The 71,095-nt window shown below is 45.9% G+C and overlaps 1 protein-coding gene across 7 annotated transcripts; it reads left to right on the forward strand.

Annotated features, from left to right (window-relative positions):
* Window positions 1-539: 539 nt before the first annotated feature.
* On the forward strand, window positions 540-45,307 carry MEF2D (myocyte enhancer factor 2D). Of its 7 annotated transcripts, none has more exons than XM_051993787.1 (13): window positions 541-917; window positions 22,003-22,214; window positions 24,547-24,750; window positions 25,028-25,165; window positions 25,531-25,665; window positions 26,844-27,054; window positions 27,545-27,601; window positions 30,285-30,475; window positions 30,912-30,932; window positions 32,493-32,622; window positions 39,532-39,769; window positions 40,033-40,342; window positions 40,763-45,307. In XM_051993787.1, exons 2-13 carry the CDS (start codon window positions 22,161-22,163, stop codon window positions 40,772-40,774), a joined length of 1,701 nt encoding a protein of 566 aa, XP_051849747.1. In that variant the 5' UTR covers window positions 541-917; window positions 22,003-22,160; the 3' UTR covers window positions 40,775-45,307. The 7 variants fall into 7 exon arrangements, with proteins under 7 accessions (XP_051849749.1, XP_051849747.1, XP_051849752.1 ...); XM_051993788.1 differs by lacking the exon at window positions 541-917 and adding an exon at window positions 14,221-14,343; XM_051993789.1 differs by lacking the exon at window positions 30,912-30,932 and having other exon boundaries at window positions 540-917.
* Window positions 45,308-71,095: the final 25,788 nt, after the last annotated feature.

The raw sequence follows: 71,095 nt of genomic DNA on the forward strand, positions 1-71,095 counted from the left end.
GGCGCCTAGCGCTTTAAATACCGCCCCCAAGGCCCCCCCTCCCCAAGTTTCTCTTAACTCTCCTCCTCGAGGCAAGGGAATGGCACCTAGACCACCCTACTTCGGGCAGAAGCCCCCTAGCCCCGGGAGCAACGGGGACAATCAATTCCGCGAGCCGTGTTACCCACGGGGTTCGGGGAGCTGGGGGGGGTACTGCCCCTTTAATAGCGCCTTCATGTCTCCTCGTCCCTCCCTGCCGGCAGCGGCGGCGGCGGCGGAGGGATCCGCGGCTCCTGCCTGCGCTGCAGCCTAGCTTGGGGTGGGGAGGAGGGAGCTGGGAGGGCGGTAGGCGCGCAGGCGGGGAAGGGAGGGGAAAGGAGGGGAGAGGAGGATAAGGAGGGGGGGGGAAACCGTGCTGGGCCGGAGAGGGGGCGGAGGAGGTGGAGGAGGGAGGGGGCGGGCCCCAGTCCCGGGACCACCCCTCATTTGGCCCCGCCCCGCGGCCCCCATGGGGCCTTCCCATTGGCCCCCCCGGCTGCCCGTCATCCCGCCACCTCCTCTCCAACCTCCCCCCCCCCCCCCAAGCTAGGCTGAGCTGTGCCTACGTTGGCCTCGGCTCCCGGGGACTGGAGGAGTTACCTTTGGAGCCCAAAAGGAGGAAGGAAGAAAATATATCAACAACAGCGGCAGCTCGGGAGCCCCAGCCCCGGACCTTCCCTCCCCTCAACCCCGGCCCCAGGACAGGGGCCCGGGACCTCCCGGCTCCACCCAGGGCCCCGGCAGACGCCTGTCTCGTTAGTTATTTTTCGATTTCCCCTCCCCCCCAAAAGAAAAAAAAACCTACCACCTTCCAGCGCTTGAAGATCTGAGAGCACCGAGGACCACCACTCTTCCTCTCACCCCCTTCCGCGACACCCCCCTCCCCCCACAGGGGGTTGGTGAGTAGAAAAGAAATAACGCGCCTATCACTTTAAGAGACCCGCCTCCCCCCTCCTTTCCCTGCCCCCCCTTGGGGTATCCGGGGTGGAGGGGGCGCCCAGGCCATTCCCCCGTCGTGTGGGATGGGGCTGACCGGCTGCGTCCCGGAGGGACAGTCGGAGCAGGCTGGGGCGGGGGGTTAGGGAAGCCAGAAGCGGGAGGCCGTGGGGGTTACGGGCTGACCAGGTGTGTTGGGGCTGGGGGTTAGAGGAACGCCGAGAGGCGCGCTCCCCGGGAGGGAGCGATGTCCCGCAGAGTAGAGCGGGTGCTGGCACTTGGTTTGGGAGAGGGTCGGAGGGCCTGAGGCGATGGGCCTGGAGGGAAAGCCACCCCCTCCACCCTGAGGGTGTGGGGGGGTACCAGGGTGACAGCCTGGAGCCACTGACATTTTAACAGCCGTCCCTCCCTTCCCTTGCCGCCTGTTCCCTCCTCCTTGGCCCAAAATGGTGCAGAAGGGGGCCTGGGAGGGTGATTGGAGGGTGGGGGTGGGGTGGGGGAGCTGCAGCTGTTTGAGAGGGAAAGGGGGAGGGAGGGGGGAATGTTGTTCAGATGACACCCCGGGCTGGGTGGGTGGGTTGCTCTGTCTCTGTGTGTTGGGGCCCAGTTTGGCTCCTGTGACAGCTGAGAGCTGGAGATGACAAACAAGCCCAGGGAAGGAGAGTCCGTCTCCCAGGACTTGACCTCCCCTCCCTGGGGGCTCTCTCTCCAGACCTGGACCTCCACGTGGGGGTGGGGGCTGGGGGCAGCTTCCAGGTCGAAGCCTGGTTGGAGACCCCCCTCCCAGCTGTCCACAGCCCCACCCTTGGGTGGGTAACTAACTCCTAGCCAGAGTTTGCATCTGCACAACATCTGGAGAGTGGGGGGCTACTGGAGAGGGTTCTCTGCCCTCAGAGTGACTGGAGCTGGGATAGGGAAGGACAAAAAAGAGGTCTTCTTGGGGCCCCTTGGCTTCCATGTTTTAGGGATTCCGGAGGAAGGAGAAAGGAGGGACACCCCTTCCCCCGCTCCTGACACTTTCTTCTCAGATCGGGGAAGAGGGTCCGGGACGACACATAGCAGGCTGGACCATTGCCCAAGTTCTCAGCAGCTCCTTCCCATGCGTGTAGTAGGCTCCCCTGCATCTTTCTAGCTGCCATCGGAGTTGGGGCGGTAGGAGACAGAACTTCTCCAGGGCGATGGTGGTATCCGTGGGGAAGGGGGTGGAACCTGGTAGGACTTAGCAGGGATGGGAAGTTCACCGTCTGGGGCAGTGACCTTGGGCCTCGGGAGGCAGGCTGTGGGGAGGGTAGGCTGGAGAGGAATGAAATGAGAAGTTCAAGCTCGAGGAAGCTGTCCACTCCTTCCTTGCCCTTCCCCGCCCAGACTCTCGTTCAGAGATTTTTCCTTTGGCTTGCTTGCTTTTTTTCTTTTGGGGGGTGGGGTAGGGGGAGGGAGGCACACATGCTCTGTGTACAGATTATACATGTATGTCGTGGGTCTTGTTGCTAAGGGGAGCCAGGCTCTCTTACTTGGTAGTTGATGGGCAGACTGGGAAGCTGGGATAGGGGAGGGAGCTAGGATGACCTCCCTCCCCCCACCCCTCCTTCCTCCCTTCTCTACCCCCTCCACCCCTAGGGACAGGCTGCTCTAGGTCCCAGTGATTCCAATCGGGAATGAACTTCCTTCCTGTTTGCCTTCTAAGCCTGGGAAAGAAAAAAACACCATTTGGGGGCAGGAAGTGGAGAGGTGGCTTAGGACCAGGGTGTTGGTATCCGAGGGCCCTCTCTGACCTGCTCTGTGTGGGTAGGAGTCATGTGGGCCTGTGTGTTCTGAGCACTCCTTTAGTCCATGGTGTGTTTGTCCTCCCCAAAGGGAGAGGGGAGAGGGCAGGGGAGGAACAGTTTCTGATTTCTGCGGCGAGGACAGCACCCTGAATGGTCTCTCCACTTTACTGGGAGCCCAGAACAGTTGAGTGCTGACACAGAGTCACCCTGAAGATCTACGGCAGAGCTGTCATCCTTCTGGTCCTTCTAGTAGAGTCCTGGATGCTGAGGGAGCTAGAAGGGGGTAGAAATGAGGTCCCTGCCATTATGGGGGTAGGAAAAGGGGCCGCCTCCCCGCAGGCGGGTGATTCTGGCCGACAGAAAAGCTCCAGGCGTGAGGACTTTGGGGTGTGGGCGAAGGGGGGTTGAGATGGACCTCAGCTGATTCACCTCTAGCTGGACTGTACCACAGCCCTTGAACAGCAGTTTCTTCTTAAAGGATGTTATCTGGTCGGTAGCTGACGCTATCAGCTCTACCCTTTCTTCCCTCTCTTCAGACTGGGGATTGGAGAGATGATGGGCCAGACTTCCCTGCTCAGCCCCTCTTGCAGCTCATAGGCAGGGAGGTACGGTAGTCTCCCCAGCTGCTGTTATATAATCTCTCCTGCAGGGTTTTTTGGGCTTTTTTTTTCCTCCACCAGAATCCATGCCTGAGTGTGAGGGGGGAGGAACAGGAGCAGGATTGGCAGTGAGAGCCCCCAGGTGTGTCGGCCAGTTCTGAGGCACAGGGACAAGGACGGACTGGCCTCTGGAGTCCTAAGCCTCAGGAGATTTGAGGTCAGCTGCCTAGAGAGGTTATATGACTTTCTGAGGTAGTAGGAACCTGGGGCAAGACCATCATGCTCATCCTTCCCTTTGTCTGCCTCCTCAAAGGGCAGCCCTCCTTGCTGGGAAGGGACAACCTCTCTCCCATTTCTTTCTTCCTATTACTGTCTGCTGGGAAGTATGCTTTAAGTCTGACTTCCTTCTCTCCTGCTGCACTCAGGGTCTGAAGAAGTAGACCTGGGGGCTGCCCCCAGAGAGACCCTCTTTAGAGTCTGGTCTATGACAGGGACCCACCCTTCTCCAAGCCTCTAGATCCTCCGCCCTTTCTGGACTTCTGGAGCTCCTCTTTGAAGCCTCCCAGTTGCTTTGTTCCGAATCAGGCCTCACAGGCCTGGGTGGCAGATCGAGGGGCCAGTCGGCTCCTAGGCCTTCTCCCTAGACTCAGGGACTGACCGGGAGAGGCTGTCACCTTCCGCGTCTCAGATGCTTCAGGGGTTGCTGCCCTGCTTCGTTGTTGGGGGATAGTTTACCATTTTTAGAAGTCAGTGAGGTAGAGGGGGATATGAGCGGGGGGGGGGGGGGGGAGGGAGGAAGGGGGGGCAGAGGGACCTTCGCTTCTTTTATCTCAGGGTCTGAGCACTTCCTGACTTGTCAGGGGTCTCCAAGCACATTCTTAAGAGGCCCTACAATCTCATGGAAAGAGCACTGGGTTTGGCGTTCGGATTCTGGATTTCGGTCCTAGTGCCGTCCCCTGCTCCCTGTGTGACCTTGGGCAAGTCCCTTGCCCCTGGAAGCTTTCCGCTCACCTATAAAAGAAGGAGGTTAGGCTAGAGGATCTTGCACTTCTTTTGCCAGATTTACCGATCTATGATCCCTATTCCAGAGTCTAAGGCTCTCTCACTTCTTCCTGACTGTCAAGAGGTCTTGAAGCACTTTATGACTAGAGAATGGCAAAACACTCTTTGGCAAAGTGCCCTGGGTTATTATCCCCCTTTTATAGGGAAGGGGGGAGGGAATGGTGATGGCTGTGGGCCTTAGGAGCGGACTGCCCAGGGCCTGTGGCGCAGCCTCAGCGTCACTGTAATCGCCTGTAGCTTTTATGAGTCCCCACTTTGCTCAGGGCCAGAGTCAGTCCTCCCAGGGTTTAGTGACTTACTCACCAGGCCCTGCCTGTGGCAGTCCAGGTAGCCCTCGGTGTCTGTGGGGGGAGGGGACGGCCACGTCCGGGCAGCCAGAGCTGACCAGGTGGAAGTGCTGTTGTGAGTCTGTGGCTGAAGCTGCAGCAGGAGGGGTCCAGGTGGGACTGCAGGAAGACTTCCTTTCCCCTTTTCCCCCTGGTGTTGATAACAGCCACAGCTCTGACTTAGGAATTGAAAGAAAGGCTAGAAGATTTCAAGGCCCTTTTCCTCCCATCCCCTCCCCCCAGCCCCCAGTTTTCTGAAAGAAGGGAGGTGGGAGACAAGACAGACCTTGACCTTTGTCTGTGTAGGCACTATATTGTTTGATCCTCGGTATATTTATTTTTACCATCCCCACCCCACTCTGTCCAGAGCTGGGAGCTGACTGGGAACTCACGGGGGTGAGGGGAGGGGAGGGGAATGCATGCACATATGCCTGTTGGTCTGCGCTACATGTCCCCACGTTCAGGAACAGGTAGACACGCGTACATGCTTGGACCTGGTCGTTTTTAGTTGGGTCCGTGACCAGGGACATGCTACATCCAAGCAGAGGTTCGTAGACAAAGAAATGGTGGCTGACCTCGTCTCGGGGACGGAGCTGGTTCTTTGCGGGGTACAACTGTAAAGATGATTATAGGATTGGAGATGGCACTGTGGGGGAGAGCTGTATAAGATCCTTTCTCCACCCTCCCAGCCAAGCGGCCAAGTGGTCTTTGGAGAGCTCCATTTCCTCCACTTTCAGATATAAAATGCAGGGGATTGGACTTGATTGTGCTCTCAGAGGTCCCTTGCATCTATGGCAGTCTGCTGATCTGTGACAGGTCGGTCAGGCTGGCCTTCCCGCATCCCTTGCACCTCAGGGTAAAAATTGGGAAGAGCTTTGTCCCTGCAGCTTCTACCTGTCCTGGGTCACAGCTGGGCAGTGACCATATTTACCGCTTAAAGTTGCCCTCCTGAGGCCCTCGGACGCCAGATCCTGTCGTTGGCCTTGGACCCATTGGTGGCCAAAGAGCTTCCCCTCCCCCTAAAACTGGCACTGGGGAGCGTCTGTTACGCCAGGGAAGATGATAACAGTAGTCTCCACAACCCCCTCGAGCCCCGGGTGGATCTGTGGGGCAGCTCAGCCTGGAGCCCGTGCCCTGGCCCCGGGCTGACTCAGAGAGTAGCTGCCCTTTAGTGCGGGGATGGACTTCCAGGGGAGCTAGTCCCGGCCCTAGATTTTACAGTTGAGACTGAGGACCTCTTCCAGACTTGTCTTCTTCCCCTTCTCTTCATGCACTCAGTTCTTCAGCCAAACTGATCTACGAGAAATGCCGTCCGCAGCTTCTGCCCCCATGCCTGGAATGGGCTCTCTCACCTTCCCCCCCTCTCTGGCTTTCCTCAAGGCCCCGATCTTGGTTTCTTAATAAAGCCTATCTTGATTCTCCCCTTCCACCCCTATAGCATTCTCTTACACCGTGCTGCTAGGGGAATCATTTTTTATTTACTCCTCTGTATAAACGTTTATCCGCTAGCAGAATATAAGCTCCTTGAAGGCAGATACCAGTTTGCTGTTGTGTTAGAATCGTGGTCTGCCTGGCACAGTGTCTTGAACATAGCAGGCCTCAATAAATGCTTGGTAAATAAGCTTGAGGAGAGGGCTCTTGTCCAAGGTCATGTAGCAAAGAGCTAAGCCAGGATTCAAATCCAGGTCTGCTCTGCTCTTTTTCTGACTTCGTAGCACTGGGTGGGTAGAAAGATGTGTTTTTGAATTTCCTGGGTGTTAAGGAGCTCTAAGTCCCCATAGCATCCTATGTCCCTTCAGAGCTGAGTAAGGTAAGAGACACATATTTTCCCTTTGCCCTTGGAGGAAGAGGGTGAGCTCCAGAGCAGAAACTAGCCCATGGAAGAAAACCGAAGGCATGGTGATAGTGGGGTAAAAGAGATTTTGGGGGTCCCCGTTTGGATATCTCTAGGAGCTAGAGAAGGGACCCTTAGAATGAAATATAAGCTCCTCTGTTGGGCATTTAAAGCTCTGGCTCTGACCTACTTTCCTAGGCTTATTACATGTTATTCCCCTTCACAAACTCCATGGTCTGGCCCAACTGGCCTTCTGGCTGCTTTTCTTCACACATGACATTCCTTCTTCTATGTCCATGTCTTTGTACAGGCTGTCCCCCTTCCCCCACTCCTACCCCGTGCCTGGAATGTCCTCCCTCTTCACCTCCATATCTTAGAAGCCTGTTTCTTTCCAGACCCAGCTGGAGCACCATCTTTTGAAGCCCTTTCTTTCTCCCAGAAATTGCCTTGCATCTACTTAGTCTATATTTTATACTTGATACAATGACTAAAGAGCTGATTTCAAAGCAAGACAGTCCTGGGTTCAAGTTCTGCCTTTGACACACCGCTGTGTGACCTCAGGCTAATCATTTAACTAGATTATTGGTTCTCAAAATGTAGTTTGGGGGTCCCTGAGCCCCTTTTGAGGGGTTGGCCTTCAAAGTTAAAACTAGTTTTTAATAATATGTCAATGGCCTAATAAAATACTCCTTTTTCCAATTATAAAACTGTAAGAAGCCAAATTTTCTTTATATACTTCGAAACACTATATTATAACAGATTGGATTCAGAAGCAGATAGGAGAATCTGGCTGTCTTCTATTAAGTCAGACATTAGATTAGCAAAAATATGTAAAACAATACCACTCTTACTCAGTTCTTTTGTTTTGGAAAATGAAGTTATTTTTTCATTCAAATGTAGTTTGTAAGAACATGTAATGGGTTTATTGTTGTTGTAAATAAATTAGCATTTTAGAATTTGAACAGTTTTGATTTTTAATATGGTAAGTGTAGATATAATCTAGCTCTTTGGGGTCTTCAGTAATGTTGAAGAATGTAAAGGGGTCCAGAGACCAAAATATTTGAGATCCCCTGCTCTGTGAAACTTTTAAGATAGCAAATTACAGAGAAAGTGCTAACTTTATTGAAAGTTCCCTGTAGTAATGAAATCAAAGATTCAGTTCCTATCCTGTGCTATAGTTTGTATATGCTTATTGTACCATCTTTTCAGGGAAGGAGGTCAGGCAAGTACAATTCATTTTTATATCCCTAGCACCTTGCATAGTATCTGGCATATTGGAAGTGCTTTATGAATGTTTATGAATTGGTTGTTTGATTGACACTGTAGTTGTGAGGATTAACCAGCAAGAAGGAGGAGTTTTGTTTATTTTTATTTTTATTTTTTTATGGAGGCCTTAGAATCCCAGGACATAGAAAAAGGTGGTCAGACTAGTTTCCAGGCCAGGAAAGGGGTCTGAGGAAAGGAAGGACACAGTGATTTCTGGTCATTATTCTGCCATGGAGTCAGAAGTAGTACTTTCTAAATTGAGTAGAGAACAGGCCACAGTGGGAAGGGCTGAAGCTAGAAGAAAGGAAGGACTTCCCCACAAAATTTTGAGATGAGGGGCAGTGACCTGTTTTCAACTAGAAAGGTGAAGTACAGTTCTGGTGAATTTGGGCCTTCTTAAACTGAGAATCTGAGGAATTACCAGCTGGCTAGAATGAGTCTTATGGAGAGCTGCCTTCTTCTGATCTCTTTTGAGCTAGGAATGGAAAAGGAGAACATTGGGAACTGGAAGGAAATAGTGATTTTATTAATTCCAGCCTCACATACAGCTGAGGAAATGGAGGCCTAGAAAATGGAAGTCACTTGCAATAGTTACCTAGGTATTAAGAGGACACTGCTGGGTGTGTCTAGTAGTGTACACTGAGAAATACTTGAGTTTAAGCTGAAGTAGAATGGAAGTATCTGCTGCTTAAGGAGGGGTATCTACTGAGACTGCTCACCCCAAACCCCAGCCCCCGGGCCAGACATTTGACTCATTGCTTCTTGTATCTCTAAACTTTGTTTCCTTCAGAACCCAGAGTTCCCCCTTGAGTCTTCCTCTTCAGATGTTTGCTAGTAGCCATTCCTTTTGATCACTGCTTAATTTTTCTTCATCTAGAAAATGAAAGGGTTGAACAAAATAATTTCTGAGGTCCCTTCTCAATCTAACATTGTGCATTCTCTGGTCTCTTCCAGCTCTATAGTTTGTAGACATTAAAAAGTCTTAGGTTTCATCTCATATGAATGATCAAAAAAGCCCCAACTCAATTCAGTTTATTAAGCTTTTACTCTATACAATGCACTATGTGAAGTACTTGGGATACAGATGTGAATAAAACACAAAATGTGCCCTCTTTGAGTTTACAGTCTAGGTGGGGGGGATTGAAACCTGAATACAGATAGCTCAGATTCCATGGAAAATGAAAAAAATGCATAGGAGAGGTCAAGAACAGAGGGAAGAGATTGGAGAGCTTTCAACATCATGGTATAGGCAATGAGAGCTGAGCTGGTCCTTGAAGGACTGGAAAGATTTCATGAAGAAACAAAACATAGCTGCCACAGGAAGGATTTAGATTAATAGCAGTGTGGACTTCCCAACCTCCAGGTTGTCAGGAGATGTGCTGGAGTGGTAATCAAAGGAGGGGGAAGGCCATCCTAGAAGATAAATCCACTGTCTCTCTTAATCACTTCTTAGACTGGAAAGAAGAATGTAGAAGCCTGGGAACGGATGTAGTGATCTAACCCATCTGTTCCTGATACTCCCCATTCCAAGACTTGTAGGGGTACCAGAGACCCTCTCAGAGGGTCCATGGGGTCAAAATCATTTTCATGATACTAAGACATTTAATTTCCAATATTTTAGATATCAGCAGATAATCTATATAAACAAAAGCTCTTTGGGGGTCCTTAGTACTTTTTAAGAATGTGAAGGAGACTTCTCTGTGAGCACAAAATTTCAGAGCTGTTCCAGAATGAATCTAATCCTTTGGAACTAGGGTGTGCTATGGGGGGCAAGGGGCACCAAATCAAATAAGAGATTCATGGAGTGTCAGACTTGGAAGAAGCCTGGGAGCTCATCCAGTCTATTCCCCTTTTTTAAAGATGAGGGATGTGAGCCTGTAGCGGCCAAATGACCTGTCCAAGACCACATGGTTAGCGGCAGAGCTGGAATTGGATCCCAAGCTTGACAGCAACTTCATGGTACTTTTCACACCACCAAAAACGGTACTGTTGGATAGGTTCCAGGTGTCCCCTTTTCAATCTAACTCTCCCTGCTTTGGCCTCTTTGTGCTTTGGGGGACAGAGGGGGCCATAAAGAAATGATATGGCTTACAGCTGCCTTTGAGGGAGGGAGTGTGTCTGACCAGTAAGGACAGGTGTCTGTGTCCCAGCTGGTGACTCTTGTCTCCTCCACCTGTCAGCTTCCCAGAGTGTGGAAAAGAGGAGAGAACTAGCCATCCCCTACCCCATCTCCTTTGAATGGTGCCTCAGTGTCATTCAGTTCAAGCATTTAATGTGTACCAACTGTGTGCCAGACACTTTGCTACATGCTGAGGGTAAATAGAGAGAAAATAGACAGACTCTGGGGGCAAGGGGCTTACTGGGTGAGATGCAACCCGGATCCAGATTAGAAAATAGAAAGTACTGAAAAATCATTTCAAAAAAGAGGCATCTTAGTGCATGGGCAGAATTAGGATAGGCCTGGAATAGAAGGTACATTTCAGATGTGAGGGACCAACTGCAAAGTTGTGGAGGCAGGAGATGGATGTTTTGTACTAGGAGCAGCTCCAGCAGAAGGGAGACAGAAGCACCTGGGGACCAGAGGCATCTGACCTCATTTCAGAGCCAAATGTCCCCAAGAAAAAGGGTAGGAGAGGGTTAATGAGGAATAGATTTGTCTGTTGTACCATTTTATTCCCTGCCCTTCTCTGTCCTCCCTCCTTTTTTTCATCTCGTGGCACCTTCAGCTTCCCCCAAGGCAGCAGGCTAATCCTATATAAACTGACTTCCCAACTGACCCTGGCAGGGTCCTGCTGGCTCCATCTCTGATCCCTGCCACACTTAGTGTGTGGAACTGGACCCAGAGAGCTGTGTGCACAAGATCTGGGTTTGACTAGCAACTGGCCCTTTAAATCCTCCTTGACTCCCCACCAGGTCACCCTGTTTCTCTGGGAGGATTTGCCTCTTCCTGATTGGATTGGCCTCCTTTGAGCCCTTACCATAATTTCATGTATATAGCCTGCTCCATGTAATCCATACTTTTTAAAACCCTGATCACTCCCTACCCCACCCCCCAAAAAAAAAAAGCCATTTGATCTCTCAACCAGCAATTATTTAATTGTCTACTATGTTGGGTGCTAGGAATTAAAAATGATAAATAAAGGAAACAGCCCCTCTTCTCAAGAAGTTTTTATTTTATCTGGGGAGATGAAGTGTTTCCTTGCCTTCACCCTTCAGAGTCATTCTGGCCAGTCCTCTGCTTCCAGGCCACTAGGATGTTACTGGAATCTGCCAGGAGAGTGCCAGGAATGTCACTCGAGGTACTCCACGGTCCTTCCCCTGCTGCCTTGTGGCTCCCCAGCATCACCCGCTGCCTTGGCTTGACCTTACTGGTGGTTCTCATCCCATGTCTGAATCCCGACCTCGCTCTGTGTCTGTCCTTCCCTCTTTCCTTCCCTCGGCTCTCTGGGGAGAGAAGTCATTTTTACTCAGGGATAGACAGGATGTTGGGCCTCTGCTGTCACTCTTGGAGGCTTCCTGGTGGAAGTAGGCCTTGACAGGAGGGAAGCCAAGGGAAGGGAGCCACTGAATATTTTTGAGCAGGGGAGTGACAAGATCAGATGTGTACTTTAGGGAGGTTATTTTGGAGTTGAATGATGAACCAAAGAGAAGAGAAATCAGAAGTAGGGAGATCTGGCAGGATATTATCATGTAGTCTAGGGGAATGATGAGAAGCTCTATGATAATTCTGGAGAAAATAGGTTTGAAAAACTGTGGGGATAGAATTGGCAGAACTTGGTATCTGATTAGATAGGAGAAGAAAGGGAGTCCTTTACCTTCTCCTCCTTCCCTCTTTCCCCTCCCTTTATTCCTGGGCTGGGCTGGGCTGAGCCATACATGACCCCTTCCCACACCAACACCAACGGCTCTTGGGCTCTTCCAGGCCCAGCTGGGACTTTCACTTCTGCCTTGGGACCCTAGAGGGAAGTCGAGCAGGGAGATGAGAGTGATGAAGCTAACTGTCCCAACGGCCCCCACCTTTTTACTCAGAATGAGAGGAAATAAACTAACTTTACAGTTGGTGGGATGGAAGTTAGATGGAAGAAAGGACTTTCCGGGTACTGGGATGAGGAGGAAGGCCAGAAGAGGGTCCCGCTTTGTCTCCCTGGAGGCCGGAGGCCCTGACACTTCGTTGAGAAGGAGGAGAGAATTCTCCCTGGGAAGAGTGATTTGCCATCAGGATTAGTGATAGAGGTGAGATTGGAACCCTATTTTCAAAATCCAGGAAAGCTTATGTCTCCTTAGTGTGGTTTGCCCTTAGTTCTGGAAGAGGACCAGGCAGGACATTGGGGAGATGATGGCATGACCTGCAAGTGAGTGGAGTTTAACTGAGGGAGGGCTAGGCAGTCCTCAGCCTCTAGAATGGTTCAGAGACCAGTTCCTGATTCTCCATACCTCTGTGACTTGGGACCAGTGATGAAGCCTCTTTGGGCATCAGTTTCTGCATTGGTAAAAGGAGGTCATAAGACTAAATTTGAGGTGCCCAAAGTGTCATCTTAGTATCTGAGTCTGAGCTTGTCAACTACTTTCTGTTTTCAGTACTGATATGTTTTCAATTCTAATTAAACAGTAAATATTGATAAATATAACTGACATTAACAAAGACTCTTTGTAACTGGGCTTCTCAGGCATTTTTAAGCCTACAATGGAATTCTGATACCAAAAAGTTTGAGAACTGATGGTTAGGAAAAAAAAATTTTTTTTTTTGGGGGGGGGGGGGGCTGAGGCAATTGGAGTTAAGTGACTTGCCCAGGGTCACACAGCCAGAAAGTGTCAAGTGTCTGAGGTCAAATTTGAACCCAGGTCCTCCTAACTTCAGGGCTGGTGTTCTATCCACTGCACCCCAGTTTAGGCAGTTTGTAAGGGCTTTTTTCCTAGTTAAGCCATCTGGTATCTGCTTAGATCTAATAGGGATCATTTCATCTAATCCATCTCCCTCATTTTAGATCGGAGTAAACTGAGGCAGAGGGAGGGGAAGTGATTGCCTGGAGGTCATACAATGGAGTTATTTCTAATATTGGAGAAGAGATGACCTTCAAAGAGAGAGGACCCACATTCACTTCTCTGGGAGAGCCCGGAGACCAGGGCCCAGTATGACAAGATCCCTGCAAGCTCCTTTAGCCAAGCAATGCAGGGGGACCAGAGGACCCTAGACTTGGCTTCTAGTCCTGCCACTTACTTGCTGTTTGATCTTCGGGAAGCCACAGAGCCATGCAGGGGTTTTGGGGGGAAGTGGTGTCTAAGGGCTGATTTAAGGGCAGTGGGGCCCGCTTGGCTATCCTTGGTTCTGAGGTCTCCCAGCTTTTCTACCAGAGACCTTGTGCCAATTGCACTTTACTTCTGGACCTCAGTTCCCTTATTGTAAATGATGGGATTGGACTTTGTGGCTTCCCTCCCAGCTCTAAATCTCTGATCCTCTAATTCCCTGTTCTACATTCTGTTCCCTGTTCACCTTTGGGGTCTCTTGCCTTCAGGCGGTTGGTGGTTGTCCTCATGGCACCTCCACCCCTTGCCCTGGGGCAGAGTGGTTCTCACTCTTCATTGCCAGTCCCTCATGCCCACCACAGTGAGCATCTTCTCTCTCTGCGGTGTGAGGGTCTGCATCCCTTCATCTTTCCGATGTTAAGCTCCCCCTTAGGAAGTTCCTTCTGGAATCTCCTCTCCATCCTTCCCGTTGCACTGTTGGCCCCACCTTAGCCTCCGATTGGCACAGCTTCATGGATGCTGCTTCCTGAGCCTACCCAGCCCCTGGAGAGCCTGGAAATCCCCAATCAAATTTCTCTTCTCTGAGACTTCATCTTTCTCTCTTCCCCTTCTCAGAAAGGCAGGGTCAGAGCTATAAAATGAGTATCTGAACTAGAAAGGATCTTAGAGATTGTCTAGTCCAGTCCTCTCATTTTCTAGATAAAGCAACGGGTAGAGTCTCAACCACCCGGGTGGACTTTGGTCTCCCGACGCTGGGGGGCCTCAAATTCTAGTAGCCTGCCCTTTTGGGCACCGAGGCCCATGATAGCAGAGGGTTAGAGGTTAGAGAAGAGGAAGCTTGAAGTTGTCCAGCTCCAGGAGTGAAGCTGACCTGGTTGTGGGAGGAAGGACTAGTGGGAGTTTGGGGAGAAGAGGGGTTCCGCCCCTATTTGGTAGAATTCTAGGGAACTCCTGGATTCAGAGCCTGGGGGATGGTTGCGATGACCCTGCTCTCCCTCTTCTTTAGGAATAGAATTTCATACCGAGTGGGAGAAGGGGTGGGGCTAGCCCAAAAGTGGGTGGGAAGCCACCATGAGTGTCTGTCAGTCCAACTACTCCCTGTCCCCTCCCCTAGCTCTCTGCCCTATCTTTCCCACATCTGTTCCTGTCCCTTAAGCTGCAGTAGTGGTGACTCCCCAGAACCCGTACTCCCTCTGGCTTTGTCCCCCTGACGCCTGGGACCCTCAACTCCAGCCCAGGCCTCCCCTGGAGCTAGCTTCCCTCACCCTGCCCTCCCTCCTGGGGCCTCCTTGGTGAGTTAAAATTAGCCCAGCCCGGGGCATAAAAATAGCCCTGGGCTGCCTGAGAGCGGCCAGGAAGGCCTAGGGGCCCTGGTTGGGGGTGGGGGTGGGAACCTCCAGCACTTTGAGCTCTCCGAGGCTAGTGGGAAAGTGGTCAGTGCCTTCCTGAATCCCCGTTGTTGGGGGGAGGGGGGGGCTGATAATTAGGGGTGGAGGAATTTGACCTAATGTGAGGAGTCCTTGAGAAAAGTCAGCTTGGGAGGGTCACGGTGCCCCGGCCCTCTGCTCTGAGAAAGGCTGGGTGAGAACTTTAAGCTGGGGGTCCCCCTCCGGTGCCACCTCTTCCCTACCCCGTGTCTTCCTCCCCTTCCCCCCCTGCACTCTCAGTGACTATCCTCACCTTCCAATCTCTGGGGCTGAATCACTTCCCAAATGTCTACACCACTTCTACTCCCTCCCCCTCGTTCCCCCCAAGGACACAAGCCTTGATTTCTGGGAGACTGAGATGCCCTCGGGTTAGATTAGAAGTCTTTCCTGTGATAGCTCTCAGCCTTCACCTCTCTTCTGCCCTTGCCCACCACCCTGGGAAAGCCTCGGGCTGGGGGGTGGGAGACGGTGGCAAGAGGCCTGTTGCCCCTCCCCCTGCCAGGCAGCTCTCCTGCCCTGCCTCTGAGGAGGCCCTGTGCTGGTTGTGACAGGTGTGGGGCCCTGGACTCCCAGGCATTTAATTCCTTGTGCTTTCCCCTTTGGGATTCCAAGCAATGGAGGGACAGAGAGAAGTTTTAGAGGGGAGGGAAGGGAGGAGGAAACGGAAGCCACTTGAAAACCCATTCTCGGACTCTCTGCTCTGGGCCAGACTTCTTTTAGTCAATTGGTGAAAATCTGTTCATCAATCTGTTCAGCTTTTCTGCCCTCTATTTAGTTGCTGGACTCAGGGCTGAGTAGGGAGCTGGGAGGAGAGGGCTCCTAGATCCCCAATCAAAGCTGGGGACCCCTTCTTTTATTAGGGAAAAGGAGCCCCTTTATTGGGGCTCTGGAAGGAGTTGGGGGGAAGGATTAAGAACTAGAAGTGCATCAAGAACTAGAAGGCCCTAAAGATGTTCCAGGCCAGACTCCTCCCTTGTCTTACAAGTGAAGACATTGAGAAGTTAAGTGACTTGTCCAAGATCATTCCAGTAGTAGTTTGGAGAATTTGGGTTTGAACCCAAGTCCTCGGGTTCCCTCCGCAGCCCTGCAGTGCAAAGCTGATTGTTTAGGCTTTCGGTTTAGTGTCTTATTTCTCTCTGTCCTTGCATCTTGACTTTCTCCATCTCCATGTCTCACTCTATTTCTCAGCTCTTTAAAAAAAAAAAAGGAGGGCTCTCCTAATCCATGCCCCACCCCCCTCCTTGTTAGCTGCTAAGGAGACCCAGCCTGTTAGTGGCAATGGAGGTGACAGGTGGATGTGACTGGAACTCTCTCTCCCCTCCCTCCTCACTTCATGCCCTGCAGCCCAGCCCAAGGGAAGAGGCAGGCAGGAGAGGGGGTAACAGACTCTGTCTCCCCTTGGGAAGGAACTCAGGCTTAAAGAGAGCAGTCACCCTTTCTCTTCATCTCAGAGGATTGGGTTTGAGTACCATTGCTGCAGGACTTTGAGTCACTCAGCCTGTGACTCAATCCTCCTCCTCCTCTTCCTCCTCCTCTTCCTCCTCCTCTTTCTCCTCCTCCTCCTCCCCCTCCCCCTCCCCCTCCTCTTTTTTTTCTCTCCTCTTCTCTCCTCTTCCTCTTCCCTTCTAAAATTGGAAGGGAGGACCATCCTCCCTCTAGAGCCCAGGATGGTTGCTCTCACTTGGCCCTAGGAGCTCTCAAGGCTTGGAGAAAAGCCACCTCTCTTTACAACCCGAGGTGCTTTGAGATCTCATCGCTTAATTCAACAAACATTCATTAACACCTACTATGCACAAGTCAGGGGATGTGGATACACTCTGGGGTGTAGAGATAGTCAATTAATTTCTGCCATCTGCAATTGCAGGAAGAGATGGGAGTTAGCCAGGAGGAAGAACTCCCTAGTTTCCCTAATCTTTCTGGAGAAAGGGGGTGGGGGGTGGGAGAGAAGAAATCCTGCCTGTGGTCTGACTCTCCTGTCTCAGCCTCAAGGAGCTCATCCAATTATGGGGGAAGCTTTGGCCAGCACAGCCCTGTCTCTGTCTGCCTCCCTCCCTCTTCTCCTCCCCCCTCCCCCCAGGAACCAAGATATCATCAGTGATCATTCTGAAAGTGGAGGTTTGAATATTGCTTAGGACCAGGAGGTGTTAAACTGGGGTGTGGAGGGGGGGCTGGTTCTCCTTATCACCCCATCTGCCTGGAGCCCCTCCCTCCAAGACCATTTGAACAAAATTTGCACATTCTTCCCATCCCTCCAAAAACAACAAAATCTACCCCAGAACCAAGGTTATCTCAACCTTTCCTGAGAGTGTCTGTGTTTCTCCAAGGCCTCTAGGTAACTGGCTGGCTGTGAAATCTTGGGCAGGTCCCCTTACTTGTCTGGACTTTACTTTACCCAGCTGTAAAGTGGGGTGATTTCTGAGGTCCCTTTCCACACTGACATTCCTCTTCAGTGTCTCAGGTTCACGTTGTGAGAGCCCTCCCAGTTTTAACGTTTTGTAAGTTTTGTTGTAGGAGTCTCTTCTTTCTCCCCTCCTTCCCCTGGTTATATAGGATAAACTTGCTGCTGGTGGCTCCCTGGGCTTGCTCTGAGGATCATATCTGGGGGCTATCCCTAGTTTTTCCTTCTTTCTTTACTACTTCTCTATTGACCCCTCTCCCTGGCAGTCTTAGAATCTGTCCTCTGACCACCTGCTAATCAACACCAGCCGCTCTGCCCTATATACAGGTTGCACCTTGTGCTTTTGTCCAGTCCCAAGTAAAATTTCTTCCGGGACTTTCTTCTCGCTGCCCCCCAAACCTCCCCCCCCATCCCGGCGTGCTCCCTCCCCAGGAGGCAGTGAATCAGCAGTTCACTCTGAGGCGTGACTCTTAGGTGGCATCGAGAGTCACAGCTGTGGCTGAGGAACCAGGGTCACAGCACCCAGAAGGGTGAGAGGAAGGAAGAGAGAGCCTGACAGGAGGGGGAGGGGAGACTCGGCCGGTCCTCGGTCCCTCCATCACGAGGCAGGGGCTGGCCCTCCTTCCGATCTTAGGGTGGGTGACCCAGGCCGGGAGCTCACGCGATGCTGTGTGTCAGGGAACAGAGTTTGGGTTAGAGCTGGAACATGGGGAGCGCTTGTCTGGGTGGGAAGGCTTCCTGGAGGAGGAGAATGGAAGGCTGGGGAACGGAGAAGAGAGGGCTTCACATCTGGAGCTCATGTGTGTCAGCCTCTGCTTCTGGCAGTTGATTAGATAATTAAGCAGAGGGCTAATTAAGCAAGCACAGGTGTTCATTAAGGTCTCTCTAATTGGGTGGGAGGGGGCTTTGGAAAGTCTAGCCTCACTGTAGAAGGGCTAAGTTTGGGACCCTTCTTATCTCCTTCCTACTACACATTTTCAAGGTTCAGCTGGCCCTTTCTTCACCCTCCCCAGGCATCAGCAAAATGCCCGACCCCGTGGCTGCCATTGGAGATGCTAAAATAAGTGGGATTGAGGGTGAACTTCCCAGCAGGGGAGGAAACCAAGTGCCTAGAGAGCAGGGGAGGGGATGTGGAAAGAAGAGTGCACATTACATTTTGTTCTGTAACAGTTTAAATGGTCCTGGAGTAGGAAGGCCAGTAAGGTTAGACAGCAGAAAGAACTGCCCGATGTGCAGAAACTGGAAGTCCCGAGGGAAGAAGAGCTGTGCTGTAAAATGCTTTATTATGAGATCTAAGGGGTGGGGGTGGCAATCAGAGACTTTAACCCTTTTTTTTAGGTTCAGGTCTCTTGTTTCCCTATCTGGCCCCCACAATCCCCCCCACACTTCCCTTTCCTTTCCCAATGCTGATCCCTCACCCATCCCAGCTCCCTGTGACAGGAGGCGGGGGTGGGGGTTGGGGGGGTGGTGTTGTAGGAGACCAGCCAGGGAGCTGGTTGCCAAGCAACCGTTACCATGGCAACTCCATCCTTTCTATCTCCATGTGCCAGGGGCTGCTCCTTAGATGGCTTTAGATCCCTATCCACCCTGGGAGCAGGGAGGAGAGCAGGGCCCTGGGGCCAGAGAAGAGAAGGCTGAGAGGAGATTCATTGGCCCACCAAAAGGAAATTTCCTAGAGTTGTGGGGGGAACACCCACTCTGCATTGGAAGGAATGAAGGTTAGACTTTTGGAGGGACTTTGAGGAATATACAAGGTTGATATAGGAGAATTGGTGAAGGGGGCCTCTCTCTTTTGGGGATAAGGGCATTGTGGTGAGTTAGATTACTGGGAACAATTTCTGAGGCAGCATGAGAGTGGAAAGAAGAACCCAACTTGGGATTCTGAACACTGGATTTAAATCTGTAAGTTCACTGAGCCTCAGTTTCCCTGTATCTCAAATGAGAATAGTAGTATTTGTACTGCCTACTTTACAGGATCATTCTTAGGGAAGAAGCTTTTATAAACTTTAAAGCGCTTTGGAAATGTAAGTCATTAATACTAAAGTGGGCTGTGTGTGTGTGTGTGTGTGTGTGTGTGAGATAATTACTTCATTTACTCATTTTATGGTTCTGGATGCCTCAGTGAGGGAGTCTCTCTTAAAGCATGTACTCTTGCATCCATGCTATCTTTCACCTAATGAACTCCTTTATACCAAGTTCCTGGCCCTCTAGGCCCTATATACCAAACTGATTATTATATTAAAAAATATGGCATTTCTACTAATAGTAGAAATGACTAGTAGCCTAGACTACTAGTTTAGGCTTTTGAGACTTTGATGCTGACAGGCCTGTGAAGCCAAGAGATCTCGATTTGAATCTCTCCTCTGACATTTGTTGCCTGTGAGACCTTGAGCAAGTCATATCTCATGGAACCTCAGTTTCCTCATTTGTAAAATGGAGCCTTTTCAGCCCAATCCATTGACTTGTACCAGCCACCTCCTGGTGTTACTAGGAAGAAAGCACTTTGCCAATTTTTAAATGCTGCACAGATGTTAATTGCTTATAATGATCATCATTATCCTCAGTATCCTAGTGTCCAATCCCATGCTTAACTCACAGACATAGATTTGGAAGGGAGCTCAAAGGCCTTTTGAGTTCCACATGTACCCTTCCAGGAATCCCCTTGACATCTGCTTAATATGTGCTCATCTAGTCTTGGCTTGGACAACTCTGGTGTTGGGGAACTCATTACTTGTGGAGGCATTCCACTCTACTTTTGAATAGCTTTCATTATTGGGAGATTTTTTTCCTTCTAGTGAACTGAAATCTGCCTCGCAGGAACTTTTGCCCATTTCTTTTAGTTCTGCTCCCCTTGGGGCCAAGTGGAACAGATTTCATCCTTCTTCTAAAGACAACCCTTCAGATTCCTGAGGTCAGCTGTCATGTTCCCCTAAGTCTTCTCTTCTCCAGGCTAACCACTCCTCATTTCTGCAACAAATCCTCACGAGGATGGCATGGTTGCCAGTCCTGCTGGAGAGGAGATCACTGCTGTCTTGGATTGGGTTCAGATGGTTAGGTCTCAAGCCTATACTTCTCTCTCCCCTTCTGAAAGCTCTCGGAGCTCTGACTGGAGCAAATGAGAGAATCCTGGGGGGTCATAAAGTTTTGAGGCGGGAGTGCCTCAGAGATTGTGCAGATGAAGCCCTTCATTTTATAGATGGGAAAACTTAGGTCCCAAGAGAGGACCTGTCCTGTCCAAGGTCACTCAGATGATAAGTCATAGATGTGGGATTCTAGCACAGGTTGTGTGACTCACATTTCAGCACTCTTCTCCTTTTCTCTCTTTTACACCATCGTGATGGAAGAGAGGATAAAACAGTTGTAGTAGCTGGGGTGTGGTTGTTGCTTTGAAAAGTTGAGAGAGGGGCTGGAAGCTAAGAAACCCCAAAAGAGTAGACTTGACTGCTTCAGAAGCACGATTCTCATGTGGGAGAGGTCTTTGACCCCCCCAGTCTGGGGGAGGGCTTTCCCTGCTAGCTGAAACCCTAGAATGAGGGAGGAGGGGCCCTGGCTGATTTCAGCTGGGGGTTGTGGAGGAGGAGATGGTATCGGCAGCAGATAGGCAGATGGGGTTGGCCCTAATAACAGCCCCAGCCACCACCCCATAGCTCAGCCACCTCAGCATCTCCTGACTCACTGTCGTGTTAGACTGATTCTTGAGAACAGAGACCGTCTTTTACCTTTCTTGGTATCCCCGTGCTTAGCACAGTACCTGGCACATAGGACTTAATGCCTGTTGACTTCTCCCTTCTCTGAGCTTTGTGTGTGTGGAGGTGGAGACCTAGAATTGATACTGTAGCAGAAAGGATAGAGATTAGACCACAACAGGGACTTTTAGGACAGTAAGCTGGGCTGGGCTGGTGTTGCCCAAGAAGTTCCTAGTGGGGTAGCTGGGGGCTGCAGCCCTAGCTCTGCTGACCTTAGCCAGACCCACTCTACATCCTCCTGCTCCATTTAAGCCCTCTCTACCCCTAATGGCCAGATCTCAGCTCTTTGTATCTGTTTGAGAGCTAAGCTCGCTGAGTCAGAAGTGGAGTGCCAAGATGCCAAACAAAAAGATACATTAACTGTTTGGAGCCTGGAGGCAAGGGAGGTTGCTCTGTTTACAGGTGGAATAGTTGGGGCACATCATAAGTTATCTCTTCCTCTTAGTTATGGGCAAGTGACTATAGGTATTCTGACAGATTTTTGAAGGACTGTTGTGGGAAGGGCATTAACTTTGTTTGATTTGGCCTTAGAGGGCAAAACCAGGAGCACAAGTGTATGATTATTGCCAAAAGATTCCCAGCAGAGCTGCTTACCAATGGAGAGAGCTGAGTGGGTAAGATAGGCTGCTGCCCATCACCAGAAGGAGTTAGGTGAAGGCTGGGTGACTGACTTTGGGATTATAGTAGAGATAATTTCTTGTTACTTTCCTGATCCTCTAATGTTCCTTCATCTCTGAGAATCTGGGATCTATTCAGTGATCCCTTTGTGTGGCCTAGAGCACATCAGTGCCCAAGGCTTGTGGTGCAGTACCCAGACAAAGCACTTCTGGAGTGCCATAGCAATTGCTCTGGAAAAGAACTGAAGACTGGAAATGCTGAGAAGTCATAGATCAAATTCATGAGCAGGATTCCCAGAGCAATCTAGAGTATTGGAAAGAGTGCTGATCAGGGAATAAGAAGAGCCCTGGGTTTGAATCTAACCTCTGACACTAGTCTCTCTGAGCCTCAATTTCTTATTTGTCAAACGTGGGTATTTCTAGCACCTGCCACACTAGGGTCTGGTAAGCTTTGTAGACCTTAACTTGCTGTGTAAATGTGAGCTGCAGTTGATATTGTTGTTGCTGTTGAAATAGCTGTTGCAAATAGATGATCTCCAAGGTCCCTTCCCTTTCAGATTCTGTGACTGTAAAACTGTACAAAGAAACATAGGTCCAGAAACAAAGTGGAGGAATTTAAGTCTATTTTCAAATCAAACATTTACTGCATGTAAGAAGTAGTTTTGTTGCATAATTGCAAGCTAGGCTGGTTGCTTGCTTCCAGTCCTGGTCCCATTGTTCTCCTCTTTCATAGTTCCTCTTTTCCATCTTTCTGCCTATCCAGGTGGCTGTGCTAGAACTGCCCTTGAGGACCATGAACTAATCTCCTTCGGGGACGAGTCTTTTCATGAGCATACTCTAACACCGGCCGGTCGAGGACCCACCTCCCAGCAAGGCCTTCCCCTCCCCACCTCTCCCCAGGGTTGAGGATCTCTGGAGAAGATGGGGCGGAAAAAGATCCAGATTCAGAGGATCACAGATGAGCGGAACCGGCAGGTGAGAGCCAGAGTGAGGTACAGGGAGAGGGGAGGCTCAGATCAGGCCATTGACAGCAGAGGGTTAGGATTCAGTGGGAAAAGAGAGTTTACCTAGAAAAGGTGCATATTTTCTTCTCACTCTCAATCCAATGTCCAGTTCTCTCCCATTCCAAGCTTTCATGTGGGGGTAAGCCAGAATGTTGTAGCCACATGGGAAAAGGCTGGTTTGCAAAGGAGGGGTGTAGATTGGCCCACAAAGCTATTGAAAAGCTCATTGTGAGGTTGAGCTGTAATGGGGACAGAAAAGGCAGTTGCTAGGTTCTCTTTCCTTGCCACATGTTCTCCCAGATTTATCTGCTGTTTTAGGCACACAAACCTGCCTTTCCTCTTCCTAATCATTAGGTCTCTCCCTTCCCTTCTGTCTGAACCAGTATTCATTGGAATCATTGAATTTAGATCTGGGGAGAGATTTTCTGAATCATATCTATCAGTTTTATAGAAGGGAAGGTGAGACCATCAGTCTTTAAACGATCCAGAAAGGAAGCAGTAGAGATGAGATTTGACCCTGGTCCTCTGACGCCTCATAATCTCTCCTTCAGGATGCCTTCCCAGCCTGATTACTATCACGGGAAAACAACAAGGGCAAAAGCCAAACCATCATCACTAGCAAAACCCTGAGGGTTTTAGTAAACTAGACCTCCCTGTGAGCCTCTAGTATGACCCAGTAGCCGATGTCCTCATTGCAATCTGAGGTTCCTAGAATCATCCCTGAAGCCATCTCATTTTACAAACGTGGAAACCGAGTCCCAGGGCAGTTAAGCATCAGAAAACACTTTGACCTCAGGTTCTCTTGCTCATGAGCCATTGTAGCACAATTCCTCCTTGAGCAGGATTAATAAAAATCTGGTGTCCCAAAACCAGGGAAGTGATGGCTTCACTGAGCTTTGTTCTGTTCAACCCACAACCAGATTCTCCTATCCAGTTCTGGGTGTCATAGTTTTGAAAGAACATAGATGAAGGAAGAGGAATGTTTAAAATGGAGAAGAGCAGATTTATTTGGGCAGTTGGGGAAATGTGCTGTTGTCTTCAAGTTTTTAGGGGACTGCTAAGATTGAAGAATCAGGTCCAACCCAATACCTAAGAAAAAAGCATTTCCTCTGCAACCAACCTCACAAGAAGTCATTCAGTCTCTTCTCGAAGACCTTCTTTTCTCTGTTCTTTTACATTTTCTCACTATCTCCATTTCTGTGACTATATCCTCTAGAAAAGAGTTTTAGAAGTAGTCCTTCCTGAGACAAGATAGTTGAATTGGGAGAAACAGGTAAAAATTTCAGAGAGACAGGTGCAGACTAAAAGTAAGGAGAAATTTGCTGTAGGACCACTCCAAAATACACTGGACTGTCTCAAGAGATTGAAGGTTCACCTTCCCTGCAGATTGTTAGGAGGTTGAGTGATTACAAGTTGGACTCATTACAAAGGAATTTCTGCTTGCCTTTCAAGTTTCTTCCATTTTTGAGAATTTCTCATTTTAGTATTCTGTGGTGCCATGAAAACATCAGCTCTGGACCTTAAACTTTGCTACCCCTCTGTTATCTTCCTGAGGATTCCAGCACCCCTTTGCCTTGGCCCCAGCGCTTCAACTTTTATTCTTTTCTACACTTGCATGGCTTTTTGAGTCCCAGGAAAGACGTAAGCCTCTCCTGCTTCTGTAATTCAGAGATCTCTCGCCACCTCTTAATGAGAGGTTTCATCCAGATTTGATCTCTCTTCCCTAATTGAAACAGTGTAGCACAGTGGAAAGAGTGTGCGCTCTGGTTTTCTGGACTCCAGGGCTAGCCCTTTGTTCCCATATTGTGCCGCTTCTCTCCCCGCATGCCGATTTAGCCATTGCTTCATTGCCTTGCTAGACAGCTGTCCTGTAGAGGGAAACCGAGAGATAGTACAGAGAGCACTCAGACCGGCCTCAGCCCGGGTCTCTGCGGGACCGCTCAGACCGGCCTCAGCCCGGGTCTCTGCGGGACCGCTCAGACCGGCCTCAGCCCGGCCTCAGCCCGGGTCTCTGCGGGACCACTCAGACCGGCCTCGGCCCGGGTCTCTGCGGGACCGCTCAGACCGGCCTCGGCCCGGGTCTCTGCGGGACCGCTCAGACCGGCCTCGGCCCGGGTCTCTGCGGGACCGCTCAGACCGGCCTCGGCCCGGGTCTCTGCGGGATGCTTGCCACTCTCCTGCTTGCTCAGAGCTCCTGCTGGGCTCCATCTCCCTGGAGGCCAGCGGGCAGGGTCTCCCAGCCGCAGACACGGCCGGCCCGAGGGCCGTGGCTGCCGCGCTCTGACCTCCCGCCTCTCTGCCAGGTGACATTCACCAAGCGGAAGTTTGGGCTAATGAAGAAAGCGTACGAGCTGAGTGTGTTGTGTGACTGTGAAATCGCCCTCATCATCTTCAACCACTCCAACAAGCTGTTCCAGTACGCCAGCACGGACATGGACAAGGTCCTCCTCAAGTACACGGAGTACAACGAGCCCCACGAGAGCCGCACCAACGCGGACATCATCGAGGTGAGCCCCGGCTGGGCCTGTCTCCGTGCTCCCGGGGAGAGGCCCTGCGCCCCAGAGTAGGGCCTCAGAGCTGAGAGCAGCATCAGGAGCCGTCTCCCCGAGATCTCTGAGCCTCTCTGACCCCACAGGAAGGCTGGCGCCCGGGTGACCTCTGGAGCCCAGAACTCTGGGCTGAGGGGGGATGGCCGGGTGGGGTACCCTGAGGGTCTCAGGGAGGGCGAGGGGTGCTGGGGGTAGTCTGGGAGCCCCGGGCCTCCCTGAGCACTGCCTGTTGCAGACCCTGAGGAAGAAAGGCTTCAATGGCTGTGACAGCCCCGAGCCCGATGGGGAGGACTCCCTGGAGCAGAGCCCCCTGCTGGAGGACAAGTACCGGCCGGCCAGCGAGGAGCTGGATGGGCTCTTCCGGCGCTACGGGGTGAGCCCAGCCCACTCACTGCTCTCTCTGTTTGCTCCCCACCCTCTCCTCTCCTCACCCACCTCCTCCACCCTGCCTTTTCCTCCCTCCCTCCTCTGTTCTCTCTTCCTCCTCCTCTCCTCCCTCCGGCCTCTCCTGTCGTCCATCCTCAATCTCACCCCTTCCTTTTCACCCTCCACCATCCCCTCCCACCTGCCCTCCATCCTCTCCTTTGGTTTTCCTTTCCAACCCTCTCCTCTCTGGCCCTCTTTGTCCCCTTGGCTCTCTCCCTCCCCACCTTTCTCTTGTCCCTCCCTCCCCGGCCCCCTCTGCTGCCCTCCCCTGTGCCCGTCCTCTCCTTTCCCCCCCACACTCCCTGCCCCCAGGCGCTGCACAAGAAGCACAGGGAGTGTGAGAGCCCCGAGGTGGACGAGGTGTTTGCCCTGACCCCCCAGACGGAGGAGAAATATAAAAAGATAGACGAGGAGTTTGATAAAATGATGCAGAGTTATAGACTGGCCGTGAGTAGCCGCATGGAGAGCTGGGGGAGCCTTCCCCCCATGCATGGTGTGGCTTCGCAGCCCCCAGTCCCCTCCCCCAATGAGGAGTAAGGAGCGGTCACTGCAGTTCTTGGTGTCGTGGAGCTTCTGAGCTGGAAGGGGCCTTAGGGAGCTCGTCCTCCATAGCCCTCGTTTTGCTGAGAAGGAAGCCTGGCCGGTGGCAGAGGGAGCTGGGCCAGACTGGCCTGCGAAAAGCTTTGGTTCCGGCTCCGAACTCTCCACTGACTGACCGGGCGACTTTGGGCCCGTCCCTTGTGCTCTGGAACCTCAGCTTCCTCTTCCTCACAACGAAGAGGTCGGACCGGATGCCCCAAAGGCCTCTCTCTGGCTTCCAAATTCTGTGGTTTTACAAAACTGAGGCCTAGGGTGGTCACAGGGCTTGACCAGGATGACATAGGGACCTGCCTTCTAGTATCGGCCCTTGAGAAGGGGCTTTGTTAGAAGCCGTGATCTCTGCTCTCAGATGATGGTCAGTCATTACTGGCCGTAAATGATACCAAGAGGCCCACCTTAGGAAGAGTTTGGGTGGGAGAGTACTGGCCCTAGGGCTGGAAGGATGGAATCAGAACCTGAGGGGAGAGAACTCTTTGTCACCAGTTCCCTGGGCAGGGAAGTCCTGAAATCTTTCTGTGGGGTCTCCTCGGATACGGAGGCCTTTCCCACAGCTGTACGCTCAGCGTCTGTGGGGCCTAGAGTGGGACCGAGGGGGATGAAGGAAGACTGGCGATGAACTGACTGTGCACAGCAAGAATGCCAGTGAGGCGGGGAGAAGTGCTTCCCCTTCCACCACCCAGTCCCAGTCGGTAACAGCTCTGCGTGTGTGAGTTTGGATCCCAACTTGGGATTCCTAACCAACTTCCTGTGTGTCCTGCCTGGCTGGGGGCCTGACCCACCTCAGCTCCTGGGCCCTGAGCTCAAGCTCCCATTAGAAGTCATTTTTCCTGGCTAGGCCTAGGGCTCAGATCCAGGCATTGTTACCTGCCACTACCTCTCCACCCCCCACCCCCCAATCTAGTGTCACTCTTGCTCTGGTGGATTTAGCCAGGAGAACCTTCACCAACATCGGGGTCCTCAGAGGGGCCCTCTGGGCAGACGGGCCCGCTTTCTAACACCCAACTCCCCTCCCTTTCTCTATCCAGTCTGCAGTCCCAGCCCCAAATTTTGCCATGCCAGTCACGGTGCCTGTGTCCAATCAGAACTCGCTTCAGTTCAGCAACCCTGGGGGTTCCCTGGTGACCCCGTCACTGGTTACGTCATCCCTCACAGACCCGAGGCTCCTGTCCCCCCAGCAGCCAGCCCTGCAGAGGAACAGCGTATCACCGGGGCTGCCCCAGCGGCCAGCCAGTGCTGGTGAGTATAGGGCCTCCCCTTTCTGCCCTTTGGTCATCTCTGACTCCTTCCCCACCACAGACTCACCGAGGGTACCAGACAAGCACGGCTTTATCACTCACCCCTGTCCCTCTACGTCTGTAAATGCCCTCTGACACGTCTTCCTCCTTGATTTCCTGTCCTGGTCCTCCTCCCCTTCTCAGGCCTGTTTCATATTGTGTGGTCTAGAGAGGCTTCCCCTGCCCCCACGCCTTCCAGGGTCTCTTCCTCCCAGCGTGGTGGTTCAGAGCGATGACCTGATGAGCCTCGGCCCTGGCCCCATCTTGTTGTTTCCTGACTGGGCTGGGGGGTGGGGGGAGTAGAAGTCCCATTGGATGAGGTGAAGCTAAAAATTACTGATTCTGTCCTGTCTTCTCTTTCGTCTGGATCCTTCTCCAAGCAAACAAACATTCGCTTTCTACCTCAGGCCTTGAGAATTTCTTGTCCCCTTATATTTCTGTTCTTTTCCTAGGGGCCATGCTGGGAGGAGACCTCAATAGTGCTAATGGAGCCTGCCCCAGCCCTGTTGGTGAGTCTCTCTGTCCAGAATTAAGTCTGTGGAGTCAGGAACATTTTCTTTTAGAGAAGGGTAGAACTGAAGGGGAGGGACAGGTACCTACAAAGAGAAAAGCTTCAAGATGGGAGAAGGAGCTAAGGGCTGAGCTGGACAGCTGGGGTCCTGGGGGCAGGGGCCTGTGGAGACTGGGACGGGGGCATCTTCAGAGCCTGATCTGCCATCATTTCTAGGCAGTCTCAGTTCTGGAGTCAGGACAGTCTTGGCTTGAGATGTCACCTCAGATACTGAGTGCTCTAGGATCTAGGCAAGTCGCTTACCTAGTCCAGATCTTGTTTTCCATATCTGTAAAATGGGGATGATAGTAATATTGATAGAGCCTCATGGAGTGATTATAGAAAACAGAGGAGCTAATGTCAGCCAAAGGGCCCTTAAATACTACATAAATGTCAGCTATGATAATAACAGTAATAATAAGTCATTATTATTGTTAGTGAGGGGATTGGATTAGATGATGTCTGAGGTCCTCTCCAACTTCCAAATGATATAATCTGTCTTTAGGGAATTTGGGGAAAACAAGTGGAAAAAGAGGTAAAGGAGAAGATAGTTATCATTACACACAACCCTAAACACACACACATTTATTTCTCATCTCTGTAATGACCCACTTTCCTTTTTTGTTTTCTCTCCTCTACCCTGAAGCTGTTTTGGAAGGGAAAATTGGATCTGAGATTAGGGAAATATGGAGAAATCTTGGGGCTGGAGATTCGGAGGGACTCACTGAAAAAGGATTGGAAGGGTGGGGTAGATATGTGCAAGTAAACAGATTCTCTCCCTCTGTCTTTTTGTCTCTGTCTCTGCTTCTTTCATAGTTTCCATCTTTCTCAGTCTCTGTCATCTCTCTTTCTCTATTCCTTGCTTTCTCTCTCTCTCAGAGACATACACAAACATAGGCAGGTCACACTGACAAAGGCAAGCTCGTGCCTATTGACATACCGACCGGTAGAGAGAAAAAGGAGGGGTGCATACATCTCTCCCAGACAGGTACATGGACCTCACAAACTCGGAGGTGTCTCCAACCACACTCACAGGTGTATCCCAGTGATCAGTCCCGCTGAACACGAGGAGACATGTTTGGAAGATAGAGAGGGAGGTCTTACCCTCCCCCACGCCATCTCCATCAGCTGTCAGCCTCGTCTAGCTCTGTGACTGTGGCTACGAATGTCACCATTGACGTCACCTCCACATTCCTGTCATTCCCAGAGCCTCTCTGAGAATTGGGCTAGAGGCAGCTGGAAAGACCCAGGGCTAGGCAGAGCGATAGCGTTCCCCAGGGCAGGAGTGATCAATGCCCCTGCTGTTATCCCAGAATCCCTTAGTTAGCCCTGAAACCCTCCCCCCCCCCAGGTGCAGCCCCTTGGGGGCTTAAGAGAACAGCCAAGCCTTTGAGGACCGCTGGGCTTCTAGCCTGAGCACAGTCACCAGGCTAAGCGAGGCCTCGGAATAGTGTCTGCCCCATATGTTGGTGGCAGCAGTCACCAGCTCCACGAAACCCCACAGCTGCACAGATACGTGGTCCCTGCCCTCGAGGACATGGGGGGTGCTGCCTTTTCCCTGAAGGGCCAGTGCTGGCCGGTGACGATCAGGAATGACCAAGAAGGACCCCTCAGTGGCCGGAGCATAACAGTTACTGTTATCTGACCCCTGCCAAGTCATCCCCTTTCTGTGGGCCTTCGTTTTCTCCACTGTAAAGAGAGTGTGGGACACTCGGGTCCCTTCTGGCCCTGACATCCTGTGCTCCTCAGTGACCCCAGGCCCAGACCCTGCCTCTTCCCAGCGCCTCCACCTGGCGGCTCCCGGGCCCGTTCTCCTTCCCCCGGTCACCCCCAGCACGGGTGGTGACGTCGACTTGGAGGGGAGCTGGCCGAGCGGTGGGCCCGTGGCAGAGGGAAGTCTACTCCATCTACCTTGAGGCCCAGCTCCAGGAGAGCAAAGAGACCCATGCTACAGGGGAAGGGGACGGAGGCGAGACCGCTAGAAGGCCTCCTGGACTAGTGTGAACTGACCTGAGGGGTGACAGCAGAAGCCGGAAAGAAGCAGTGGCCTCTTCCCCTCCTCTCTGCCTGCCCCAGCAAATTTCATTCCTCCCCACCCCTTGTGGCAGGAGCATGAATAATATATAATAATAATATATATAATGATAGCTGATGTTTATATAGCTTTTAAAAACAGTTTACAAAGACCTTTACATACATTAACTTTTTTGATCCTCATAATATGTCTGTGAACTATATTTTATTATCCCCACTCTACAGATGAATACCTTGAGTTCCAATAAGGTTAAGTTACTAGTCCATGGTCATACACTGTGGTGAGCAACAGAACCGGGAGATTTGAAGCCAGGTCTCCTGACTCCCACTAGGATTCTTGTACCCCTTCACAGATTTCTCTCTTGTGGGAGGCACAGGGTTACAGAAATGGAGATGGGATTGTTCTTCCCTTCTTCCCCCTGCCTATCTTCCCAAGGCTAAGAAAAGTCCAGGAAAGGCCTGAGAGCCTTAAGGATGGATGCCCTTTCCTGAATCCAGATGAACTGGCCCTTTTTGGGGCGTGAGTAGCAAGTTGGCCAGACAGGGGTTCCTGTGGCTGAGGTAAACATCCATATTTCTCTCACCTTTTGCATCTTTCCCTTCTCTAGGGAATGGTTATGTCAGTGCCCGGGCCTCCCCCGGCCTCCTCCCTGTCGCCAATGGCAACAGTCTGAACAAAGTCATCCCGGCCAAGTCTCCACCCCCACCCACCCACAGTGCCCAGCTTGGGGCCCCCAGCAGAAAGCCGGACCTTCGAGTCATCACGTCCCAGGGTGGGAAGGGCTTAATGCATCATTTGGTGAGTTGGCCTTGGAGTGAGATGTTGGGGATGAGAAGGAAGGTACGGAAGAGAGGGAGGGAGGTCAGGCAGGAGCCGGGATTTCTGAGGGAGAAGTTAGAGAGGTGAGGACTTCCTCTTGGTTCCTGCCACTCAAGTAGAGACAGAGGCAAGGATGCTTTCTCTCAGCATCCGGCTGCTCAAGGCCGCCTCGGGCGCAGCAAACGGGAGAGACGGGAGAGACGGGAGAGACGAGAGGGATGCTGCTGGATGGGGATAGGAGGAGGAAGACGCAGACTTCCGGACAGGCAGAGGGGGGGGAGGGGAGGTGGCTCTGACAGCAGGCACAGGGGAGGGAGGAGAGCCTGAGTGTCTACAGGGCCTGAGGAAGAGGGGGTAGCAAAGGGGCAGTGAGCAGAGACTGAACTAGCCCTGTTGGTTTTATTTCTGCTCCCAGACTGAGGACCATTTAGATCTGGTAAGTTCTGGCTGTGTGTGGGCCCTGGACGGTGCCTATGACTTTACATTTCCAGTCTGACTTGGTGCATACTGACCCCAGAACCTCAAGCATGGAGTGTGTTTGTGCATGTGCACCCGGGGCTTCTGGGAACATGTGTCCGTGTGTCCGTGTGTGTGTGGGGGTGAACTGCGCATGTGTCTGGACATGCCTTCATGTTGTCTCTAAGGGCCCACCGTCCATCTCACTTGGTGCTCAAAACGAGGCAGCGAGGCAGAGTCCGTGCCCTTGGGAGCACGCGGTGTCGCGGCGAGGGCCGGGCACGCGAGCTCCCTGTGCCCGTGTGTGCGCGTGTCCTCGTGGGGGAGGAGGGCCGCCTTTGTCTGTACCTGTTTGCCTCTGTGCGGCCCGCTCTCTGCTGTGAGGAAATGTGTCTGTTTCTGTGAATTTCCCTGTGGGGTGTCTGTGAAAACCCTGCCCCCGAGGGCCCGGAGCAGGCCGTCCGAGCGGATAGACCGCCCCCCTCGCCTTGCCCCGTCTCCAGCAAACCGCATGTCCTGGTAGGGGAATGGCAGGGGGGCCTGGGGAGCCGGGGCCTGAGCCCTCCTCCCCCGTTGTGGGCACACACACACAGAGGCAGTGACACACATGCCCACAGACACACACACAGCTTCTGTCGCAGCCAGGAGTAGGCCAGGGGCTGCTGACTCCTCCCTCCTTTCCTTCCTCCTTCCTTCCTCCCTCCCTTCCTCCTTCCCTCCCTCCCTAGCTCCTGACTCGGGGCCAGAGGAGGCTGGAAAAGGCAGGCAGGCTTTGGCGGCGACACGGCGGCAGTTTCGGCCTCAGCGTGGAGTTGGAATAAACAAGTGACTCAGCGGCAGATGGAGCCGACAGCCCCGTACTCGGGGACACACACACACACTCACACACGCGGGCACGCGCACACAGAGCCACACGCCCCCTCAGCAGTCCCACACCCTCTTCCCTCACAAAACTCTAGCCCCCTTCTGTCAAGGTGTAAGTCGCAGTGCGAAGGAGGAAGGGGGCACCTCAGGAGGGCTGGACGGGCCGGAACGAGACGCTCCTCGAATCCGATTTCCGGGGTGGGGGCTGAGGAGGCGGTGGCAGACGGGCAGTCTTGCAGCCAGAAGCCCCACGTTGTCACTTTGAGTCTGTGTCTCTGAGTGTGGATGTGTCTCTGTTTCTGTGTGTGAGACATGCTATGTGTAGCCCTCCCTCAAACTGACCCATGATCCTCAGCCACGTGGGTGGCCCTGCCTCTGTGGACCTGGATGGGGGGGGGGGGGGCAGCACGGGCAGTGGAAAGAACCTGAGGTTTGGAGTCCAAAAAGCTGAATTTGAATTCCTGTGATTCTGACACGTGCTAGCGCTGGGGCCGGGGCCTGAGTTTTCTTCCTTTGTAAAATAAGTGGGGAAGGGCTAGGACTAGATTTCTGGGGTTTCTTTCGACCCTGGCCCCCCCCACAGAACCTGTACTGACTTGAGATGGGGGGAGGCATGGGTTAGGACACCAGGCCCCATCATCCCACCTTCCTGCTGATAGCCCTTTTTTTCTCACAGAACAATGCCCAGCGTCTTGGGGTCTCCCAGTCCACCCACTCACTCACCACTCCTGTGGTCTCTGTGGCAACACCCAGTTTACTCAGCCAAGGGCTTCCCTTCTCCTCCATGCCCACCGCCTACAACACAGGTGAGTGTGATCTGTAGAAGGGAGGGCAGGGCTGAGCGATGGAAACCTTGGACAGAGAGAGGGGAAAAGAAGCCTGTTCCCTGTCCTTAGAGTTTTTGGCCTGATGGGGGAAATGAGCCACAAACAAAAATGGATGATCCAAGTGAATGGAGCTCTTGCTGTCAAGGCTGAGAAGTTAGGGTTGGCATTGAGTGAGCAGGCGACGGGACCTCCCTGGGGAGTGTGGAGAAGGGCTGGAGTGGAGCAGAGCAATGGGGCAGGGCCAGGCGCGAGGCCTGGGCAGGGCTGGGGGCAGGTTTATCCGGTTTCCTTGGGAAGTGCAGGCCACGAGGTCAGGGAAGACGATGGGAGAGAGATTGGGAGGGAGGGAGGGGTGACTGAAGGCCTGGAGGCCCCAAGGATGCCGGTAGAGGCCTCTGGATGGAATTACGAATTAGGCAGATACACCCTGCCTCCGGGACTGTGCTAGCCCCTGCTCTCCCAGTGCCCACGTGTGAGAAGGGATTGTGAAATCCATCTACCATCCTCTCACCCAGGGCTTGTTGTTTTTCCCTCTGGTACATACATCTTGGAAGGAAAAGATCTAGAGTTTATCCCAGCAGACTGAAGGTAGTTAGCAAACCAGAGCAAATTAGAAATGGCTCCCTCCCCGCTGCTCTTATGCCCACATGGGGCTGTCCGGGTTCTGCCTGAGATGGAACGCTGGACCAGATGGCCTGTAACCTTGTCCTCCCCAGCTCGCTAATCTTCTCTGTGACCCAGCCCCCAGGAGGCTGTTGAACCTCTGCAGAAGGACTGAGAGGGGCCTGCTCCCTTCTGAGGTAACCTCTCTGCCTTCAGATGTTCTGACAAGAAGGGTCTGGCTTTTCTGCCACTTGGACCCATTGCTCTGCTCCCTGACCAAACTGAATCAAGCTGGAATCCCTCTCTTACTCCAGAGCCTTCAGTCACTAGAAGCCAATTATCATGGCCCTTCTAAGTTCTCTCCTCTCAAGGCTAAACATCCCCTATTTCAAGTGAGCTTCATTTGGCAGGATCTCAAAGTTCCTCATTCTTTTGGTTGTCCTCCTCTAAACACTTTATCAGTGTTAGGGAAGCGTTGAGGTGATGCAGGGGTGAGAGTGCTGGGCCTGGCATCTAGAAGACCTGGATTCAAATTTGTCCTATTCATTTATCAGCTGTGAGATCCTGAGAAAGTCACTTCCCCCGTTTATCTCAGTTTCCTCATCTGTAAAATGGGAAATGTATAATAGCACTTAGTTCAGGGCTTAGCACTTAGGGCTGCTGTAAAGATCAAATGAGATATTTGCAAAGTGCTTAGCACAGTGCCTGGCTCATAGTAGGCATGATATAAATCCTCCCCCTTCCTGAAATGTCGTGCCCAGAACTGAACACAGTATTCTAAAAGTGATCTGACCCAGTTACAGCAAAATGGGACCATTGCTTCTCTCAAGCTGAACATTATCCCTCGTATAATCAAGCCTGAGATGACATCAGCTTCCTTGCCTGCGCCATAGCTGTTGTCTCCTCATACTTCCCTTCCCTTGTACTTCCGGAATGGATTTTTTAAAAACCCAATATTGGACTTTACATCTCTCCCTGTTATTTTATGAGATTCAGCCCAGGGCTCAAGTTGGGAGGGGAGGGGAAAATCAGCAAATGCCAGCCCAGCCTACTTTTTTTTTTTTTAAATGTCTGGGGTTCTAAGACTGATTTTTTACAGTTTTGATGGTTTAAAACAAAAAAAGAAAAGAAAAAGAAAAAAAGATATAAATGAAAACTGGAGGCCATAGAAGTTAGCCATAAGGCCTGTTTGCCAACCCCAGCTTTAGCCTGTCAAGATTGAAGTAAACACTGTTAACACTGGGAGCTCTGTACAGTAAAAGAAAAATAAAGGTATTTTATTATAATAAAATCCCAGGAAGCATAAAATAACCTTAAATAATGCCTTCCTTTAGTACAGATACCCTCTTTCTCCATGTAAGCCAGTCTGGCCCATGTTCACATTCAGACCTGGGAGGATAGAACTCAGAGGCAGAGAGTTGATTAAGTTGGAGTCTTATTATGGTTGTTTGGAGGGAGGGAGGGGGAAAGAAAGAAAGACAGAGAGACAGAGACACACAGAAAATGAGCATGTGTGTGTATGTTGCCCTCTAGATCCCTCCAGCTCACTGGTGCCACTGGACAGCAGCAGCTCAGTCTGTTGGATACTAGCCTGGCTGTTACTGCTTGTACTTTGAAAGCCTTTACAAAGTGACGTGGGCCTTTGCTTTTCCACTGGATGCATTGCCAAAATCTTAAAAGGGCAAGAGGCTTCATAGACTTTTTTTTTTTAATTTTTTAATAACTTTTTATTGATAGAACCCATGCCAGGGTAATTTTTTACAACATTATCCCTTGCACTCACTTCTGTTCCGATTTTTTCCCCTCCCTCCCTCCACCCTTTCCTCTAGATGGCAAGAGTTCTTTACATGTTGAATGGGTTGCAGTATATCCTAGATACAATATATGTGTGCAGAACCGAACAGTTTTCTTGTTGCACAGGGAGAATTGAATTCAGAAAGTATAAATAAGCCAGGAAGAGAAACAAAAATGCAAGCAGTTTATATTCATTTCCCAGTGTTCTTTCTCTGGGTGTAGCTGCTTCTGTCCATCTTTGATCAATTAAGGCTCTCTTTATCAAAGAGGTCCACTTCCATCAGAATACATCCTCAAACAGTATCGTTGTTGAGGTATATAATGATCTCCTGGTTCTGCTCATTTCACTCAGCATCAGTTCATGTAAGTCTCGCCAGTCCTCTCTGTATTCATCCTGCTGGTCATTCCTTACAGAACAATAATATTCCATAACATTCACATACCACAATTTACTCAACCATTCTCCAATTGATGGGCATCCTTTCATTTTCCAGCTTCTGAGGCTTCATAGACTGATTAGTTTTTCTTTGGATCACGGTTTTTCTCCCCCTCTACTCCCCCCCAAGATCCCTTAGGCCATGGGCATTTCACTTTGCCTTGGCATCCCCAGCACCTAGCACTATGCATGGTTTACAGAAGGCTCTTAATAAATGTTTATTGAGTATATGGCAGCCACACGGCTCTAGACTTCAAAGTCATCCATGTGGTTTGCTTCATAGGCTAATTCATAAAACTAGGAGCAATATTCTTTTTTGGGGGAGGCCCATGAAGAGATTCAAAAAGTCCTTCCTTTTGCAGATGAAGGCACTGATGCAAAAAAGCAAAACACCAACAGCTTGGTGTAGTGATCAGAACCCTGGTCTAAAAAGTGGGACATCTGGGGTCACTTTTCTGTTTTTGTTCCTGCTCCCAAATCCCTGTACACTAGCATCTCTCTGTGGCTCAGTTTCTTCCTTTGTCAGATGAGAGGACCGGGATCTTTAAGGCCGCCTGCAGTGTTCATGTTCTGTGATTCATCCCAGCTGGTGTTGGAGCCCTATTTTCCTCAGCTTACTCTAGGACTTTTCCCTATTCTTACAGGCTTGGAAGTATTAATGATTGGCCCCTAATTTATTTATCTGGTCATTCTAGAGTTTCCTCTCTAGGGATTTACTTTAGAGTAAAGAGATGGCAATAGGGGCTAGACTTGTGATTTCATTGAGATGACACTCTCTCTGCTGATGCAGATCACACAACTTGCTTTGGAGATAGAACTTGAACCCAGATCTTCTTGGCTTTCTACACTGAGATATTAGTCTTTTATCCAGACTCTGGACATAAAACCTCTATTTGTCTTAGTCTTTTGTTTTCCTTCATGGAAGATATAACCAAATATTGAGTGGTTCTAACGTACAGGAAAGAGTTGTATCAAATTCATTCAACTATTGCTTCTCATTCTGTTATGAAGAATAATGTGTAGACATAAATAGCAAGAACCTAAGCTTTCTCCTCAAGTCTCTGCTGGGGGATGAAAAATTCACACATCTAAATAGAAAGGGAACAATTGTGATATCCTTAAGACAATTCAAGTTAAAGACTAGATAAAACTAACTGATAGCAGAAGTATAAACAGAGTTTCATTGAATTTGCTAAGATTTGTTTCCTCTTTATAGACATTGGTCTATATTCATGTTCTAGCCTGAGGTCTTGCCTAAATTCTGAGCCACACATCTCAGCTTAGCCATATAGAACTTCTGGGAAGAACAGATCTAAACTAACTAGGACACTGCTTTTTGGGCCTCCCCAGAAAGAGAACTTTGCTCCCAGTTTTATATATTGGCCTATGAGGCAAACCACATGAATGATCCTTTGAAGCCTAGAGTTGTGTGGCTGCCATTCACCTAATAAACATTCATTAAGCGTGTTCTGTGTATCACGCACGGTGCTAGGTGCTGGGGATGCCAAGTCAAAGTGAAAGTTGCCTCTGCCCTTGGGGGTCTCATGGTGGGGGGAGGGACCCAAAACAAAAATTGATTGGTCTTTACATGAGCACAAATGATCAGGAGGCAGTAATGAGGAAGCTGAGCACTGAAGGATTCTAAGGGGCAGAGGTGAGGAAGATATGACTTCCATGCCAAGAAGGAGGCCTTGGCAGGTGAGGGTGATTGTAGTGCTATTGGATAGAAGGAGGCTGATGTAAGAGGTATTGTGGAGATAGACAAGAGAGGACATGGCACCTGGTAGAATAATTCAAGGTTGGGGAGGAAGAAAGAATCAAGATGATTTCAAAATGGTGAATGTGGGTGACTGGGAGGAATAGGGAAGATTAGATGAGGGATGAGTTTAGGGAGAGAGATAATGGATTCTCTCTCTCTCTCTTTTTTTTTATAACTTTTTATTGACAGAACCCATGCCAGGGTAATTTTTTACAGCATTATCCCTTGTACTCACTTCTGTTCCGATTTTTCCCCTCCCTCCCTCCACCCTCTCCCCCAGATGGCAAGCAGTCCTTTACATGTTGAATAGGTCACAGTATATCCTAGATACAATATATGTGTGCAGAACCAAACAGTTTTCTTGTTGTACAGGGAGAATTGAATTCAGAAGGTATAAGTAACCCGGGAAGAAAAACAAAAATGCAAGCAGTTTATATTTGTTTCCCAGTGTTCTTTCTCTGGGTGTAGCTGCTTTTGTCCATCTTTGAGCAATTGAAACTGAATTAGCTCTCTTTGTCAAAGAAATCCACTTCCATCAGAATACATCCTCAAACAGTATTGTTGTTGAGGTATATAATGATCTCCTGGTTCTGCTCATTTCACTTAGCATCAGTTCATGTAAGTCTCGCCAGTCCTCTCTGTATTCATCCTGCTGGTCATTCCTTACAGAAAAATAATATTCCATAATGTTCATATACCACAATTTACTCAACCATTCTCCAATTGATGGACATCCTTTCATTTTCCAGCTTCTAGCCACTACAAACAGGGCTGCCACAAACATTTTGGTACATACAGTCTCTTTCCTTTCTTTAGTATCTCTTTGGGGTATAAGCCCAGTAGAAACACTGCTGGATCAAAGGGTATGCACAGTTTGATAGCTTTTTGAGCATAATTCCAGATTGCTCTCCAGAATGGCTGGATGTATTCACAATTCCACCAACAATGTGTCAGTGTCCCTGTTTTCCCACATCCCCTCCAGCATTCCACATTGAGATAATGGATTCTCTTTCCAGCATGCTTGATATATCTAAAAGACATCCTGGTAGAGATACATATCTTACCAAGTAATTACTTCTAGCTAATATGAAGGTTATCTGGCTAATGTTAACATAAAACAGATTATGGACATTGATCATTTGTATGGTACAGTATAAAGCATGTTTCTCAAACTTTGCTGATAAAGCTATCTTTACATTCCCAAACATTATTAAGGATTTACACACACACACACATTCATCAAAGAGCTTTTGTTTATATGGGAGCAAATTTTGAAAACCCCAGGTGTTGAGAGTGCTACGCTTGGGAATCAGGAGACTTTTGTTGATCCTTCCCCTACCCCTGACGACCAACACACACACACACACACACACACACACACACACACACACACACACACACACACGCTGGCTTTTCAGCCTTGAACAATATCCTTAGCTTGGACATTACCTCAATCAGTTTGAATCAATTTAACAAGCATTTACCATGTACCTACTGGGCAAAAGCAGTATGAGTAGTAACAGTGAGCCTCCTTTGCCTTCAAGAAGATCATATAGTCTGTTATTGGTAAAATAGAGCTATCTCCACCTTACATACTTGAAAGTGAAGGGCTGAACCTCAGATGATGGTGATAGTAATTTACATTTCTATAGTATTTTAATAGTTAGAAACAACTTTCCTCCTAACAATTCTGTGGGGTGGCTGGAAATGAAATCTTCCCTCTTGTGCATAGCCAGCTGTGGGGTGGTAGTCACCTTTCTGAATCTTAGTTTCTGCAGGTGTAAAATGAAAGTAAAGCTATTTGCACTGCCTACCTTTCAGAGTTGTTGGGGGGGGACCAATTAATCAGCCTTTGTAAGGCTTATATAGGAATGTAAGTTGCTGCTACTACAACTGCTGCTATTGAGATTCCAACCATTTGTCAAGTTGGGTGTTTGCAAGGGCAGGGTGGGGAGGGGAGAGGTCCCGAGCTGTTAGAGATGTGCCTTCCTACTTATTCGCTACATTGGCAACTTTGAGAAGAACTGGGGATGTTGCCACGGGAAGGATGGTGAGCCAAGGAGGAAGGCCTGCAAGGTCTTGATGTAGCTACCCATAGCTTTGACCATGGGCTCCTTTTCTCCCAGAAGCCCCCGGAGATGAGGCTAGCCCCTGAGGGGAGTTTTTTGCCTCTTTCTGGAGATGTGGCCCATCCCTGCTTCCTGTGGCTCCCCACTCTAGCCCGCACCCTGGGGTCCCTGCTCGCCCCCTCCCCTTGGCCACCAGGTGTGGCTCTCACTGCTCTCTTTTTCCGTAGATTATCAGCTGACCAGCGCAGAGCTCTCTTCCCTCCCGGCTTTCAGCTCAACTGGGGGACTGTCGCTAGGCAACGTCACTGCCTGGCAACAGCAACAACAGCCACAGCCACCCCAGCAACAGCCCCAGCCGCCACAGCAGCCGCCACCGCCGCCGCAGCCCCAGCCCCAACAGCAGCAGCCGCCACCGCAGCAGCAGCAACAGTCCCACCTGGTCCCTGTGTCTCTCAGCAACCTAATGTGAGTCTCATTCTTTGTGGAGTTTGGCAGGGGTGGGGACCACCCCGAGGCCTATGGCTGTCCTCAAAGCCAGACTCTCCAGCTATAGAAAAAGATCTGACTGGAAAGAAAACTAATCTGTGTTTACTTTTTCTCCCTACCTGACCCTGCTCCCAACTCTGTCTCTCCTGCCTATGTCCCATTCTAACTCTTCTCTCAACCTCTTCCTCTTTCTGTGTTCCTCATCCCTTTGTGTCTCTCCCTTTCCTTCCTCCGGCCCTCAGCCCGGGCAGTCCCCTGCCTCATGTTGCTGCAGCCCTCACCGTCACCACCCACCCCCACATCAGCATCAAGTCAGAGCCGGTGTCCCCGAGCAGAGAGCGCAGCCCAGCACCACCAGCCCCTGCCCCCTTCCCGGCCCCTGCTCGGCCTGAGCCTGGGGATGGCCTCAGCAGCCCTGCCAGTGCATCCTATGAAGCTGGGGAGCGGGATGACGGGAGGGGTGACTTCGGGCCTACCTTGGGGCTGCTCCGTCCAGCCCCAGAGCCCGACACTGAGAGCTCGGCGGTGAAGCGGATGCGGCTGGATACCTGGGTAACGTGACCTCTTCCCTTTCATCTGGGCAGTCCTCCCAACATTCTAACCTCCTCCCTCCCATTGCAGTGTTAGCCCATTCCCTTCTGTCACATCAGGGACCTCATTGGTTTTGTTTTTTGTCCCTGTCTTTTATCTCCCTTTGAAAGTTCTTCTTGAAACCTAGCTTCCATCTGTTCCTCTCACTGAAGCATTAGCTCCTTCTCCATCATCTTGCTTGCCCCGCCCCCTCCCCCACGTGTGTTAAATTCATCTCCTTCTCCTCCTTCCCAGAAAGCTCTTGTCTAACCTCCATGCCTTGGAGCTGACCTCCACAAGAGGCATGGTCACATCCAGGAGTAAGGGTGGGGACTTGGGAAAGGGGCGCTCCCAGACCCAGCACTCCCTTATACCTGCCTTCTACATCTCCTCTCTCTACAGACATTAAAGTGATGAATCTCCCCCTCTATCAACCTCCCTCTTGAAGAGTTGACAATCTCACCGCCCCTCCCAGTCCCGGGCTCCTCCCCGCTCGACCCCTAGTCCCTTTCTCGTGCTCCGTGTCCTGTTGACGGTTACATTTGTGTATAATTATTATTATTATTATTATTATTATATTATTATTATTTTTTTAATTTGAACTCTTGCTTCTGGGAGGGGGAAGCATCCCCTTCTCTTTCTTCTCCCCTCTGTTTTCATGGGGGGGAAACACTCTTTTTTTGGGGGGGATAATTTGCACGTTGTACACATATGCTGCAGGGGGGGAGGGGGGACCCCAAAAAGACTTTGGGATGGGGCAGAAGCCGAGCCCTGCATGTGGAAACCTCCCTTCACCCTCATCCCCAAGAGAGAGGAAGTAACCAAAAAAAAAAAACCCCATAAAATGGACTTTGAACCCCCAGAGCCTAGTTTGGACCTGGGGGATGTGGGCTGGATGCCTGGGTCAACACTGTTGTGCTCCTGCTGCAGGGCCTCAGGAGGGCTGACTGGAGTTGGGGTTAAAATCCCCATGGGTCTCTGCCTCTCCAGTGCTATTCACATGTTCCTAGGCTGTTTAGGTATGGAGTGAGTGCTCAGGCCTGGAACTCTAAAATAATCCCCCTCCTTCGCTGATCCATGTGGAAGATGCACTCTCCAAAACTAAGGGGCAAGGGGCAGAGTTGCAATTGTAGTGTGAGGACCTCAGGTCTTGGCGTCCTGTAGAAGCTGTTATCTTGTGCCAGGAAGTCTGAGGTAGGGTGGGGGAGGAGGGGTGGAGAGGGACACCCTCGCCCAGGACTTGGCGGAGCTTCGGAGTTTCTCCCTCTAGAGATGGAAGAGAGTAGGGATGGGAGAGGGGCCACCTCACAGCACAGTGTGTAGGGGGTAGAGATGTGGGGTACCCCCTTCTTAGGCATTAGAGGGGCATCTGGTGGTGGTGAGAGAGGAGGGCCTCCTTTTCCCTCCTCTGGGTTTTTCTTCTAAAATATACAGTGCAATAGCATCCTTTTCCTCACCCATCCCTTTCACTTTGACTCCCTAATTCCCAACCCTATCTTTCTGCCCTTGGTGCTGGCCTTTCAAATTAAGCCTCAACCCTGAGGGGGGCAGTGCCAGTCTTACTTATGCTGGTAGAACCTGGGAAAGAAACTGAGGATGGTGAGCACATGCTGTGCCTCCTCCTCCTCCACCCGGACCCTAATCCTAACAGGCCTGGACCGGCCTAGTGGAAGTCTGCATGCGGGTTTTTTGGAGAACCTGGGCACTGGGGCTAACAGGGTGGAGGGGAAGTCCATTAAGGTCAGGGAGGATCAGAATACCCTTTTGTCACAGAGGTCATGGAAAGGGGACGGGAACGCCCACTCCCTATCACACATACACACCAGAGGCACCGGCCCCGGAGGGGGGAAGGGAGGGAGCCATAGTTTCCCAGAGCTGGGGAATGGAGTAGGGTGGAGTGAAGTTGCTGAGCCTCACGCCCAGTGCTAGTTGTGTCCCGGGGTGGTCTGCTTCTTTAGCCTTGCTCCACCCCAGCCGTTCCTCTCTCCCTAGCCCTGCCTCCCCTTCTCTTGGTCCTCCCCATTTCCACCAGCTTGCTACCTCCTGCTCCCCACCACCATCACCATCTCCTCTCCTTCCCAGGCCCCCACCACCACACCCCATCTTTCCCTCGGCTACTGTAATTGTAAATAGCAACTTTGGAAATGTTGGCTATGTAACAGTCCAGGAAACTGTTTTTTTGTTGTATTGATATGAAATGAAATTCTATTTTTGTCAAAGTATATTGTAATAATAATGACTCTGAAACGGCCCGTAGTGTACAGATGAGATTGTTCTTCTTCTACTGTTGTTCTTGCCCTCCCCTTGCCCCACTTTTGCCCCTTTCATTTTCTCCCCAGATGTGTGCAGCTGGGGGGAGGGGGAGCAGAGAGGGAGCCAAAGCCTGAGGCCCTTGGATCTTTGGCTGTATCTAAGATCATTAGGGAGCTGGGAGGTGTCCCCTAGCAGCCCCTACTTCTACACCTACTCACAGAGGTGGAGTGTGGGCAGTGGGAGGCCTGGGTTGTCTTCCCCCATCCTTTCAGACATTGATTCTTGGCTTGTGCTCCCAGTGCCCGAGGGCTAGGGACTTTATCTTAGGTCTCTCAGTACAGTTGAAACATAGAGGCAGCAGAGGCCAAGTTCTCTAAGTGACCATCTTTACACAGCTCAGAGACCTAGTCATGTGCAGTATTCTGAAACTTATCATGGGGGGGCGGGGAACCTGAAGCAGAGAGTGTGTGTGTGTGTGGGTGTCTGTCTGTCTGTGTGTGTGCAGGCCGCACGCCTGTGTGTCTGGTGTATGTGTGTGTGAAGTGACCAGCTGTCCAGCATTTCAGCTTCCTAATCTTCCCAACTTTGTCCTCCCAAAAGTCCTTCATAGATATATTTTCTCTTGCTGCATCCACCTCCCTTCTTTGTCCACTCATTCATTTAGTAATTCAGTAAGCATTTATTAAGCACTTATGGTATACCAAATGCTGGGAAAGATACAAAGCTAAGATAAGGCAAGATCCCTGTCTTTATGGACCTCACATTCTCTCCGAGAATTGTCTTTACTTGCTAAATTAAAACATTATTTTTATATGTCCATTTTCAAGGGGGATTTTGCGGCTGGTCCCGCCTGGCTCTCCCATTTGGTCCTGTGTTTCCAACCTTGCCCACAGTGGAATTGTATTACTCCAGCTAGACTGGGCTCTTTCCTGTCTCCCAGCATGGGATTTTCCTGGATTTTCCTACCTCTCTGTGCTCATCCCTATAATATGCTGTCCTCCCTCTAAGTCCTGCCTTTCCTTCAGATCCCAAATTCACGCAAACCTACCTCCTGAATAAGCCCCATGTCTCAGTGAGCATTCCTTCTTTATTTCTCCAGAACAGTGGTTCTCAAACTTTTTGGTCTCAGAACTCTTTGAAATTAGTGGGGATTCCAAAGAACTTGTATGTGGCTTATTTCTGTCCATATTTACATATTAAACATTAAAACATCTTAGTATTAAGAAAATTGCTTTGACCTCATGATCATAAGATAATTTTAGGGGCCCTAGAAGTTCTCAGACCATACTTGGAGAATTGCTGGTCTACAGCATCTTGGCCTTCCAGCATGCCCCTCTTCCCAACTAAGGGCAGGGACTGTGTCTTGTTCATCTTTTTCTCCAGCCCTTACTCCCTCCTCCCCTTTAGTCATAGCACAGTACCTTGCACACAGTAGCAGATGGTCAGTAACACTTGCAGGTGATTAATTCTCCCCTTCTTGGCCAGACTTACCTCCTACCTGGCTCCATCCAACTTTCCTTGGCTACACTAAATATCCCAGAGGAACCTTTCCCTAGCCCTCCTCTCTCTTTTTATATGTGTGTGCTCCTAATAGTGTATAATGTTCATCAGGTTTGCCTCTTGTAATACAGTGGGTAGAGGATGTGTGTGTGTGTGTGTGTGTGTGTGAGATTTTGTGTTTGGAGATTTTTTTTTTTAAGGGGGGAGGACAGAGTGCTTATATGGGTGTGTCTGTTACATTTCTGCAGTTCAGTATCCCAGGGTTTATCATAGGGCTTTCCAACAAGATAAGTAACCCTCCTTAAAGCCTAGTCCTTCTTGGTGACTCCCTTTCCTATTCACTAGCCAAACTCACACTTCTTCCCACCCCCTCTCCCTAGAACTGGGCATTTGCCAAAGCAACCACTGGAGACAGCCAACATCCCTCACCTCCACCCTCCAATTTTTAGACAGCTATCAGGGATGATGGGTGAGAGGAATTTTCCCCCTCCCCAAACAACCCCTTCCTTTTACAACAGTGCACTAAATACAGCGGCAAGACTGATCCCCAATCCTAATCCTCTCCACCTTGGACAGAAAGGAAGCAATGCACTTCTCTTACTGTTTATTTATTTGTTTGGAAAGACAGAGATGATGTAAAAGTGTATCTAGAAATATCTATATCACTATATATTTTTAACTGACTCTTCAGGATCCCTTGAGGTGGGTAGAGGGTGAATTTAAGGTTCCATAAATAGGGGGTGGAACCTGGAAATTCTTAGCTTTCCCTTCTGCCCCCTTCCCTTGAAACATTGGTAGGAGGGATAGGATTGGGTGGGGCTGGACTATTTTTAATGGAGAATCTGGATTCTCTTGTGTCCCTCCCCAGCCCAGGTCTGAGGAAGTGGCGTGGAAAACTTAAGTTGGTATTCCATCCTCTTCCTGACCCTACCCCCCAACTCCCAAACCTGACAATCACCCACTCCTCTATGGCTCTGACTGGGTCCTGGGGGCGGGGGGAGTCGAAAGTGTGTGGCTGTTGATTTGTTTTCAATATTTCTTTCCGTGCTGTATGGTGATGCTTTCTTGGTATTCTACACAATAAGAAAAGACAAAAAAGTCCTCAAGTTCTTATGAGTTTTGTTTGAAAACTCTTTCACTATATTTGTTGTAAAGAGGTTTACTATTAAAAGAAAAAATACACGTTTCTGATAACTTTGGTTTGGTTCATTGACTTATTTAGTTCGGTCGGATACTGGTCTTCCCTTCCAAAGCTACTGAGGGTAGCCCCTTATAGTCTGTTAGGCAGAGGGGCCATCACCCTACTAGGTAAATGCAGCAGGAAGGGCAGCAGATGGATGGCAAGAGAATATTTGGGTTGTTCAAAATGGGAGCTCCTGGACCAGAAGACCTGAGTTCAAATCCTACTCCTGTCACTGTCAAGGTGACTTGTGGTAAGTTACGTCTTCCTTTTGGCATCTCCGTTATTTCATCTGTAAATGGCAGGGGAGGAGGGTAACAGGAGTTAGGGATCTCTTCTTCCTGTTTCTAATATTTTGGGTTTTTCTAGCAGCTAGAAGAGGAACTGGATCATACAAGAATATAAAAAATACTTCCTTGGATCAGAAGCCAGCTCAGGATTTTACTTCTGATTTAGAAAGTCATAGTTGGTCCTTCAACTACCTGATGCATTCTGGTGTCCCCTTAATAGATGGTTTCATATCCTTACCCAGCTACTTACTTGTCAGTTCTCATGAGTAGTGAGTAGAGCTGTGCATTTAGGGTTACTTCTTGTAGGATAAAAGGAATTAGGAACATGTAGCATAGGCTTAAGTAGGGATATCATAGGAGACTAGAGTAAGTTTGTGATTTTTGAATTGCACAAAAGGGACACCTGGAAACACTGGTGGAAAAGAGTCAAAAGGAAGGGCCAAGGCTACCAGAGAAGATGGATTGCTTCCCATGGGTACATGGGTACAGAAAGCTACATGGGTAGCTTTTCCACAGGGACAGAGGATTGCTCTGTGTATTCAGTTAAAACCCAATCTGGTGGTTCTCCCAATTTATTCCTTACGTTCTCAGGAAGGTGACCCCTAGTCAGTCTTCAATCTTTGTGGGAGAGCTAGTATCTGTTTTGTTACGTGCTGATGAAAGGACTCCAAAAGATAGGAAAAGGCAACTAAAAAACTAAGATTTTGAAGGTCATAAAATCACAAAATCATCGAATTTGAGATCTAGAATCTTAGGCAGCATCCAAACTAAATTACCTGAGTCTTTTTCCCTATCTTCTCTATAAGAAATAAGCTTAATAGTATCAGTGGCTCAAAGAGTACAGTTTGATAATATTAGGGGCATAGTTCCTAAATTATTTTCCAGATTGGCTAAACCAATTCACAGCTCGATGCATTGCTGCACCTATCTTTTCTCAGTATCTCCAACATTTGTCATTTTATCTTTCTGTCATCTTTGCCAATCTGATGGGTGGGAAATAGAATCTTTCTCTAATCATTAGGGATTTAAAACATTTTTCATGTGCCTATTGATAGTTTGGATTTTTTTTTGAAAACTGCTTGTTCATATATTTCTTATCACATCTTTGGCATTTGGTCATCTAATCTTAGCTGTAACTAAAAATCCACCATTGGAGATACAAGATTTTTTTTTGCAGATCTGTCCAAAACAAGAACTATTTCCTTATATTGAACCAAAATTTGTCTTTTGTTTTTGTCCTTTGGTCAACTCTCTCTTGATTTAAGCAGAAACAAGCCTAATTTCTTTTCCACATGGCAGTCCTTCAAAAACTTAAAAGACAACTGTAACATTCCTCTGTAGACTTCTCTTTAAGCCAAATAGCTTCCAATTTTTTCAAGTGATTTTTGTAGTTTGTGGTTTTGAGTCTTTTCACCATAGTATCCTCTTGTAGACATAGTCCACTTTGTTAATGTCCTGCATAATAAGTGATACCCAGAACTGAATATGGCATTCCAAATTTAGTCTGAATTTGTCAGAGAACAATGGGACTATCGTTTGCAGATTTCAACTCATCCATGCCTTATCACTTGTGTTCTTGTTAATGCAATATAAAAATCACATTAGCTTTTTTGGAGGATGCCATACCATTATTTGGATTCATGCTGAGCTTGTAGGGTTTGTTTTTTTTTAATAGTATGCTGCAATACAGTAGTAATAATTAACGATCATAACTAAAGTTTAAATTTCCTTTTGAGATCTATAAAATGCTTTCCGTGTTCTCATTTGATCATTACAGCAACCCCCTGAAATACTTAAAGTTCTTCCATTTTGCAAATGAGGAAACAGTTCTTGAGTTAAGTGAGTTGCCTACACAAGCTAGTAAGCATCTAAGAAAGAATTCAAACCTAGCTCATTTTGACCCCAGGTTCAATACACTATTCATCCTGCCTTTCCAAGTATGCTGAATTCCATGTATACTGTGTATATAATATTCCTCTGTGATCTATGAGGCTAGAAATTCTATCAAAAAAAAGAAATGAAGTCAGTCTGGCATGACCTGCTCTTGATGAGCCAATGCAGCCATTTGTCATCATTATTTTCTAAATATTCCCAAACCATCTTTTTATTTTTTTTAATAACTTTTTATTGATTGAACCCATGCCAGGGTAATTTTTTACAGCATTATCCCTTGCATTCACTTCTGTTCTGATTTTTCCCCTCCCTCCCTCCATCCCCTCCCCCAGATGGCAAGCAGTCCTTTACATGTTAAATAGGTTACAGTATATCCTAGATACAATATATGTGTGCAGAACCGAATAGTTTTCTTGTTGCACAGGGAGGATTGAATTCAGAAGGTATAAATAACCCGGGAAGAAAAACAAAAATGCAAACAGTTTATATTCATTTCCCAGTGTTCTTTCTTTGAGTGTCGCTGCTTCTGTCCATCTTTGATCAATTGAAACTGAATTCGCTCTCTTTGTCAAAGAAATCCACTTCCATCAGAATACATCCTCAAACAGTATTGTTGTTGAGGTATATAATCTCCTGGTTTTGCTCATTTCACTTGGCATCAGTTCATGTAAGTCTCTCCAGGCCTCTCTGTATTCATCCTGCTGGTCATTCCTTACAGAACAATAATATTCCATAATGTTCATATACCACAATTTACTCAACCATTCTCCAATTGATTCTCCTTTCATTTTCCAGCTTCTAGCCATTACAAACAGGGCTGCCACAAACATTTTGGCACATACAGGTCCCTTTTCCTTCTTTAGTATCTCTTTGGGGTATAAGCCCAGTAGAATCACTGCTGGATCAAAGGGTATGCACAGTTTGATAACTTTTTGAGCATAGTTCCAAATTGCTCTCCAGAATGGCTGGATGTCCAAACCATCTTTTTAATAATGCTAAGAAGTAGTCAAGCTCAGCAGTTCATAGTTTTATAATATCCATCTTCTGCCACTTTGAACATTGGGTCAACATTTGCCCAATTCCAGTCCTGTGGCACCTCTTCCATTCTTGATTTTTCAAAGATTAGTGACAGTGACTTAACAATCACATTCAAGATTTTTTTCAACACCTTGGATTATAGTTCTTTTTGGCCTGATGACTTATATTTGTTGAAGTTATCTAGGTACACAAAAGAACTCTGGGAGATGACTAAGAACCACTACATTGAATTCCCAATCCCTATATTTTTGCCTGCCTGCATTTTGGATTTCCTTCACAGGCTAATTTGTACAATATTTCAGAATCCGATTCTTTTTGTACAGCAAAACAACGGTTTGGTCATGTATGCTTATTGTGTATCTAATTTATACTTTAATGTATTTAACATCTACTGGTCATCCTGCCATCTAGGGGAGGGGGTGGGGGGAAGGAGGGGAAAAATTGGAACAAAAGGTTTGGCAAATGTCAATGCTGTAAAATTACCCATACATATAACTTGTAAATAAAAAGCTATATAAAAAAAAGTTAGCTAGGTACATCTCAAAATGTAGCTAAATGAGGAGAACTCCTCATTTAGGTTGGCTTTTTAATTTCCTGTTAAACATTTTTGTTCTATATTTCCTAGTATTGACAAAGTAAAAATGTGGTAGAGTTCTGCTTTCTTTATGTCATCTGTTATAATCTCATCTACCCCAAGTAGTGGTTTTATCTTTTTTTAATCTTCCTTTTGCCCCAACATCTTTATTTTTTTTAAAGTCAAAAAGCATTTACTTTTTTCCTTAATAATAGCTTTTTGTTTTCAAGTTATATGCATCAAGTTTTAAACATTTGCCCTTGCAAAACCTTGTGTTCCAAATTTTTCTCCCTCCCTTCTCCTTACTCTCTTCCCCTAGACAGCAAGTAATCCAATGTAGGTTAAACATGTGCAATTCTGTACATATTTCCACATTTATCATGCTGCACAAGAAAAATCAGATCAAATAGGAAAAAAAATAAGAAAAAAGCAAACAACAACAAAGGTGAAAATGCTATTTTGTGATCCACATTCAGTGCCCACAGTCCTCTTTCTGGATGCAGATGGCTTTCTCTTTCACAAGTCTATTGGGATTGACCTAAATCATCTCATTCCAACATATCTTTAAAAAAGCCCTTTTGTGTTATCATCAGCATTCATTATAATGTTCTGTTCTTTTCTGGGCTTTACAAGTTAATGATATTATTCTTAGAGAATTGTGCCAGTTATTTGTCTTTATCTTCAATTACCTGCCCATTTTTTTCCCCATCTTCTAAGTAACATCTTTTTAAATTTTATCGGTGTTATTACACTAGTCTCTTTAAATTTTAGGTTCCTCCTTTTCTTTCTTATTGAATTTTTTTTTTAATCAGTTCATTCTTAATCATATCCTCATCTCTTTCAAACTGACTTCCTCTATGGAATCTTAGACTATAGAGATTCTAACTGTCCTTTCTCTGAATTCTTTAAAATCAACTCTTCTAAAATCTAGAGTGTTTATCAGACTTAGTCTGGCTTTTCCCTATCTATGATGTCGTCTTAAGATATTTTCCTTTTGTGGTTCCCATCACTTCTTCTTTGGCCCTCCTTGGTCAGAATGAGTTCCCTTTATCACTTCCTCCACCTTTTGATGAATTTAGTTATCTAGACAAGTGCAGAATTTATTAAACTTTTTTTAAAAAAGGAGTTCCAACAGATATATGGATAGTTGAAGCCACTCTTACCACTTCTGTGACAGCTTTGTAAGCTTCTTCTGGAATTCATCATTCATTCTTTTCTTGTGTCTGACTGGCATATAGTATATTCCCACTACAAAACAACTTTTATTTTTCCTGCTGACTCTTATCTAGATGCTCTCAATCAGTCCCTTCTCCCCAAACTGACCCATTTTTCACTCAAGTGACATCACAATCTGAATGTTTGGTATAGAAATCTGAAGCCATAAATACTGTTGCCTCTTTTTAGATATTTCCTTGAATTGCTTGGTTCTCTACTGCTGTTCTTTATATGTCTCACATACTACTACTTTCTTTGCTCTTTCTCCTTCAATCTCTTACATACTTTTGCAAACTGGGAGGAAATATGAAGGAGACAGAAAAATTCACCACATACATATCTTTTAGTTTTCATTGCCCTTCAGATCTATGATATTTTTCCCTTTATTGTGTCCCTGTTTCTGTATACTTTCTAATCTCTTACTAAACTAATTGAATCCCTACATGTTTTTCATTCACACAATAAGGCTAGATTTAATCCTTTATACCAGAGGAAGGAAAGGATTTCATAAAAGGTACCTTCTGTCTCTCTTTGTTGAAACAGAGGCTAAAGAAGATGCAAGGGTTAAGGGAGGAGTTCCCTAGTTGAGACTTTTCCCTCCTTAGTTGTAATTCTTAAATCAGACTGTTAGAATTCTTCCTGGTTGTGTATTTGCTACAAATCTCAACAGGGTTCTTAGCACCTTAAAATGAGGTTTGACCATTAAGACTTCAGAACACATATGAAAGAATCAGTGAATGACATATTAAGGGCTTACTGTGTGCTAAACATTGGGGATGTAAAGAAAAAAATGAGACTAGTTCCTCTTAAGAGTTCACTTTCTAATGGGGAAGACAACATATACGGGGAGTTGCAAATCAAATGGAAAAATCCTATGTCCTTAGAGTACAGTGACCAGTACTACTGCTTTTATGTAATTTTCATTGATAAGATCATATTTTTCATAAAATCATAGTTTCTGAATCACCTGACAGTGCCCAGGACTTTAGTGGCAAGAACTTTCCTTCCTAGGTCTTGAGTAGTTTGAGGAGCTACAGGAGCAATTGCCAGGCTACCTCTACATAAGAGTTGCTTCCCAACAACATCCAATGGCCGTGGACATTAGTTTGAAAACGTTGCTATTCCCAGGGCTCTTGGGTTCAGGATACTGACCTGTCTCCATTAGGGATGTTGGGGGATGAGGATCAAAATGGTAGTTTCACACAACCTGCCTCCTCTCTCAGGGTACACTGTTTCCTCAGGTAGATTAGCTTGCCAGCCCTGTGGGAGGCAGTTGGTTAGCAGGTAGTAGGAATGTCTGGTCATTTGCCCATTGGAGTTGTTTCCTTGGATGATCTTAGTTCTGGGCTGGAAGCAGCACTGGGTGGTCTGGGGATTGCTGCCAACTAACTCCAAGGCTCCTGGGCCTAAAGGTAAGCTTGCCCCTTTCAGTGATAGCTGAGTTGTGGGTTGCATTGGTGATTTATGAAACCCTACTATTGCTAAGGTTCTTGGCTGAGGATCCCCATACTGTCTCCATCAGAGTCTGAGGGGAGATCATGGTCAAAGTAGCGGTAATTTCAATTGCCTGACATATGCTGCCTCCCATCATCTCCTTAGGGCTCCTTACTGTGGAATGAGTTGACCAGTAGAGACTTCAAAGCACAGAATGAAACATGCTTCCCTGATTCTTGGCTAAAAGGTGGTGAACTATAGATGTGAAATAGAGGAATATAATTTCAAATAAAGCCAATGTGTTAAGTTTATTTTTCTTGACTATACGCATTTGTTTAAAGGGATATTTAATGATGGTAGAAGAGGCTGTCATTGGCAATTTGCCAGTAAAAAGGGGGGGAAGAAGGTATATTAATAAAGCATTTTAAAAGGAAAAAAAATGGAATTTGATATTTGCCTACCAATCCCTCTTTACTTCTTTTTTTACTCCAGTATTCTTCAAACTCAGTACAGCTAAGAATTGCTATGCTTTTCCAACATGCACATCCATATGTGCCACAGACATAATTATTCCTAAATTCTATTCAGCATAAATGGGGATCTGATCCAACTTCTGGCCAGGGAGTGCTGAGTTAGCACATCATTTTATTCCATCTTTTAAGTTATATCCCACATACAGCTTGGTGTATTCAATCTTAGGGTTGGCAGCAACTACCACCCTTCACTTTTCACCTTACAAGTTGCCAAAAATCTGAACCTCCTTTATCCCCATTTAAAAAACTTTTTGTTCTCAGTGACTCTCATACATACATACATATATATAAAGAGTCTTACTGCTGCTTTTACATTTCCTAGAATTCTTCTTAGAAAGTTATCTCTTAAAATGAAATTTTTGTTTGTTTCAACAGAAAATAAAGTAAAATTAGTTACCCCCATTTTTAAAAAGTTTTTGTTCTCACTGACTCTCATATATATAGTTTAAGATTCTTATTGCTGTTTTTACATTTCCTAGAATTCTTCTTAGAAAGTTATCTCTTAAAGTGATATTTTTTGTTCCAACAGAAAATAATTAAGTAAAATTAGTCACTATATGGAAAAAGTCTGGTGCTTAAGGCAGTGCTAGTACTCCACACCAGTAGATCCCTCCCTACCTGTGCAAAGGAGATGAGGGGAAATGTCCCCCATCTTTTTTGAGACCTAGCTTGTTATTTATAATTTAATGTTTTGTGTCGGTCCTGTTTACATTTTTATAGTGATTGCATATTATCGTTTTCTTTGTTATATTCTTGTTTTCGGAATTTGGGAGTCCCCCAGAGGCTGTAAGAGTATATATAAAACAAGGCATTCTCCAGTCAGAGCTTATGGCAACTACAACATGGTCTTATAAGCACATAACTGAATGTCTCTTCAGGTTTTGTCTTTAACTCTGTTGGTGCTGGTGGTAATTGGGGCCAACAACTTGGAGGAAGTTCTGGGTCCTCAACGATGTTGAGCCAAATAGTTTTTCCAAGTTTTTCAGTTCAGATACCAAGATAAATCGTTCATCCCGAGTTTGTTCTCCCTCGAATCATCCACCTGAAGTCTTTGAGCATTCATTTTGATACACTTTGATACATGGGGATGGGGTTTCTGGAATCCAAAAATGTGCTTTGTAAAAACATCAGCAATTATCCCTATCGTGCATCCCTCCCAAATGGTACCTCAGCAGCTGCCTACCACTAATCCCAGTTGTGTGGGAAGGGATGCACCAACCAAAAGTGCTAAGAAGAAACCCTCTGGGCTTCTGGTTTGAAAGCATTTTGTTCCCGATACTGAGGCAGGCATTGCCAAATATTTTGCCCACTTTACAGACCATCAAACCGAGGCTATAAATTTGGTAATTTACCCAGGCTCACAGCTGCTATTGTCCGGTACTCGGATGTTCCGACTGCAAAGCTAAGGTTTTTTTTTTTTTTTTTTCCAATGCACCCAAAGGGCCACCTTCTTCTCCCTATCCTCCGTCAGACAAAAGTCTTGCAGCCCCACTGCGTTCAGGCAGAGCTTCGCATCTTGTCCCCGCCCCCACTTGAAGTCTCAATTTTTCAGCTTTGTCCCTGGATTGGTTGATATTTGATTGGATGTTTGCTTTGCTTCGTGGTTAGCCACACTTTACCACTCAGGGCCACATTGTTTACTCTGTGTCTTTTGCACGTCTCCACCTCGGCCACGTAAGCTCCCACGGTCGCAGAGGTTGACGGGATCACGAACGACACATGCTCCATAAAAACTGGGGCAGCGGACGCCACTGCGACTGCATTGAACGTTCTTATCCTGGCCCGCCGGGCCTCGCTGGCACCTTTATGCTGACGCACTAGGCACGTGCTCCAGGCGGCCCCGCCCCGAGGCCACGTGAGCAGGATACGCCTGTTAAGAGGTCTGTGAGGCGGGGACTGTGGCCTGGCGGCTTGGGGGTAATTTCCCTCGTTAGAGGCCGCGCCCGGCTGGGACATAGACGGGGCAGTTTAGCTAGCGTACCCCACCCTAGCTCCAGGGACTAGGAGGGGACTGGTAGCGCTTGCTGCGCCCCGCCCTTTTCGCGGGGATAGGACGGAAGTGATGCCGGATTAGGGGGAGGGGAAAAAAAAGGGAAGGTGGACGGGGAGAATTTTTTTTAAGCTTTCACAATAGTCACGGGCGGCATGACGGGTCTCCAGGGAAAATGTCTCCACGGTCCCGTCTCCCCACTAGCAAACCATTTTTCTGGAGGCTGAAATCAAAGCTTCCCTAGGTGGAAACGAGTTTGCGCAAGGAGCGGCGCATTACCCAGGAAGCCCAAGCATTTATTGCACGCACGCGTTTCTGAGGGAGCACGCAGACGCAAGGCAGTTCGCCTCACTATTGGCTTCTTCAGTAAAGGGTAGGATTCCTCTACCAACCCAAGCCAAGTCTATGCGCATGCGTACTCACAAATCCTCTCCGGTAATCATAGTAACTGTCTTTTCTAAAGTCTTTTAGTTATCCAAGCTCATCCAGCCGCTAGTGGTCCCAATTTTAGGTATGAGCGAACGAAGGACCAGAGATAAAGTGATTTGCCCTAGTTCAGAATGCTGCTGATAGTTGAAGAATGAGGGTGAGGGGTGGGGAGAACAGGGAGAGAGCCGGAGAGTGATGGAAGATTGAAATGGGTCTTGTCTACACGTGACAACCCGTTTCCCGTCTCTGCATCTTTGTGCTGGCTTTCCACATATTCATCTCAGGTTTACGATCCTCCCTTTCCTCCATCTCTTAGAATTCCTTGTTTCCTTCAAAATGTTGCTCTAGGGACCTTCTACGTGTACTCTTTCCCTAATTCTTTCCCAGCCGTTAGTGCCCTCTCCTATTTCATTTTTGGAGATGGATGGAATGAATGGGGGAGGGGGGGTATTATATTACAAAATATCAAATATGTACATAAAATGCATATATCCCTAAGGTCCGTATATGTATGTCCACGTTGCTGTTTCCTGATAGACTGTAAGCTCCTTGAAGGCAGGAACTGTTTAATTTTTATTCTTCATCTGGGCAGATTAATAGGGTTTAGTAAATATTTATTAATTGTTTGATTAGGAACATGATTTAGAAAATAGAACTTTTATTAGCTGCAATTTAAGGAGAATGCTATACTCAAAAATTGGTTACTGCATCCTATTGCTCTCACCTTATTTGAAAATAGAGACTATATCAAAAAACTCAGAATTCTCAGATCCTCAGAGTTGGAAGGAACCACAAAGGACATCTAGCCCAACCCAAACCTAAATAAGAATCCTCTCCATATTATATCTCCAGGAAAGAAATTCTGAGGATTTTGCTTTTTTAAAAATTATTTAACAATTATGAACAAACATTTCACTATTTTAGGAACAAAATGAGGTTGGTATATTAAATTGTGAATTTCTGATATGTAATTTGTTTTTAATGTGTATATTAATTTAATGAACACATTATATGTATATTAAATTTAACAAAAACAACATCGCCCTTATGCTCAAATTTTTCTTGTTTTCTTTTGTATACTTTGAATGTCTTACGCTTATCTATCACTACCCACTCACTCACCCTCCTTCCCCAATAAAAGCTCTCCTTTGTAACACATATAATCAAGCAAAACAAAGTAACATCTTGGCTGCATTTGAAACTATGTGTCATATACTTCTAGCCTGTGTCCTTATGGCAAGAGGTAAGATGTGTATTTCACTACTGGTCTTTTAAAATCACTTGGTTACTTTTTTGAGTAAAGTTCTGAAGTTACCTTTTGAAATACTGTATAAATTGTTCTAAATTGTTTTCTTGGATATGGAAATTTCACTTTTCCTCAGTTCATCCACTAGAGGCCAAGTCTGGCTGGGAGTTTGATGGGGCAGCTTGACTAGTATACTGCACCCAGCTTCATCTTTTGTTTTGAGCTGACCATGTTTATCATCTCTTACAGTGCCATACTATTCTATTACATTCACATAACAATCTGAGGGCAGATTAAAAGCCTTTTCTGAACTCTTTAATGTTTAATCTTATCAAAAAAAAAAAAAAAAAGGAGGGGGGAGGGAGGATTGTGGGGTGGTGGTGGTGGGAGGAATTGTGTGCCAGATTTAGGATAATTCCAGTTAGAGCCACTGAACAAAAATAAATAGAGCATTTAATTAGTTCTTAATATTTACCAGGCACTGTGATAAGTGTTGTGGATACAGTACAATCAAACAAGACAGTGCTAGCCCTCAAGTAGCTTACATTCCAGCAAGGGAAGGAAACAGGTAAAGGTAAGCTGAAGATAGATACAGTGCAGATTTAGAACTAAAGTCTAGTAAGTTAAGAGAGGCATATGGTTCTGAGCAAGATATGGAGAAGAGTGGGGAACTCATTTGCTGGAATCCAGTATAGTTTTAGGACAGAGATGTGAATATCAAAATAATAAAATCGTTATGAATTAACACAGTATTCTAATCCTTAAAAGCACCCTTCTCCCACCATTCTACACACTACTGGCTGCGAGCTAACTCAAAGATTTGTGCTTGGGTCCATCATGTGATATCTCCCTGCTCCAGAAACTCAACTAATTCATCTCCAGCCTCCTTAGCACCCTGAAACAAGTAGTAGACATTGATTCTGCTCAGTCGTAGCTAGACCAGGTTTGAAGACTTTCTGTCTTCTGGCTGGGGCCATGACCTAGTGTAGGGACTCCAGATTGCATATTCTCTGCCAGAAACCTCTTCCCTACCCTCCATAAAGAGGATCTCAAAATCTAGAAGGATAAATATTAAGTCCTCAAGAAAAAACAAAAATGAACACAATGCTCTCAAAAAAAAAATTACAAAACAAAAATAAGTAAATCGATTCTTGATGAAATACAGAAATCCATGCAATTCCCAAGAGGACATAGAACAGTGTAGCATTCTGGAATGGTGCAAAAAGGAAATGAAATCCATAAAAAAAGAAATTAGGAATAAATAAGAGCATTTAGAGCTCCAACTCCAGAATTTAAAAGCTTAATAAGCAAATGGAGGGATAAATCTATGTGGCAGTGAAGGACAATATTTGGAACTCAAAAATACTGCTGTTACAGAAAATCTGATAGACAAAAGCATTTATCATAATTTGTTCATCCATTGCCAAACTGATGAAAAGCTGTTTTGTTTCCAGTTCTTTAATACAATAAAATTTTTGTAGATTTATGTCTTTTCCTTGTCTTTAATTTACTTAAAGTATATTAGACCTAATAATGACATTGCTGAGTCAAAGAGTATGTATGGTTTAGTGATTTGTAGAAATATAGTTCCAGGAAATCGAGTGGATGTCCATCAATTGGAGAATGGCTAAATAAATGATGGTATATGAATATTATGGAATATTGTTGTTCTGTAAGAAACGATCAGCAGGATGATTTTAGAGAGGCTTGGAGAGACCTACGTGAACTGATGCTGAGTGAAATAAATTTGCAGGACCAGGAAGGAGATCATTATACATGGCAACAACAAGACTATACAACAATCAATTCTGATGGAATTGGCTCTCTTCAATATTGAGATGATTCAAACCAGTTCTACTTGTGCAGTGACAAAGAGAGCCATCTACAACCCAGAGAGAGAACCGTGGGAACAGAGTGTGGGACACAACACAGCATTCTCACTCTCTCTGTTGTTATTTGCTTGTATTGTGTTTTCTTTCTCAATTTTTCTTTTCCTTCCTTCTTGGTCTGATTTTTCTTGTGCAACAAGATAATGTATAAATATGTATACATATATTGGATCTAACATGTATTTCAACATATTTAACATGTATGGGACTACCTGCCAGCTAGGGAAGGGGTGGGAGGAAGGAGGGGGAAATTTGCAGCAAAAGGTTATGCAAGGGTCAATGTTGAAAAAATTACCCATGCATATGCTTTGTAAATAAAAAGCTTCAATTAAAAAAAAAGAAATATAGTTCCAAATTGCTTTCCAGAATGGATAAACTAATTTTTGGAACTTTTCCTATAAATTAAGGAAATTGGTCCTGGAGGGGGAGCAGGAAGAGTGGAGGAATTAGGAGAAAGAAGGATGAGTGAAAAAGAAGAAAAGGCTTAAATAAAGAGTGGGGAAATGTAGGTAAGAAGGTTATGAGGTTAGAAAAGTGGGAAAGTGGTGAGCATATTTTTAGACTATGAGGAGGCCACCAGTAGATGAACAGAAAGGGGTGATTGAAAAAGAACTGAACTTCTGTGTAGACAGAAGGAAATAGGATCAAGAGCAGAAGTAGAAGGGTTTATTTTGGGAGGACTGTCTCTTCAAGATGGACAAAGAGAGAATGAGGGTGATGTTGGTATAAATTTGGGGCAAAAAGTCTTCATGGATGCTCTCAATTTTTAAAATAAAAATTCTCTTCAGAGAAGAAAGGAGACTTTAGGAAAAAAATTAAGTTTGGAGCAGATTATGGGGTAAGTTGGGCAGTTCATCAGGGAAGAGCAAAAAGATTCTGGATTGAGGGACAAATTGAAATTAGCATAGTTAATAGTGGGCCCCGTCAGCATTTGTATCATTTCAGTAATTTTAGTGACTTGTAACTAGGATTTGAGAAGATGAAAAATGGGTTAATCCAAAGATTGGGCTTTGAAATTTGATCCAAGGGCAAAAATCAAGCTAAAATTGAACTATTTCATATAAAGTCCACATTTTAAAGGAAAATAAGACTAAAGAAAGAATGACTGGGAAAACTGGGAGAGAGAGAATGAATGGAAGTTGCAGAGAAGAAAATATATTTACAAGGATTGAAATGCAGGGAGGGATGGAATGAAAAGGAGATTACAGTTAAAAAAAAAAAAAAGAGGAATTTCAGAATTCACAATGGAATGCTTGTGGTTATGATCAAGGATATGGCCATTCCTATATATAATTGAATTGAGTGAAGGCACAGGTTATGAGAATGAAAAAAGTTCAATAAATGAGGAAGCCTGTGTAATGGGGGAAAACTGGAGGCCTTCTCCCTTTTCTGTACAGTGTCTGCTGGACCTTGGGCTACCACTTCCAATGAGACTTTATCTATTGAATCCCATGATACCAGAATGTTTGAAAGAATAACAGTATATGCATTGAATATTAAAATCCTAAAAACAAGGGCAGATTACTTATTTAATGTGCTGGCTTATCTGTGCATACCTTCTAAGAATTTATATCACTTCACATCATTAGTTTCTTTATCATTTGGGAAGGTTTTCTTGCTTGCTAATCTCCATACTCTTTATGTTATGTTGATCTATTTCCCCACATTATTCTTTTCAGAAATGAACAGCTCTGGGCTTTCTACTCCTGGAAAATTCACTGAAAAGCCTTTCTTTTCCCTTCAGTATTAGTCTTCCCCAGTCCTTGCCCCTATCCTTTTCTCTCCCTGGGCTCTCCTCTTATTCTCCTCCATCCTGCTGAAAAGAAAACTCAAAAATCAAAAACTGTACAGCAACTGTGTGATTGAATAGAGACAAAAAATTTGGATTGACTTAATCCTGGTTCAATATTCTTTCTATTGCCCTGTATTGACACTTGGTCTTTAAAAAAAGAAAAAAAAGATAAAAGAAACAAAAAAGGAAAGAAAAAAACCTGACGTGTTGCTATGGCACTATATGGCCGCAAGAGGGAGTATTGTTGCCACAGAAGCCAGCGCTCAATGATTAGACATAGGACTATGAAAAGAACCATTCAGAAAAATAAAACAAAACAAAAGCAAAAAACAAAAAAATTAGTCTGATGATCTTCTTTTACAGAAGAGGTAACTTAGACCCCGAGAGGGAACTTGTCAAAGATCACATAACTGGTCAAAGCCCTTTGGGACTTGATATGCAAACCTTAGAGCCACAGGTGCTTTAGGGCAAGGATCCTTTTTTCTATATACCTACTTCCATGCAGAATTTAGTCTAACTTAATAGAATCTGAAAGTGAAGAATTACTTACTAAAATCATAAAGTGTTATCTATAAGGGACCTTAGAAATCATCTCTTTCAACCCTTATTTTGTAGATAAGGAAATTGAGTCTCAGAGAAGTGAATAAGCTGGCATCTATATAGGCTTAATCCCATTTTCAGAGCACTTTACACATACCATCTTATTTGGTCCTCACAATAACTCATTCATGTAGGTAGAGCAAATATCATTCTTCCTTTATGGAGGTCAATTGATTTATCTGAGGTCATATAGCCAGCAAGTATTACAATTAGAACTAGAACTCATCTGGTATAATAATAAATGTTTTATTTTTAAAGTTGTATTGATATATCTGTTGATTATCTAAACTTAAAAAGATGTAGAAAATATTTATAATGAGATCAAAATTAAAAGTCTCTCCTGTGTACATTTTCTCCCTGAGGAGTTAGTTGTGAAATGTTTACCAACACCCTCTGAAATAATTCTAATTTTATATTGTTTCACTAGGTTATTGTGAAGAAAGCCCTTTGAAAATGATAAACTATTAAAATATGAGTTGCTATTATCACCAGGAGTGTTTACTTCTAGTCTACCTTTATGTTGTGTTAAATCTTTCTTTATCTTGTCCTTTTTTCCTGTGAAAATGAAGTAATTTGCTTCACGTGATCACTCTACAGTGATTTGAAGATTGAGAAATCCATTTTCCTAGTCTTCTTTTTGGAAATCCAGACCTCAGGAGGAGACCTTGAATCTATTTGAAAAAGCACAATGCAACAGTTAGTCTTTGGCTTTATTTTCAAGAAGGAATGACTTTCAGGGCAGCTAAGTGGCACAGTGGATAGAGTATGGGCCCTGAAGTCAGGAGAACCTGAGTTCATATTTACCTCAGATCCTTAACGCGTCCTGGCTGCATGACCCTGGGCAAGTCACTTAATAATTGCCTTAGGAGAAAAAAAGGTCAGAAAGAAGGAATGATTTTCAAATGAAGTCAGTTGAGTTAGAATTATACTGATCTAGAAATCTGGAAGGAGGAAAGGATCAGGGTAAGGAAAAAAGAGAATATATATTTTTGTGAAGATCTTATATAATTTATATGTGATATATATATCACCATATATTTATGTGGAGAGAGAAAGAGAGAGAGAGGGAGCTAGCTTGAGGGGATTGTGCCTGAACCCAAGGAACTTGAGATTTGTCTGAAGAGACCTATGTGTATGCACTAGGAGCTTATTAAGCAGCTAAGATTTCAAAAAGAAACTGAAAAAAGATAAAAGCAAGATAAACATAAAAGAGTGGCATAATTCTACTAAAATGGTATCAGGAATGCTAAGAGGCAAGGCTAATGAAGCTTGGAAAAAGGGACTTAAAATTATATTGAGGGGAAAAAAAGGAGAAACAAAGAAGAAATGGGAATTTTACTTGGAATTAATGGGATGATGATAACTAACCTCAAAAAGAAAGTAGAGCTATTCATCTTTTTAAAAATTTTATTTTATTTTGCTGAGACAATTGAGGTTAAGTGACTTGCCCAGGGTCACACAGCTAGGAAGTGTTAAGTGTCTGAGGTCACATTTGAACCCAGGTCTTCCTCACTTCAGGGCTGGTGCTGTATTCACTGCACCAACTAGCTGTCCTTTTATGTTTTTATTTTCTCTACAAAAGAAAATGACCTTTGTCCTGAGAATAACCATCAGGGAACTGATCCTCAAAATAAGCAAAGATATATTAAGAGAGCATCCCGCAGCCCTTGATGATGTCAAGTTACCTGGACCAAAGAAACTCATCCTTGAATAGTCAAGATGTAATTGCTGTCTTCTGAGTCAGGGATACTTAAAAGGTCTTGGACCTTTTATCTAGTAATATCTAGTAGAATATGCAACATTCCATACCCATAGTTCCTTTCCTCTATAAGGAAAGGAGAGGGTGGAATCCAGCTCTTTTAACTCTGTCTGACCCTAGTACTCTTTCCACCACAATGTTATTGCCTCTTGTCCTGTGAGACTCTCTATACCATTTAAATATGATTTCTTAGCCTCCAGAGAAGAACATGGTGATATAGACCAAAAAAATACAGAGAAGAGCAAATTTTATTTTTCAAAGTCTGCAAACTATAAGCCAGAGAGTTGGATTTAAATTCCTGGGGAAATTCTAGAATGGACAATTTGAAGTTTGGAAAAGATCTAGAATATCATATAGAAGCAATGATGACAAAAAGCCAGCATGGTTTTTCAAGAATAAGTCCTATCAGATTAACCCAAATTGTTTTTCTGACAGTTACTAAACTAGTAGATGAGGAAAATTCTGTTAATGTAGTTTACCTCAATTTTACTAGAGTTATAAATCTTGTAGAAAAGATGAAGAGATATGACAATCAGATAGTTGGAACTAGTTGGATAGCCTGACTCAAAGAATAGTTATAATAACTCAATTTAAAGATCTCCATTGAAATACCTTAGGGATCTGTGTTTGGGACTGTGTTATTTAACTTTCTTTTTATTGATGTCTTAGATAAGGGCATAAAGATGCAGATGCCATAAAACTCGCAGGCATAGTACCCAGTGGATGGCAGAATAAAGATCCAAAATTTTGATAGATGAGAGCACTGGGCTAAGATAAAATTAAATAGGAATAAATGCAAAGTAGTAATGTATGGTTGTAAGAGATGAAGTATGAGGGGCAGCTAGGTGGTTCAGTGGTTAGAGCACCAGCCCTCAAGTCAGGAGGGACCTGAGTTCAAATCTTATCTGAGACACTTAACACTTCCTAGCTGTGTGACCCTAGATAAGTCATTTAACCCCAATTGCTTCAGCAAAAAAAGAAAGAGAGAGGGAGATAAACCACGAGGAAAGCTGAACCTTGCAGAATCTGCATTTTTAAATTGTGATATTGGAGAAGACTTGCAAGGAGATCAGATCAGCCAAAACATAAATTCAGGCTATTCATTGGAAGGTCAAATATTGAATCTGGAGTTTAAATGCTTAGTTCACATAATGAGAAGATGGGATTCACTAGAAAAGACACTGATGTTAGGAAAGATCCAAGACAAAAGGAAAAGAGGATGACAGAGAATAAGATGGATAGATTTTTAATTATTCAATTATTTCCAATTCTTCATAATCCTATTTGGGTTTTTCTTGGTAGAGATATGGAATGATCGACTATTTCCTTCTCTAACTCATTTTATAGGTGAGGAAACTGAGGCAAACAGGATTAAGTGACTTGCCTGGGGTCAGGCATGTTAATAAGTGTCTGAGGTCACATTTGAACTCAGATCCTCTTGAATGCAGATGTCGATTTATCCACAGCACTACTTAGCTGACTAAGATGGAAAAATACTATCAAGAAAACAACAACATGAATTTAGGCTTCAAGAGATAGTGCAGAATAGAAGGCCCCGGCGTGCTGTAATCCATGTAGTCATAAAGAGTTTAACATGACTGGACAAGTGAACAACAAAATGTGTTTTTAGGTTTTGTTTAGGTACCAAAAAATCAGCTTCAGAAGTCTAAGATAAGTGTGAGATAGAAAATGGTTGTTCTGAAAAAGATCTAGATTTTTTTTAGCTTTTTATTGACAGAACATATGCATGGATAATTTTTCAACATTGATCCTTTCAAAAACTTCTGTTCCAACTTTTCCCCTCTTTCCTCCCCCAGCCCCTCCCCTAGATGGCAGGTAGTCCCATACATGTTAAATATGTTAAAGTATTTATTAAATACAATATATGTATACATATTTATACAGTTATCTTGCTGCACAAGGAAAATCGGATTTAGAAAGAAGATAAAAAATAACCTGGGAAGAAAAACAAAAATGTAAGCACACAACAACAGAAAGAGTAGAAATGTTATGAAGATCTGTATTTTTAATGAACTGTGAACTCAATATGATTCAGCAATGTGATAAAGCAGCTGAAAAATTTTCTGCAATCTGGGGTACATTAGAAGACAGCATGGTTTCTAGGAATAGGAAGGTAATACTGCTAGTATATTTTGTCTGGTTTATTGTATTCAGTTCTGCGCAGCACCATTTTGAAAAGATAGTGATGAGTTGAAGAAGGTACATAATAGTGAAGGGCCCTAAGACTATGATATACAAGGATTAGTTGAAAGAAATTACTTAGCCCAGTGTCTGGCACATAGTAGGTACCTATAAATGTTTATTAATTAATTAAAGATTCAAGGGGAACATTTTGATTGCTGTCAAGTATTTGAAGGGCTGTCCTGTGGGAGAAGGATCAGATTTGTTCTATTTAATCCCAGAAGGCAGAACCAGAAACAATCGACAGAAGCTGCAAAGAGACAGGTTCAAGATTAATACCAGAAAACTTTTTTTCCCTAACAATTACAGATACGGATGTCCAAAAGTGTAAGGGGATGCCTTGAGAGGGGTGAATTTGCCTTTCTTTGAGGGCTTCAAACAGAGGCTGGAAATCTACTTATTAGATATGTTACGTTATAATGAGGGATTACTGTTATGTAAAGGTTGTATATTAAGGTCTCTTCCGGCTCTCAAATTTTGTGATTCTGTGATTTTATGAGAAGAAACCTTACAAATCTCTGGACCTTGAGGGTTCTGGGATGCAAATCGTCATTTTCTCTAGAACAAGCCAACAATAGTCTTAGGACACTAGGGGGCAATCCAGAGCTACAAACTACAAGGCATAAAGCGCTGGCTCCCTGAAGAATAGAGCCTGCATCCATCCATCTCCTTGTCTTTGGGAAAGAACTCCCAGACTGATAGTAATCCATTCCAGAAGGATGAGAATATTGCCAGAGGGGAAGATAAAATATAGTGAAATCTCAGAGTTGAAAGGGACCTCAGAGGCCATCTAGATCAGTCCCATAGCCAGAAAAGAATTTTCTTTGTGACATTACAACAAGCAGTCATTCAGCTTTAGATAAAATACTCTCCTTTTTTTCACCTTCAATCACTACCAGTAATGGGGAACTCATTACCTTATGAGACAACTTTTATTTTGGAGGTAAGTCTGATAGTTGGGAAGTGTTTTACTTTACATTGAGCAAACCTCTGCTCTTTTTTAAAACAGGCAAGCTGGAGATTAGATTTTTTAAAAAGCTGGGCTAAATCCATTTTAACTAGACTTCAAGAGTTTGGATGAAAACTGTAAAAATAAAGAAGGGATTCTCATCTTTCTCCTGTCTCAAAACTAGGTTCTCTCTGTCTCTCTTAATAGTTTGCAACTTCTCATATCCTCTCTCCTAAATGACACATGGTTAAACAAACAAAAAACCTCAACTCCCAAATACTCCCCAAAACAGGTAGTTGGATTCATGGTAAGCAGCAGTTCATCCATTCCCTAGTATCTGTTAGTTTCATGCTGAGAGAAGAGAGAGAGAGAGAGAGAGAGAGAGAGACCTTTCTAAAAACCTGATTTTCTCCCCACCAATGAGGAAACACTTGAACTTTGAGTGAAGTTGGCAGGGAAGGATGTCTTTTTCCTTGTTATATACCATGTGGCTCCAGGTAAGGCCTTATAATACAAATATTAAATGATGATGATGATGATGATAAATTGTTCCACTCAAAAAATCTAGACCTGAAAAAGAGGTTTTCTTTGGGTGAGATTGGAAACTCATTCTGAGCTTTGGGTCTAAGGTCTTACATGCTATTAGGATTATAGGATTTTAGAATTGGAAAAGACTTTTGAGACGATTTTTCAGTCTTTAAAAAATTTGTTAAAATATATTTTAAAAATTAATATCTATTTTTATATCATCATAATTTCCCCTGATATCCCTTTTCTACCCAACAAACTATCCCATATAATAAATAATATTTGTAAAGAAAAGAAAGAGAAAAATTAGTAGAGTTAATCAATACATCAAAAATGTCTAAAATATCTGCATACTTCAGCTTCTCACCTCTGCAAATGGGTGGTAAGGAGATCCTTTATATTGCTCTTCTTTTGTATTATGCTTGTTCTTTATAATTTTATATCATTCACTTTTGGGTTTTTGTTCTTTCCATTTACATTTGTTTTGTTGCTTCTGCTTACTTCACTTTGCTTCAATTCATGTAAATCTTCTCACACTTTTCTGAATTCATCACATTCTCCTTACAGAACGGTAATGTTCCATTACATTCACATACCACCATTTATTTAGTCTTTCCCCAATTTATGGATATCTATTTTGTTTCCACTCTGAGATTATTTAATCTAATCTTCTCATTTTGTAGATGAGGAAACTGAGACCCAGAAAGGTTCAACAATTTGCTAAAGATCATCCATATAGTAAATAGCAGAGCTTGAATTCAAATCCAGGTTGACTACTTTTTTGAAGAATTTACCACTGTCACTTTCTACTTTACTTACAAAATATTTCCAAAAAGTCAAAAGAATAAAGAACAAACTCAGGGCTCATGTGCTCAGGGAGCTTTCAATCAAGATTTCGATAGGATTCTTCAGGGAAGACAATCTGGGTAGGTCTAATTGTTAAAGAAGTGTTTTACTTTACATTGAGCAAACCTCTGCCCATCTCTGCAATTTTCTTATAACAGGTAAGCTGGAGATTAGATTTTTTAAAAAGCTGGGCTAAATCCATTTTAACTAGATCTCAAGAGTTTGGATGAAAACTGTAAAGATAAAGAAGGAATTCTCATCCTCCTGTGTCAAGTTCTCTCTGTCTCAACATATCCTGAGGTCAGGGGGATTGGTCAGGTTTTAAAGGAGGAAGAGATGGACATGGATCCCAAGAAATGAAGATTGGCACAACAATCTCTAAAATCACCTTGTACCTGTACTATCCCTGCTACTTAATGGGATATCCTACAAATAGGATCCTGAATAAATATTAGTGGAATCTGTCACATATCATGTTTGGAGGCTTCTATTACAAACAGAATTTTAGAACCAGAGGAAATCTTTGAAGTCATCTAATCCAAACTCTCACCAGGTATAGAAATATAGTACCTACATGATACCTCCTGTGTTGGAGGAGCTCACTCCCCCAAGGGCAGGGTATCTGAGTACAGAATCAGACAGCTCTGGCTTATGGAATTTAGAAGTGAAAGTTATCTTTTTAATAAACTAAGCTAACACCTTCATTTTATGTGGGTAAATTGAGGCCCACAGGAGAAAGTGACTTGTTCAAGGTCTTGTAGGGAGCAAGTGCTTTACATTGAGCTTATCTTCCTTCTCTGGACTTCCATTTCTGTCACATGGCCACATCAGAAGCAGGTACTAATTTTATCTTCTGGAGCAATACAGAATGAATTAAGCCATTTTTTTCCTTTTATAATTCTTCATAAATTTCAAGACAACTACTGTGTGGTCTTCTTTTTTTTAAGCTAAAAACCTTCTCCAGCTAATTCTTTTGGGGATAAAGATTGAGATATCCTCTCACCTTGTTTATTGCCTCTTTCCTCTCAATGTTTTTCGTTTGTCAGTTTTCCTCTTGGAGGAAGGGAAAGGGAATTTATTAAATACCTAGTTTGTACCAGCTAGGGCCTTGGGGTAGCTAGATGATACCTTAATGCACAGAGCTCCAGGCCTAAAGTTCTGAGTTCAAATTTGTCTTCAGACAATTCCTAGCTATGTGATCTGATTGCCTCATCTGTAACGTGAATTGGAGAAGGAAGTGGCAAATTCCTGCAATATCTTTGCCAAAAAAAACAAAAACAAAAACAATAACCAAAATGGGTCATGAAGAATTGCCCATGACTGAAAATGGCTGAACATGTTCCAGGCCCTGTGCTAAGTTTCACTGGATGATATGTGTATTGTTCAAAGCTGAACATCATACAGCAGATGTGACCTGAACAGGCAGAGGTTGTAGAAGTGTCACCTCTCCTAATCTAGGCCTCTTCCTTTTACTACATGCAGTTTGAGACTGAAAATGTTTTTAACAGCTTTATCAAAATGGTGTTTCACATTAAATTTGAAGGAATTGTTGTTGAGACAGGTCTCCCCCATTTTTTCTTAAACGATTTGCTTTTGGGAAGCCTAAATACAGGATTTTGCACTTATTACTATTACATTTCATCTTCTCTTTTAGAATCCAGGGAAAAGAACTAACATTAGCTATTTTTCAATGTCATTCTTTCATAGTATGTGTCAAGAGATTTAAATATTAGTCCAATTTTGAAATGTCATGTCACAGTGGGGAGGGGGGAGTAAATAAAGAAATTGAAGAAATCTTTAAGGTCTTTTCCAGACATATTTGTGATTTTACTTAGTATCATCTTGTTCTTTTTTTTTTTAATGGGACATTGATGTCCAAACTTGTGACTCTATCAGTGTGCCTCCCAGGGTGGAAACTCCATCTATTGAAGTACTAAGAATTTAAATGATTTCTTCATGACTCAAAGCCATGTCAGAAGCAGGACTTAAACCCTGAGTCTCCTGATTCCAAAGTTGGTCTTCTATCCACAATCCTATAGACTCTATGGATCCATAAAACAAATAATCTCAAACAACCAAAATCATAGGTATCAAGTATGTTGAAAAGGTCATAGATTTGTAGACTTGAATCCCAGCTCTGCCACCTACAACCTGGTGTGACCTAAAAAGTAAGTTAATTTCTCTGGGCTTTAACTTCTTTTCTAAAATGGAGGGTTTTGATAATGTTTAAGGACTATTACAGCTTAAATACCATGAGCCTTTGATATCTGTGTAGCTATACATCTTGCTGTCCTTATAAATCCTATACAACTCTCAATTCATACCCACATCCTTTCTTTTAATAGAGAAGTGAAGGTTAGACTTCAGAAAGAAATTTCCCACATTGAGAGCTGGGATATACTGGAAAAGATTTGGGAGTGACCCAGGAGAAGGCTGGGGTAAAGGGAGCCCCAGAGCAGAGGCAGGGGGATGGCAGAACCCTGCCTCATCTCATAAACAGTCCTGCCCTTTGCCTCGGCAGGGGACTGAGCCCTAGAGACCCCCAGAGCCCTTTGGTCTGCCCCTCTCCCCATTCCCATCATCTCTGCTCCAGAGAAGAATGTGGGTCAGGAGCATAAGTGACCTTTCACACCTCCAACTAGCTAAGTGTGTTTTCTCCCTTTCTGTCCAGCCCCCAGCAGGAGGGAGGGGGAAATGGGTAGGGCCTTGTAGAACTTTCTCCCTGACAATACCCCAGAGGAGCTGAAGTGGAGGGAGTAAAGGATCTATTTATTTTGGCTCGGGAGGGACAATGTAAGCAGATGGTCTTTGATGGGATTAGCGGCGTAATCTCTAAGACTCTGGTAAATTGAAAATGATCCATTATATTCCAGGAACCTTTGGACGCTTCAGCTCCAGAGGAAGGAGGGGCAGGGCTGGAGGGGGGGCACCTTGTTATAAAAGACCCCCCTCTGGGACAGGCCAAATCCAACTTGGAGAATTTGGGAGGAGGTTCGTTAGCTGAGTGATGCTGCCCCCCCTCCCCATGAGAGAGTGAAGAAGTAAAAATGTTCTCCTCTGTACCCCCTGACCCAACCCTCCCATATTCTCACAACTACCCTCATCAAAGCCAACCCTCTGCCTCTGTACAGGGCTATCCCTTTCTACCTGTCCTATTCCTTTTCTCCCTGGAAAAAGGAAGAAGGTGTCCCTAAGCCTTCATTACCTTGAGCCTGAGATATCTTTTCGATCCCATTTCTCGTCGCCTCCCCCCAAAACACCTGTTTTTAGAGTTTAAACTTGCTGCAATTTCAACCCATTTCCCCTCCTTTTTCTGTGAAGATAGAGCCTAATAGGGAAAGAAATTCTCCAGAAATTTGAAGTCCAGATGGGGGAAGGAGCTATTAAAGAAGAAAGAAGGAGTATAGAGTATATGTGGGGGCAGGGAGAAAAGAGAGATAAAAACCTCAAAGGTGGCCAGTGAGCCTTCTAGATCCTAATTTCCCCAAGACTTGGATGCCCCGGCTTCATAATTCCTTAGAGGTGCTTCAAATGGAAAATCAAGACTTTGGAATTATGGCAACTCTTTTATATGATATGCCTTATCTTAAGGATTAGTATGATGTAGCAAATAAAAATATCCTGCTGTAGGGGAAGTATCACTAGCCTGAGAGTCAGAAATTTGGGAAGTTTTGTCCTGCCAGTTGATAGCTGTGTCACTAATGGTCAAGTCATTTCTATACTGTTTGTCTCAGCTTCTGTGTCTGTTTTAAAAAAGTGTATAATAAATAACTTATTTTCAAAGTTGTCCTTCTTCTCTGTTTCCTTCTGAACTTCTCTTTTCTTCTCTGAATTTTTAAGAACTCTTTTATCCTCCTATTTTTTGTGACATAATTACTAGCTCTCTTCCCTATCAAATCTCCCATCTATGATTTTTTTTTTTCAGGGACTTGGATAACGGCAAAGATGGCATACTTGAAAATTTGAAGATAACAGAAAGGTAAGAATAACTAACACTGATCAGGACCCAAAAATATTTTCACAGACTAGAACATTATGTTAAATCTAATAAAATGAAGTTTAATAGAGATAAGTGTAAAGTCATAAGAAAAATAACTTCACAACTAGTAGGGAGGAGGAAGATATATGGCTTACCAACTTGAAAAAGATCTGGAGGTCTTAGGAGCCTACAAATTCAATGAGTTAAAAGTGTTTAGCTTAGATGTCCTAAGGATGAATATGATGTAGCAAATAAAATCCTGGTATAAAGAGAGAACTAACAGATAAATGATAGCTGTTTTCTAGTACTTGAAGGGTCTCTAGAATTCTACAATTTATATTGATCTTCCTTCCTTTTCCTTCCATGTCTATAATAAGAAATTATTTTCTATCAATATTAGGTGCCATCTCCTTCAATAAGCCTTTTCTGATCCCCACAGCTAAAAATAACCTCTCCATCCTCAAAATTTCTAAGAGTATGTTGTCTATAGCCTTCTTTTACTGCTATTGTACTCTAAGTTGTTTAGATGTTATATGTTACATGCATATAGTAATCTCCAAACTTATTATTTTTCACTTTCATATTGCTATTTCTAAGCACAGGTCTTTGAATACAA

Source organism: Antechinus flavipes, chromosome 4 (genome assembly GCF_016432865.1).
Source record: "Antechinus flavipes isolate AdamAnt ecotype Samford, QLD, Australia chromosome 4, AdamAnt_v2, whole genome shotgun sequence".
Taxonomy (NCBI): Eukaryota; Metazoa; Chordata; class Mammalia; order Dasyuromorphia; family Dasyuridae; genus Antechinus; species Antechinus flavipes.

Bases quoted from the DNA above. Each gene is read 5' to 3' on its own strand.
- MEF2D (XM_051993787.1), top strand. From the start codon at position 22,161: ATGGGGCGGAAAAAGATCCAGATTCAGAGGATCACAGATGAGCGGAAC. The intron at 24,751-25,027 runs GTGAGCCCCGGC...TGCCTGTTGCAG, and splicing joins CCAACGCGGACATCATCGAG to ACCCTGAGGAAGAAAGGCTT. The intron at 39,770-40,032 runs GTGAGTCTCATT...TCCGGCCCTCAG, and splicing joins GTGTCTCTCAGCAACCTAAT to CCCGGGCAGTCCCCTGCCTC.